General features: G+C 32.3%; 4 protein-coding genes across 14 annotated transcripts in view; 2 read left to right on the forward strand and 2 right to left on the reverse strand.

The window, feature by feature from the left end:
• LOC143244839 (peroxiredoxin-1-like) overlaps positions 1 to 3,957 on the forward strand; it is a 15,018-nt gene extending 11,061 nt beyond the window's left edge. For all 3 annotated transcript variants that reach the window (XM_076490235.1, XM_076490233.1, XM_076490232.1), the window contains exons 5-6: positions 865 to 995; positions 3,604 to 3,957. In XM_076490235.1, coding sequence (XP_076346350.1) covers positions 865 to 995; positions 3,604 to 3,686 — 214 coding nt within the window. In that variant the 3' untranslated portion in view covers positions 3,687 to 3,957. The remainder of the gene's footprint in view (positions 1 to 864; positions 996 to 3,603) is intronic.
• A 2,292-nt stretch (positions 3,958 to 6,249) lies between these two features.
• Positions 6,250 to 35,593, forward strand: LOC143244835 (uncharacterized). 7 transcript variants are annotated; one of them, XR_013025343.1, is made up of 10 exons: positions 6,250 to 6,434; positions 7,218 to 7,313; positions 13,052 to 13,139; positions 18,724 to 18,880; positions 20,774 to 20,930; positions 22,497 to 22,664; positions 23,090 to 23,212; positions 24,371 to 24,457; positions 26,693 to 27,189; positions 28,318 to 31,163. XR_013025343.1 is itself a non-coding variant. In XM_076490230.1 (9 exons), the coding sequence occupies exons 1-9, from the start codon at positions 6,401 to 6,403 to the stop codon at positions 26,695 to 26,697; spliced, it is 915 nt and encodes a 304-aa protein (XP_076346345.1). In that variant the 5' UTR covers positions 6,250 to 6,400; the 3' UTR covers positions 26,698 to 31,168. The 7 variants fall into 7 exon arrangements, 5 of the variants coding, with proteins under 5 accessions (XP_076346345.1, XP_076346341.1, XP_076346342.1 ...); XR_013025344.1 differs by having other exon boundaries at positions 26,693 to 26,925; positions 28,318 to 31,162; XM_076490230.1 differs by having other exon boundaries at positions 26,693 to 31,168.
• A 1,668-nt stretch (positions 35,594 to 37,261) lies between these two features.
• LOC143244834 (iris-like) lies at positions 37,262 to 45,734 on the reverse strand. The gene is made up of 4 exons (XM_076490225.1): positions 45,565 to 45,734; positions 44,790 to 44,904; positions 40,404 to 41,387; positions 37,262 to 37,697 (listed from the first exon to the last, which is right to left on the reverse strand). The coding sequence occupies exons 2-4, from the start codon at positions 44,892 to 44,894 to the stop codon at positions 37,392 to 37,394; spliced, it is 1,395 nt and encodes a 464-aa protein (XP_076346340.1). The 5' UTR covers positions 44,895 to 44,904; positions 45,565 to 45,734; the 3' UTR covers positions 37,262 to 37,391.
• Positions 45,735 to 66,719: 20,985 nt separating this feature from the next.
• Positions 66,720 to 72,089, reverse strand: part of LOC143244840 (uncharacterized) — a 21,882-nt gene continuing 16,512 nt past the window's right edge. For all 3 annotated transcript variants that reach the window (XM_076490236.1, XM_076490237.1, XM_076490238.1), the window contains exon 3: positions 66,720 to 69,116. In XM_076490236.1, the coding sequence (XP_076346351.1) occupies positions 68,950 to 69,116 (167 nt within the window). In that variant the 3' untranslated portion in view covers positions 66,720 to 68,949. The remainder of the gene's footprint in view (positions 69,117 to 72,089) is intronic.

Here is a 72,089-nt window from a genome sequence, read left to right on the forward strand (position 1 = left end):
ACAAGCTCCTCCAGAGAAATGTATTCAGAGAAAAGTTGTACTGCTGTGTTAGTCAATGATATTTAAGGTGAGAGGCAGATTAAAGACTGGAGAACAAGCTTTTGAAATAGCTAGATGGCACTTTCATCAGTTGAAGTCTGGGTTTCAGCTAGAACCTCCAGTACAATCTGTTCAGCATTACTGTAAGTGACCTGCATTTTGATAAAGGTGATGAATTAACCTACTAACACCTAGGTCAAGGCCTTCATATGTACTCTAAAAACAAAGAACAAGAAGGGGAACAAATAGCCAAGAACATGACAACTATGCTTGATCTTAAGAGTGTAAATCAACAATGTAACACTGCAGGCACATCTTCTAAGGTGGATGTCTGCTAAAAAGACTAAGTTTACTATTGTGTACTATGGGAGACAAACTTAATAGCGTCACCAAGTCTGAATTTTTATTTCAAACTGCAAATGCTAATAGATGCCTGGCCTGCAGAAGCACTGTTAATAAAAAAAAAAAAAACAAAAAAAAAACAAAAAAACTTGTCAATGATAAATGATGTTACATTGGACCATAACTATTTTGCTGTATGTAGCAAAATATTTGTGGTTGAAAATTAATTTTAGAAGGCACATATTAAAGTTTTAAAGTCAATAACTGATTATTCTAAAGTTAACATAGAAATGTTTTAAATTATTGAGTTTAGAAATTTTGTGTGTGTGGTTATCAACAGGGAATAAAAATGAAACCAGCTTTTGAATTGCAAGATTCACATCTTGTAGTGTGTGACTTTTTTGTATCATTATTTCTTTTATTTATATACCTACTGTAAATAATCAATTAATGTTTTTCTTTGGTTTTGTTTTCTTGACTCAGGGGGCTCTTCATCATTGATGATAAAGGAAATTTGCGACAAATAACAATTAATGATCTCCCTGTTGGACGATCTGTAGATGAAACTCTGAGGCTTGTTCAAGCTTTCCAGTTTACTGATAAGCATGGTGAAGGTAAGAATTTACCTTAAATTTTTTAAAATGTGTTAAAAAAAAAAAAAAGTCCTTTCATTTCAGCAATTTTTTTATTATTATTTAAATATCATTAAAATATTACATAATTTTAAAGTGCTTAGTATATTTTTATATGAAACTTCAATATGCTTATACTTTTGTTTCTATAGTCTGTTGGTATTTGAACATTAGACAATGCATTTATAGGGTTTCTTTTTCCATGCTTCTGTGCCTTCCATTTGTTCAATTGAAAATTGATTGGTTGAAATTGATTTCAGCTTTAATTTTTGATGATTGTATTGTTTGGGAGACAGTATTTTTATTATGTTGTGTGCATTTGAGAGTAACAGGAATATCATTATATGGCAATATATTGGGTAAGGTTAGTAGATAAGGCTTGACTACTAACTCTTTGGATGCATTAAGTGTTTTTTATATTCAAATAACATAAGAAGTAGAACGTCTTTACTGAATATAGTGTAATCAAGATATAAACTAATGTCAACCAAAAATAGTTTCAAAAATGTTAACTATGCCTAGCAAAAGTAATAATATCACCATTGTGAAAAGTAAGGTCATTGTTCTCTGGTAAATCTTTCACTTATTCTGTGTTTGTATGATTTCCATGAGAACGTCAGCTGCCTGTATTGGTAAAACAAAGTATCAGAAGAGACATGGATGAATATTAACCTACTGTGCAAAGGTGTGCACATTACAATAGTTTATAGTTGCATTAAAAATGGAAATAAGCTGTCTTATTTTCAATGTGTATCCAACTTTAATATGCAGCAAGTTTTCATTTCATAAACAGATGTTAAGTTTTCAGTCTTCAGTGTGTTATGTGCCACTTCTCCATTCTGTATTATTTGATGTTTTTAATACCCCTATATATTATACCAACTTTACTATAAATTAATTTATAGTATTGCTTTTGGTAAGACATGATAGAATTTTGTAGCATACACTCTTGTTTCGTAGAGAAATCAGCAAGTTTAAACCCTATCATATTCTTACAAATGAACAGAAAGGCTTTGGTAAAGACTTCACTATTTGTGGGAAAAATATAACTAAGTAATCTTAATGACAACATCCAACTTGTGTTGGACAATGCTTCTGTAGCCAACTTAAATAAAAGAATCTCAATATTATTTGTATTTTTGCCACAAAATACAATTTCCATTTTCCAACCTATGCATGAGGGTGTGATATTTGTTTTTATAGCCTGTTACTTAAAAATTAATAGAATAATTGGCATGTGCCATCAAAGGAGAAAAAAGCATCAAGAAATATTGGAAGGACTTCAATATATGAAAAACAGTCGACAATATTGCTTTGTCATTGGTATACTGCACAGGGTATAAAATAATTTGGGCTTATGTGCATCATCGATTTTAAAAGCTTTAAAATACATTGCCATAATTAATAATGGCGATTGTTGTGTTTGCCCAGGCTGCTGGCTTCAAAGTTTGTGAAGGGAGCAGACAGAATAACTGCTGGCTGGTCATTTCTAAGAATTGACTATTGATGAATTAATGCAGCAGATGAATTAGATGACAATCCTGGTGAAGGCGATGACAAACCAAAGATCATAACTTTAAAATTGTCATAAAAGTTTTTTATTTCTTGACTTCATAAAGCACTTTCAGACATGGACCCCAACATGGAAAGGAGCAGCTCATTCAACAGAAAAGTGGAGAAATTATTAAGCTGCTACAAAGAAACTTATTTAAAAACAAAAGGGATTCCTGAGCAAGCAACATTGGACTCCTTTAAAAAGTAGAGTTGGCAGAAGGTGTTAAGGTTTAAAATTTTCAATTTTATAAAACAAGTTTTCAAACAGTTTGTATTTGTCTTCAAATTAAATGTCTTGCTTGTAATATTTGTTTCTTTACATTAATACATATCAATGTTTATTTTAAAAATAGTTTATCCAATTACTAAACTTGAGTAAGGGAAAAATAATTTTGCAGCAACACATTCCTGACTTATAATATTTCCTGAGGGAGAACCTGCGTATTATAATGTGCTCTTTTAAGGAATCCACATTTCAGGTGCTATAGCCAGATATACCTGTACTAAGTTTTTTTTGTTTTGTTTTTTCAATGGATATTATTGTTATAAATGTAAATAATAAAAAAATTTATAAATGTACCAGATTATTCAAGGAAATGTAAGTGAAGAACAAATTTCTTTTTACCATAACTTGAACTGTTTTCTGGATAATTTATGGATTTGTTATGTACTTTCAGCAGTTATATGGTTCAAAAGAGCAATAAAACAATTAAATGGGAACAGTTGTAAACTGTTATGAGGCTGGGGATGTTTAGGATAAATAGTTTTCATTTTTTGTTACAGCTTGCACTCATTTTAGAAAGCTAAATATTTCTACTTTGAGGATATATATTTAAAAAAAACAAAAAAACTGACAGGTCTGTAGGCATTACAAGCTTGAAGAGATGTGTATTTTGGAGTTGTTTTTTTGTTTTTTTAATTCCCATTATGTTAAAATTCAGTTATTGTGTTGGTCCATATAACTGCATTCCCAGTGGTCCAGTGGATGTGAAAGAAATATATGGTGAGAGTAAAAACGTTTTATTTTTCTGTACAGTTTGTCCAGCAGGATGGAAACCAGGTGATGACACCATGAAGCCAGATCCTAAAGGCAGCAAGGAGTACTTTGTGAAGCATTAACTATTATAAAATGCTGTGCATACAGCATAAGCTACATTATAACACTGTGCAGCCAAAATGCTAGGAACAGCAAGGAGTACTTTATGGAACATGAAATTTAAAGACAAAATATTATTTGGATTCTATGTATAATTTGGTGACTTGAGCTTGTATTTTATGTATTCCAGAGCTAGATTTCCTTTATTTTTTGGATGTTATAGTTCTTTCAATTTACAATATGTCAATTTCATTCAGAAAATGCAAGATTAAAAAATGGTATTGGCAAAACTAATTGTGGCCCTTGTCTTTTCATTTATTACAAGATTTTTACAATAATTATATGTAATTTTAGTGACAATTTCCATGATAAATGATATTTTAGTATATTTTTACAAATGTATATATAAACACTTATTTGATACATTGCTTCACAGATGAAACTCTTCCAATGATGTGTATGTCCACAACAGTGTAGCAGCTTTATTGTTGATGTAATAAAACGTGGATGTATATAATATTTTTTCCATCTATTACAATAAATGTTTTGTAGGCATTGTTCAATGAATGTAAATATTCAATTGAGTGATAAACAGTTGGAGTATTGCATCAAAATTTACCTTTTCTATGCTGTGGGGATACATGTACTAGACACTCTTGTAGTTGTCCAATATTTTTAGACATTAACGTTGAAAACTTGTAAATAAAATAAAACTAATCTTCCATTCTCCGAGAGAAATTAATTCTTTATAAAGGTTGAATTCTGACAATGGCTTAACCAAACACTTTTATAGGGAAGATACTTAAAGAAATAGATTTAAAAGACAAAAATGAAACTATGCAAAGATTCGATTCATTTCTGACAAGAAAATATCTGGTTTCATATTACAAAATCTACATAAGACGAAACGTAGTGTTATTTTAATGTTAATTTAATTGTGGTCCTATTACTTCACTGCTTATGAAGTATTATGAATATTTCTTATGACAATGGACAGCCCTGTTTCTAACATTTTTCTAATACATTCTGTAATTTGCCCTTGTATTAATGAACTTGATTATTAATTTACTTTTATGTTTCCATAAGGGCTTAAATAATTGCATGCTGTGTATTATGATTTAAATCGTGTGAAACTGAATTAAATGATACATTTAGAAGTTATGTATCAAATTTGTTTGCTAACAAGATTGATAGTTTTCTTTCTTAGTACAAATATATTTTAATACACAAACAATAATACAATTTATTATTACAGTTAGTACAACTATTTACTGTTAGTAATGAGTTATATGCAAGAGTTTTACAAACTGAAAACCGTATTGAATCTTCTTTCTAGTCTGGAACTTCCTGGATATCTTGATGAGAGTTTACGATGAGCGAATTAATTACGTGTTGATACACAGGCTCGCTTGTCTTGACGGGAAGCTAATTAACTGTTTCACTGAGAATATATTGGTTTTTCACCAACGAAAATATCTAATGTACGAAATTAATTCACTGAAGTTAAAAGGTTTGTAATGTTCTAAATCTATAAACGTTACTGTTCAGGTATCTGTTGTTTCCCGATTAATCAACGTTGATCACAATTATAGCTTCCTAGGTATATAGTATAACAACTAAAGCAAACTAACAATATAAAAAAAATGTGTATTTCAGTCTAAAGAAATACTGTTAGCTATTTTATAAACTTAAATAATTTTTAGAATATCATTTGGGGTTTGATTCCCATCGGTGGGCTCAGCAGATAGCCCGGTGTGGCTTTGCTATAAGAAAAGCACACAAAATATCATTATAATACACTTTAAATTTGTATAAAATTATAATTTCTGACTTTGCAATAATAAAAGGGGAAAAGATTATGCACAACGATAATCATAATTCTCTACCATTTTTACCATGGTTAAACCTGGACAAAAAAGTTTAAATGCTAAAGGCCAGCTTTGAGTTTTTATTAAGTTTATTGGATGGAAAGGCTTACATAAAACAATAGCCCCTTGAATTCGTTAATTTTTTTGCTGTTCTCGTGATTATCTTTAGTTTCAACCATGATAAAACATTCTGAGTTTATGGCAAACAAAGTTAAAAAAACAACAACTGAGAAATAGTGGTGATGGAATTCGTGCAATCTCCCAGAAACTTAAAAGCAAATCTGAAAATTGGAGAAATGTACAAAGATAGGAGGATTGGTTTTTATGAATACGCTTCTTTGTAGATTAAATGGAAGTTTATAGTTTTTTATATTCACATACCAAAATGTTGCTTTTCGTCGCGAACACTGGGATGCTTTTGAAACTGAGTAAGACTAGTGAACATAATTGTTGTTAAGCCCAAAGCTATAGAATGGCTTATCTGTGCTGTTCACACCGCATGTATCGAAGCCCGATTTTTACATTCACTATAAACGTATTGGTGAATTACTGGAGGATGTTCATGTGGAAAACTACAAGAATAATGTATTTAACGATAAGATGTTCTGTATATCTTTGCTTACGTTTATCCATGCGATATTGTCTTATCAGAAGAACGAGCCACTCCTAAAACTTTTATTGGTAATATCACCCTGATAAATCATGAGGTTTTATCAGTTTATTTATTATGTTCAGTATGACAACACTACTTGTTTTGTACTGTATAAATAGTTAGTTAAATAAGAAGCTATTCAGAAATAGCCCACTAAATGTATATACGTCTTTGTGTTACTCATTTCTGGGTAGCGAAAATATTTTGAAATTACAAAATGGAGTACTACAGAAGACGGGTAAAGTTTTTGTGTATGTTGAAATATATCTAACAAATAATGTTCAGTATTAGCCATGTTAAGTTATGTGTATATATATTTGTAATATGTGTAATAATCGGTGATGGTTTTTATAACGTCTTAAAAATGTTTTTGCATTTTGTTTAAACTATTAATTATGATATCTTCATTGTCTTGCGAATGACTCTTAATTACCTGATTACTTAGTGTAAAATAAAAGTTTCTGAACAAAAAGTATGCATAAGCTATGTGTAAAATCTCGCCACAGAATTAGATAACTTTCTTTTATATTGGGTTGAGGAATAATTCGTGAGCGTTTTTTCAAGTTAAAAAATATATTCATAAATGAAACGCTTTCGCAAAATATTTCATGTCATTTGGTAGATAATTTTTTGCTCTAATAGATGGTGTGTTTGATTTTCATACGTCTTTAATTTTTGCTTTCATTTTCAGCTCATTAAATGGAATGTCAAGTGGACAAAATCGAGCATTATCGAAACCATCTGCTTTTCGCATTTAATTTCTGGCAATTTCGTTTAAAACAATGCATACTATATACCTAGGTATTACATGAAATAACGTATCATAATAAATGTTTTGGGTGTAATGTGTTCATGCATTGAAGTATTGTATAGTCTTGCATGTAATGCTTGAATGAAATTATTTAAAAACGCTCACGAATTATTCTTCAACCTAATATTTCGTATACTATATCTTAATATATATCTTTTAAAATATACCTTTATAAATATGAACTTTCTTCAATATTTCTTTGTTGCTAATCGCATGATAATAGTTTTGTCCATTAAGTCTAGTGATGCTTCCATACATAAAGAAAAACATATTGAACCTATAATGGAAATAAATCACGAAGGAGGAGATGCCCAAATTGGTAAGAAGTTATTTAAGCATTTCTAATTATAATAGTAAAATGGAAGAATTATAAATAATACCTTTTAGAAATATATTTTGAGAAGATTATTTGTTTTGTGTTTTAATTTCGTACAAACCTACTCGAGGGCTATCTGTGCTAGCCGTCCCTACTTTAGTGGTGTAAGACTAAAGGAAAGGTAGTTAGTCATCACCGCCAACTCTTAGGTTACTCTTTTACTTAAGAATAGTGGGATTGACCGTAACATTATAATGCCCCCACGGCTGAAAAGGCGAGGATGTTTGGCGCGACGGGGATGCGAACCCATGACCCTTAGATTAGGAGTCGCACGCCTTAACACGCTTGGCCATGCCGGGCCGTTTTGAAAAGAACACTATTTGATTTATGTTATGCCTAATATTAGGATAATTTGCATACAAGCTATTATATGCACAGTTTCTGTTGCAGTTTTTGTCATGCAAAGTTGTAACATAAAGTGTGTGTGTTTTTTTTCTTACAGCGAAGCCACATCGGGCTATCTGCTCAGCTCACCGAGGGGAATCTAACCCATGATTTTAGCGTTGTAAATCCGCAGGCTTACCGCTGTACTAGTGAAGGGCATAGCATGAAGTAGAATACAATGTTTTGCGCGTATAAAACAATTTTATATTGATAGCAACAAGGTGAATAATATTCAGCTTGTTGTATATGAAATATTTTCAATGAACTTTTTCATGTACGCATGGTATATTTGGGAGAACTGTTTTGAGACCCAATAATAGAAAGACTGCATTAAAAACAGCAAATTCGATATTTTGAAATTGAGAACATTATGTGCTATTGGAATGAACCAATATTTTTATAACTATTTTGAATTTGAATACTGATTACTGTATTGACATTTTTTCTTCAAAGATAATATTTTCCATCAAAATAAGGAAATAAGAGTTAAAAGAAAAATATATTAAAATGGGTTGATTTTTCATAATTTTATAGCAATTTTAATAATATTTTTATTCATATATTAGTGTACGTAAATTATTTTTCAAAAAGATTTATCAACTAAAGCAAGAACATTAACTAATATAATAAATGTTTTTGGTTTTCGAAACGATCATGCAAATCACTTACTTGTGCATGTTATAAAATATTGACTAAAAGTCATTGATTTATCAAGTTTTAAAAAAGAGAAACTAAACCGTCATATTTGGTAATTAGTTTCAAACATAAAATATTCAATAGCTTGCTAATTTCTAAAATTATTCATCAATTTCCTCGGTAAAACTTGAAGCCTGTCGTTATAAATACGAAGTTCCTTCCGATTAGTCCATTGTCATATAATTATAAAAACTAATTTAAATGTAGGTGAAGTTAATAATTTATCTTGTGTGTGTGAAAATAGGTATTTTATTGATACTTTTTATGAATATATTATTACTGGTAACTTATTATAAATGGCAAAGCCACATCGAGCTATCTTCCAAGTTTGTTTGTGTGTTTTGGAATTTCGCACAAAGCTACTCGAGGGCTATCTGTGCTAGCCGTCCCTAATTCAGCGGTGTAAGACTAGAGGGAAGGCAGTTAGTCATCACCACCCACCGCCAACGCTTGGGCTACTGCTTTTACCAACGAATAGTTGGATTGATCGTCACATTATAACGCCCCCACGGCTGGGAGGGCGAGCATGTTTGGCGCGACTCGGGCGCGAACCTCAGATTACGAAGCACACGCCTTAACGCGCTAGGCCATCTTCCGAGTTATGTGAAATATAGAACAAAATGTAATAACCAAAATATTCTAAAAATATACATATATATATTGAAATTAATATTGATAAATACATTTTGAAACTTAGCTATACTACATCTTATCCACCTTGATAGTTTTGGAATGGACGTTTAATCTATTTTAAAAATAAAATTTAAATTATTTCGTATAAAATTAAAGAAGTACAATAAAGATTTGTCGTTTTATCAGCTAAAAATAAGATGTTATATTTCCCATTGATAAAGCTGAGAGTAATTTTGGCTTCATTTGTTAAGAGTTTTATGCATTAATTGTGATAAAAGAAATTAATAGTATACAAACATATAAACTTACTAACCAATCTAAAGATACAGTAATTAATATCTTCTTTAAAGCTTACAAAAACTTTATCCTAAACCAAATTCTTATTTAGATTTACTTTTCTATATGCTATTCCTAAACTCCGCAAATCTTCGATTAAATTTAGATTTATTTTTAGTTCACTAAAAATGATTAAATAACCAAACATTTTATCAGATAAATTACTTAATATTTTATTTGATAAAATTAAAAATATAAGTCTTAATAATAATAAACACACGTTTTGGATAATAAAAAAATATCAACCCATTGTGGAATATCTAAAAAAATTGTGAACAAGTAAAGAATATTCAAACATTTGATTTCATCCCCCCGGGCACCACAATTTCATTAGAATATTTAATTTTTTTATAAATTCATTAATATAACAGTTCTGTTACCCTTTCATAAGCATTGGAAAAAGAAAATATCGCTCCAAAAACATAAAATGTATATATATTTTAATATCTATGTTTCAAACAAGCAATAGGGATTCCAATGCTAACTATTCTAATTGTATTGCAAATTTATATCTTTTTATTGTTTAAAATAGGTTTATTGATAATTGTATAAACCCAGGTATTTTTGCTTTAGCTTAAGGTAGTTTAATTAGTATAAATAACGCTGAAATAAATAATGTTATTAACACTATTTATTCAGTAGTATTGGAAACTGAAAATACTTCAATATTTAATGTAGAGGCACATTATTTAGATTTAAAAATTAAAATACTTGATAACAATGTTAATTAAATATTTTTGCTAAAATAAAATATTTTGCTTTTCCAATACATGGTTTACCCTCTTTTAATTGTAGTATATCATACTTTTCTGTTATAAGCATTATACCTTCACGGTTATTCAGATTTTGCGAAATTTGTAATAAATTACAATATTTTGTTATTAATGTTCAAATATTGATACAAAAATTAATATTTAATAAATTTCGTAAAACAACTCTAAATGAATTTTTTAAAATACTCTGTGATAAATATATAAATGTATTAAATAAAAATCAAGAAGTAAAAACCAAGGAACTTTTACTGAAACTTTCTGATAACCATTTTCAGTTCTTTATAAAGTAATTTGAGCAACTTGGCACCACTTTATACGGAAGGACATTTCATTGCATATATAGGCTTATTTATAGTCTGAAAATTGGTAGTTAGAGTGGACTTAATGAGTGCCGGTTGGAACTTATACTAGTTGGGACCCTTTATACTAGGGATTTCGGATGCTATATTGACTTTCCAAAGCTGCTTACGATTTCAGGCAATCTTTATTGTGATTTACAACTTTCTTATTCAATGTATTTTTTGAGTTTCAAGAATCTGTGGTGGCATTAAATGTTTTCGATTTAATCACAATTACATTTTCTAAACACTGTTACACAGTGAAAGTCCTTAGCCCAGATCAGTCTGTTGTTGAAGATGATCATTGGAAAGAAATAACTTACGTTTTGTCTACCGCTGGTACAGCGGTAAGTCTACGTATTTAAAACGCTAAAATCAGGGGTTTGATTTACCTCGGTTGACTCAGCAGATAGACCAATGTGGTTTTGCTATAAGAAAAACACACTTTATCTTAAAGTTTTATTGATGCTAGTATTGTGATTGGCCAGCTTATTTCAGCAACGTGAAACAAAAGTGCTTTACTAGAAGATAGTTTATTAACCATATACCTCAGTTTGTAGTAGTATTCATTTCCAGGGCCATAGTTGGATTAAAAATAGAACTCTAGGAGGTCCAGTGTATGCCTTTTTAAAATTGAAAACCGATAACCTTTAATGATAATTTTTGCACCACGACAGTGGAAATTTTTATAAAGACATGTTTCATGTCAGAACGTTTGTTTGATTGTACAATCTGAAATTAGTTCGTAATATTCAAAAGTACAAAGCAGTAAAATATCATTCTGTGATGTAGTGAACATCAAGGGTAAGCATACAAAAATACATTATTCTGAATACGGGAGGGTGGTAAGATGTAGTCTTTACATTACCGGCTATAAAATATACAAATAATTCCATTTGTAAATACATGAATATTTCAGTTTTACTAGATTATATAATCAAGTATTATTATAATTTAAGGAGCCACGAAATGTAATAAAACAAATGTTAACTTGGACCGAGTATATTACATTAAAATGTATATGAAGAAAGGCAGCATGAGACAATCATGCCCAATATAAAGTCACATTGGAACTGAAAGTATTAGACCCACAATGAAGGTTAGTAACTTTAGAAAGAATATGTATTAGCCTGTCCCAAAGCAGAATGTTTTTGCACTCACATCATAAAGATGTCTTCAGCTAGTTAATTTAGAATTTCCAAAATGGGAATATTCCTTATACTAAATAACATTGGAAAACAGAGGAATATGGATTAACATGGAGCACTATGACCCTCCAAAAAAGAGATGCAGTAAGTCGTACTACAGTTGTGGTAAGTAAAGTGTAATATCTTGTATTGCGTTTGTGTGTTTTCTTATAGCAAAGCTGCATCAGGCTATCTGCTGTGTCCACTGATGAGAAATGAACTCATGATCTTAGCATTGTAAATCCGAAGACTTACCGCTGTCCAGGTGGGGAACAGTAGCAAAAACTGTCCACGTGCCCCAGACAACAATATGCAACCTAATCAAAAATGAAACGAGAGATCAGGGTATGAGTTTTCTAGTCATGTCTGCATTTAACTATCACATACGCAAAGCATCTGGAAAATGAAATGGATATTCATACTACTTTACATAAACAGATTTAGATAAATCCATAAGCACAATCAAATTATTGAAATAGGCCCAAAAAAACTGTTGTTCTTGTATAATAGACACAATATAGCAAGTCAGGAGGAAAGAGATGTGTGCTTTGGACATAATCTTATGATGGTAACTTTAGAAATGGAAGTTACGCTTCAGGACTATTGTTAAAATGTGTAGTGATCGTATATAGCAGTGCTTCTCAACTAGGGTCAAACATATCGAAATCAGGGTGAATGAGTTTTATCAATTATACAACAAATTCAAGAGTAAAAAAAGTCGTTAGTTTTTACTATTTATTGAGTTATAGTTTTATAAATATATTTATTTTTTGTTCATTTTATATTATGTCAATTTTAGTTATAGTTTGAAATATCTAAGTCATGATAAAGGATTTTGTTTTTTGATTTGGTACTTTTTGTCTTTTTTCAACTTGGGTGAATAAAGTTTTGCAAAAAGACATATAGAGGTAAAAGGATCGTGGTAAAGGATGACATGGCCTGAAATGATGTGGCCAAACTCCAAAATCGTTTTATTATAGTATACTCATCCTCTGTGAAAAACAAAATACTGTCTATTAATAAAATATTAATTGTTCATTTGGTTGTTTCATACGCTTCCATTTTGCATGGTTTGTAAAATATTATGCTCCTCTACAGATTTTCTTTTTGTTAATTTGTTAACAAAAGTTCTTTCTGTTAACAGTTATTAAATAGTGAATTTAAATGAAATAATAACTGTTTTGAAAGTTAGTGGTGATACCCCACAGCGTTCTTATTTTCAATGTTTCGCATATTTAACGTTGATTGTGTATTTCTGTTAGATTAATTAGTGCTTAATTGAAAATGAAGGCATATAAATCTCATAGAGTTTTTAAATTTTTGGTCTTCCTTAGAGAGCTCAACTTGGCAGCTTCCCTTACAATGGTTTACGGATAAAAAACAAATTCCAGATGCAGCGAACAAACAGTCCAGGAGACTAAGGTTTGTAACAATGTTTCTAACCTGTCTATAAAGTATTAGACTGTTGAAACCAACGTGTCATAGGAAAAGATGTTATTGTGTCGATTGTGCTCTATTTAAATATATAGGCGTCAAAATATCGTTTAATAAACAAATAAACTCTTCACAAAAGAAATAACTGGTTAATTTTTATAACGTAAGGGATTTAATATTATGTATTTATTTTAGTAGTTATGTTTGCTTTACTTTAATATATATAGAGAGATGCATATGTGTATTGCTAAATTTGTAGAAGATTCCCAAGCGTAAGAATCAACAATGAACTGCGTGTGTAAAATACTAGTGATTGTCAGTATTGAATCTCGCCATGGAGTTTATAAATCGCAATACGCGGAGACAGAGTTTAATAATATTGTTGGTTTTTTACAATGAGTAAACTATAAACCGCGGAAGCTATAATTGTGATAAACGCTTATTAAGCGGAAAAGAACTACAGATATCTGACCAGGAACGTTTATAGATTTCGAACATTACAAACCGTCTAACTTCAGTAAATTAACTTCCGGCGTTAGCATTTCTACGAGAACATTATATATTTTCCTCCGTCAAAGTGAGCTTCTAAACTGCATGAGGACAACCAAAACTAGAGCAAGCTAGCTTTCCCGTCTAGAGAGGTATATAAGCGTTTTTCCATGTACGTCGATAAAAGTTTCAGTTCCAGACCATATATAAGATTCAGTATTGTATGCAAGTATTATATTGTATTATTTGTAATAACTGTTATTATAAATTGTATTGTTGTTTGTATATTTAAATATATTTGTGTTAAGAGAGAAAATTGTGTATCAATCTTGATGGCAAATATCATAAATTTGATATATTGTGACATTGAATTAACTTCTAAACTTAAATTAAAATTTCCGGCTATTTGAAATCGTAATATGAAAAAATCAAAGAGTCGTCTTAGATACATTATAAGATGTAACATAATAAACTGGAGACTCCTCCGGGATTAATTATAATAGGTAACAATAACAAAGAAAAACTTTGTTTATACGTCCCAAGTAGTAATTTATTGTTCAGAGAAATGCTTTCAGCTTGAACAATTGAACCATATACTTTAAGGCTATATTACTTGTTTCTTTGTATTGGATTTCGCGCAAGGATACGCGAAGGCTGTCTGTGCTAGCTGTCCCTAATTTAGCAGTGTAAGACAAGAAGGAAGGCAACTGATCATTACCATTCATTGCCAACTCTTAAGCTACTCTTTTTCTAACGAATAGTGTAATGTACCATAACTTTATAACGCCTCCACTGCTGAAAGGACGAACACTTTTAGTGTGATTGAGATTTAAACCCGCGACCTCAGATTACTAATCAAGCACCTTAACATTTGGCTATGCCAGGCCTGAATTAATTATACATCTGTAAGATACTGGGCCATTTGAGTTTAAAAGTGAAGGTTACTAACTTTTTATGATTCTTTTATAGTTTTACAGTTGGAACACAGCATTGCTCAAGCAAATTTCTAACTTTAACTTTCCTCAGGGTCAAATGGAGATTGGGTGATATTATGTTTGAATTTCTTACGGGAATAACAACGTGGTTTAGTTAGGAAATTGAGTTATTTTAATCAGTCAATCAGACAGTGCTTGTTAATGATCTTCAAAGCCCGTTAGCTAACTAATCTAACAAGCACCAGTTACTATTTTCTTGTGCCAAAAAATCTAGAGTTTCTTGACAAACTTAAAATAATGCTGGAACCTAAGAGAGTAGATTTCGAAAGACTTTCTGCAGATTTCACATATATTTTTTATAGCTTTTAAATAAATTTAGAGCAGGTCTTACCAAATTCCAAATATAATCTATCTTAAAATTTGCTTTAGAATTTTATGAAAGTTCTATATTGATGTTTGTCATTTTTATATAGTTTAAATAGTTGTAGGGTTTTACCGTTTTATAATGAGAGTTCTTAAACCTGCATATTTTCCTGAGATTATTAAAGAGATTTTAATTAAATTAGTGAGAACTTTTAAAATTCTTACATTTGTCTGTAGTAATAAAGTAGTGTAATATTTTTGTGCAGTTTTGCTGCATTGGGAAGTTTGAAAGTTTGTTCTTGACTTTAAAGTTAAACTTCACATTTATTTTTATGGGGGTAGTTGAATTGCTTATAAGTTTCATTTATTGAGTAACATTTGTAATATTGGAACTGGCTAATGTTAAATTTCGTATTCTAGATATAATAATAGTTTTTATTCTGATGATCAACCTTTCGAGAAGTGGCGCTTTAGAGCCAAAACAGGCTTTTTGTTTTAAAGATTTGAAGTACATCTGATACTTTTTTGTGATTTTCTTTATAAATTATTGATTAAATTTTTTTTGAAGGTAACAAAAATGAATGGAACATATAGAGGAAATATTGAACAAATAAATTATTCTTCCAACGTTTCAGTTAAAATTGTGCTTGTCAAGACTTCATTTAGGATCTTCCGTTTGGAAAAACAATATCCGGCTATCATTCTTTTCGTTTTGCTCATTCTTTGACCTGTTTGCTATAATAAAGTTTAATTTGAATTTAGTTGGATTGCACGCACAAACTATATTTAATGTATAAGTCTCCCCTTTTTAGAAAACCTCTTTAAATAAATTAAATGTTATTACAGTTCATCTTACTGCTCGGCTATGCACATTAAATATTACAATCAGTAATATTATTTTATGTTATGTAGATGTAACGGATGTAATATTATTTTACTATTCATGCTTGTTTCAGTTTAATACATATTTAGAAATGTACGTAACTTATATTGTTAAATGTGTATTGCGCAAGTCCCGCCTGTTCTCTAAATTCGTAGAAGATTATTGAATGTAAGAATCAACAATAAATGTTTTACATTGTTGCCTACCGAACTTTCTGGAATTTCGCCTAATGATCATAAATCGACACGCCAAGACACAGTTAAGAATATTGTTGGGTCGCTATAATTAGTATACTATGAGCCTCTGAAGCTATAATTATAACAAACGCTTGTTAATCGAAAAACGTCGAATATTTAACCAAGAACGTTATAAATTTCAAACATTACAAACCATTTAACTTCAGTGAATTAACTTTTTACGTTAGTATTTCGTCGAGAACATTAAATACAGTCGTCGATAAAAAGTCAGTTTGTAACTTGTAAAAAGCGTGAGGCCAGTGAAAAATAGACAGCTAGTTAGCTTAAACGATATATAACAACACAAACTTAGTATTACTTCGCTCGTCGTGAACCTGGACAGTCGATAAAATATTCAGTTCCAGACCAGATACAATACTGAATATTGTTTGTGGGTTTGTAAAATTTGTGCATATAATTTATTATCTGTAATAATTGTTAATATAAATTGTACTGTTGTTTGTATATTAAAATATATTCCTGCGATGAAAGAAATTTGCGTGTATAAATTTGGTTGACAAATATAATAAATTTGGTACATATCTACATTCAATTAACTTTTAAATTCAAATTTTCTTTTTTTTTGAAATCGTAATATATAACGTATGTAACATAATAAATTGGAGATTCGTCCGAGATCAATTATAGTACATAACATAGTATAAGATACTTTTTTGTCATTATTTAACCCCTTTAACTTCGAAGTACACAAAACACAATTTGGTTTACACTGAAATTAGATGAAATATTATGTTTAATAGGTGGGAAGTATTTAATATACACCTAAATCAAAACACAGTAAGTGCCTAACCTTCTACATTTGTTTTTAAAACTTGTTTATAAATACCAAAGAACTGCCTTTCCTCTAGTCTTGCACTGCTAAATTAGGGATGGCTAGCGCAGATAGGTTTCGTGTTGCTTTGTACGAAATTCGAAACAAACCAAATGAGAAGACTGATCTTAAAAATGGTTTATTTAATTATATTTGACTTCCTGGCTTAGGATTTAATCATATAATTTACTTGCAAGACAGGATCTATGCTTTTATATTCATTACATTTGTCATAAGACATTGTGTTAAGCCTGTTATATTTTTAACACAAAATTCTTAATCCTTGCGGACATTAAATAATTGGAAGAGTGTTCTGCCACGTTTCACTCAATCCATATCTCATTTGGCTGTCTGGGATACAAATAACACAGAATACTATTTATATAGACCATTTGTTACAAAAACAGTTGTGCACTCCTCTAATTCTCGAAAATCCGTAAAACTCTTCACCAAGGAATGTAGTAAGGATGTAGTAATAAGATATAAAACGTTAACATAATGTCATTAATTATATCATGCTTTGCTATTTTCTAAAAACGTTCACATTTTAACAGTTGTTGCTGTTACAAACAGCTACTTAAATAGTATTTCTACTACTACCACGTTAAGTGTATACCAGCCGGACTGAATAGATCTGGATTGAACGAAACGTGTCGCCGGCAATCGGAATGACGTCTATAGCATTGTTGAAATATTATTATTTTACACTCTTCTAATTTTTGTAATTTCGTAAGGGACTAGATTAGGAGTATAGTATTAAAGATATAATAGGCTTAACGTAATGTCTTATGATAAATATAATTAATTTTATCACGCTTTGCCAGCTCTTAAAAGGCGTTTACATCATAGCATTTGTTATATTTTTGTAAATTTGTTAAGAAAACCTTACTTTATATCTAAGAGCCTTTGTTTTTGAAATATTATTCTGTATTTAATTTGATTCCTTTGTTATATTTGGTCCAAAGAGGTGACTGAAATAGCAGGGTAAACCAATTTCACGTAAAGGTTAAAGACAATTTTCATCATAGTTTTGAAGGGCGCATATTTATTTTTTGATATTATAAATAATATTTCATAAGAAGACAAATTAATCGTGAACTACAATTATTCTCTGGCTTTGTAAATTTATATACATAAAGCAAGTAAAAATATGTGAGCAAGAAGCAGGTTCAAATAGTTTTGCTTTCGTTTCTTTGCTGACTTTTACTTTTTCCACTATCAGCTCACATAATAAAAAACCTGAATCCTTAAATCAGATTACTACTTCTTTATTTGTTTTATTTTTAATTAAGTATTGAAGAATCACATTTTCCCAAATAACTGTAATTGGATATACCAATAAAATTAGACCGGAATGCCCAGATGGTTAGGGACTCGACTAGTAACATGAGTGTCATAGGCTCGAATCACCGTCATACCAAACGTGCTCGCCCTTTCAGTCATGTGAACATTATATACCATGACGGTCAATCCCACTATTCCTCGGTGAAAGAGTTGCCTAAGAGTTGGTGGTAGGTGGTGAACGCTAGCTTCCTTCCCTCTAGTCTTAGACTGCTAACTTAAAGATGGCTTACATAGATAACCCTCGTGTAGTTTTGCATGAAATTCAAAGCAAACAAACAAACAAACAAGCCTTTAAACTTATCAGTATGATTTCAGAATATTCACTTATTCACTTGGTATGGACTGCTAAAACTAATTTACCCAGTTCTTCCTTGGATGACCAAAATACAAATTTACTGGTATTGAAATTCATTGTATAAAATTTAAACACCATCTATAAATAACTTCTTACTTAGCCACTACATTATTTGTTTTGTTCTTTAAATTTCAGACGATACTATAAAAGCCAGAATGATCTGATATCTTCGTTTGAAGAGCTGCATATTCAAAGCAGTAGAATGGACCTTTCATACAACACTGATGCAGATTTTTCCAAACAAAGGAAAAACGATATGATAATGTCAAAGCTGTCGTTCCTCTGTAATTTGGTAAATATCTTTTATGCTTAAAACTAGCATTTACTTAGGAAATGAACAACTTCAAAAGTTTTTCAAACACGTTGAAAATTTAGCCCATTTTTATAATTGATAAAAACACGAAATCATTGGATAAATTAACTTTTTATTACATAGTTCTAATGTTGATGAGTTCAACTTCATTTCAAATTTAAGATTTTTTAATCACCAGACTCTTTTTACTCTAACATATTTCTTGTTGTTTTTTTTTTTTTTGGGGGGGGGGAGGACAACATACGATGGTAAAGTTGTTTGCGTCAGCAATGTCATCACATTCTTTATCCTAGATGTTTTAAAGATTTACCAAATCAAAAGAAATTGTATGTAATAAACCATGCGTCATTTAAAACAACATCTCAAACCTAGTTCTAACAATTATTTAAGCATCTACATTTGGATGAAGTATGCCATGGAACTTCTGACAAAAACAACTTTACCTTTGTATGTAGTTCCAACAAGATATCTGAATAAAAGAATCTCTGGTGATTAAAGAGTATCAGATACAGTTCTAAGTTTTCATTGTTATTTGTTGTCGTTGCTTTATGTGTTTTTTTCAGTGTTATAAAAAAGAATACTTAGCCATTCAATAACTAACGGTATAGACTTTACTAGGTTTATAAACTTATTTTCCAAGCTATTTTTGCATCAATTTGTTTGTAAACTCACGACTATTTTTTGTTACATGGTTTCTAATAATAAATAAGTTAAAGAACGAACTAACTAAAATACCCTCGATCCTAGAGTTAATTCCACTGATTTCCTATATTAATGAAAAGTTAAACCGGCTAATAACAGCAGATTTGACCAGAAAATTTGTGTATTAACTGAAATTGAAAACTTGACTGAGTTTTCTTGTGTATGAGAAATAATGTAACTGGACAAATTTCTCACAAAAATTAAAATAAGAACTTTAAATAAGAAATTTGTCTGTGAATATATCGAGTCGTTTTTTTTATTGCAGTCCGAGTGCAAAGTGATTTTCACGTTAATATTAAAAATACTTTTCTTCATCTAAAAGATATCAAATATCATTGCATAATCTCTAAAATATCCTAAATACATTTGAAATGTTTTTCAGTAAAACTTTATATTTTATTTGTTATTTTCTCCATCCTAATTATATACAAGGTTGGTCAATTTAATCGATCTCGTAACTACAAAATAATAAGTAAATTAAAAATCTAAATTACTCTTTTTGTCTTTCTAGAATGAATTCAGATTGTAACATAAAACTACATTTGTTTATCCTACGTAGCTTTAAACTCATAAAACAGTAAACATCTATTTATACTTAAATTATATTGTTTTATTGCCCTTTGAATTGTGTCTAACTACTATTCGCGCCATTATAACTTGCAAATCGCTTGGGGAACGTGCGGTTCACGTTATTTATCGAATTATATTACCCACGAGCTACTCAGAGTAGCCTGTTTGCGTGCCTTGTAAAAATATGTTATTATAGTATTATTTTTGTGTGTGTTTTTTCTTATAGCAAAGCCACATTGGGCTATCTGCTGAGTCCCTCGAGGGGAATCAAACCCTTGATTTTAACGTTGTAATAGTATTATTTATTTTTCCTAATTTAACCTTAACTAACCTAAAGAGTTTCTTATTTTACATTTCGTTTCTATTGTGCAAATGTGGCTAAATAATACTTTTTCTGATAGTGCTTAGCATCTTGTACAATCTGATATATTACAACTGTATTTTATTATGAAACATGTATATGTATTAAAAATACCCACCCTATCTACCTTATTTTCGAGGACGTATACAAATGTAAAAAATGCTCACCTTCCTATCATATTTTTAAGCATGTAAAATGAAACAAAGCATCTTACCAGGCCTTATTGATTTGCTTTCTAGGTGTTGCTAGTTGCCAAGACAACGACTACTGTTTTTTCAGGATCACTAGCTGTGATTTCTTCTGTTGTTGATAGTGTAATGGATCTAGCATCCGGGTTACTACTCTGGTGGAGTAACAAGGCTACTAAAAATAAAGATATTTATCGATATCCACAAGGTCAGTACACTGTTTGTTTTGCCCGAATGTTGCTGAGAAAAATCTTGATATTTTATCAAAGTTTTACACTGCACCTATAATATGATTTTTAGTGAAATTTGCTTATTGTTGGGCCCGGCATGGCCAAACGTGTTAAGGCGTACGACTCGTAATCTGAGGGTCGCGGGTTTGCATCCCCGTCGCGCCAAACATGCTCGCCCTTTCAGCCGTGGGGGCGTTATAATTTTACGGTCAATCCCACTATTCATTGGTGAAAGAGTAGCCCAAGAGTTGGTGGTGGGTGGTGATGACTAGCTGCCTTCCCTCTAGTCTTACACTGCTAAATTAGTGACGGCTAGCACAGATAGCCCTCGAGTAGCTTTGTGCGAAATTCAAAAAAAAAAAAAAAAAGAAGCTTATTGTTGATATTGCTGTTGGGTAACTAACTCTGGTCATATTTTTTGACTTACATTATCAGACCCATCGAGAATTTACATATCAACATTCTATTTACTCTGATATGAACCGTTGCAGATTAAAAAATTCAAACTTTTGCAGGAGGTTAGATGCCAACTTTATAAATCAATGCATTGGAGAATGGTAGATGCATGATGCACGTATACACTATTTTGTCATTGCATGTATATTTATTTATATGTTTCTATTAAACGGATGTATTACCGAACAATTAAGAAAGCTAAGAACTATTAATTATATCTTAACATGTATTGTCTAACAAACGCTCTATTACTCTTTTTGACTTGAAAGTTTCGATTCCCAACGGTGGGCGGATCGCGATAGATCATTGTTTAGATTTGTGCTAAACAAAAAATTTCTGGGCTCTATATTAAATTTATTTGTTCTAAAAGATACAGGCTACTTCGTCTATTTCAAGATAATTTTTCAAGAAATATTCAATGTTTAGCAGCCTCATCTATTCTTTTCAAATTTTAACGTCTTTTGTTGTGCTACTGACTTGTAGCTACTGTGCTACTGAAACCTCTGATGCGATTGATTTCTAAAAACTAATTTTTAGAAAGACAAAATTAATCACGCTTATAATTAATAATTTTATGTTAGTATTTGTTTTCTAAAACAACGTTTGCCACATGTAGATTTTTATTTTTACAACAAGCCCTGAATATAGAACTGTTTGAGATACATTTACAATTAATGACAACAACTTATTTTATACTTGTTTATTTTAAAACACTATCTCTCCTTTGATGCTAATTTATTAATTTACGTATTACTTTATTAATACATTAAAGTAAGTGAAAAAATGGCATATTTACTACGATTTACCAGGATAACAAACTTCTTTCCTAAAAAAGTTTTAAATAATTTTGGTCAATTTAAATGTCAGCTAAATGACCTATCTTTCTTTTGAAATAAAATTAGACTATTCTCTACAGTCCAATGTTTATTTCTATATAAAAATTTAATGAAAACTAAAATACGAGTTGAGTAAACACATCAATGTTTGAACCCTTATCCAACCGTAAACTTCCATTAGTTTTATAGTGCTTGAGCTGTAGAATCTTTCACAGATTATAAATTTCACTGCGTATTATCTTTTACATTTAGGTCGTACAAAGCTCGTGCCAGTTTCTGTGATTATTTTGTCTGTGGTGATGTCAGTTGCTTCAATACAGATGATCCGGGAATCAGTAGTGAAGATTCTATATTACAAGGACCATCCTGGAGATGTGGATTTTGGACTCATTTCCATTATAATTCTTTCTATTTCTATTGGTTAGAATTAGAGCAATAAAACTCTGTTTATAATAAATTAATCAAAAAAAAATTATCAAATACTTTAAATTTAATTTTTTTAACCAAGAAATGCCACTGAACGTGAAATATTTGAGTGATGATAATCTATAACCAAAGTCGAATTTTTGTGATATTCATGTATAGAAACGTACGTGATAATTACCTATATCTATGAAAATGAGATAATTCTGGATAATTTTGTTTAACTTCTCTTATAAATTTAAAGGAAGCAGTGTTATCATGGACAGCACTTGTTAGTAACGTAAGCTTAATCAACGTATTCCTTTTTTGATTTAAATTATACCATTTTTTATATTTCTTTTAGCTTTGCAACTCTGTTACTTCTCTGTGTGTTAGCTAGTATGTTCACTTCTCAAAAGCTGTAACTATGAATGTTCTTGCAGGAATGAAAGCGTTGTTGTTTGCTGTGTCTTTTCGAGTGAAAACTGTCAGTACTCAAGCTCTTGCTCAAGACCATCGCAACGACGTGCTATCAAACTCTGTCGCATTGGTTTGTGGCTTTGTTGGTAAGTGTACTGTGTACTGGACAATTACGCAGGCCTGTAAATTTAAACTTCATAAAAGTTGTTTTGGTTTTAATAATGGATTTTCCATAATTCAGCTATGCGTATTTTTACAATAATATTCATTTATTTCAATCACCTGAGGATATTTTTAGAAATCGGGGAGGGGGGGACTCTTACTTAGATCAAATTATTGCTTTATTTACCATAATGATCATTTTTTATTATTATGTTTGGGTTCTAGAACGATCGATAAGGTCCTTACTTCACGACTGGTCTATAAAAATCTATAGCCAGTGATTATCAGTATTTTAAACACGACAAAATGTGTCCCGATGTCAATGAAAATGATTCACTTATGTAAACGTACCTTTGACGTTTTGTGAAAAACATGTACGTGATGGAGAAAATTTAATATCATTTGCGGATTCAGCGTACAGGAATTACTGTAGAACATGTAAAAAAAAATCAACACAATGAAACCACTGCACATTTGTGTTATCAACCATAATTTAATAGTTGTGGATATGTAAGTAACCCCACAAGGCAAGGTTATGGGACTTGTAACTAAGTGGCCGACTGACTCCTTCGAAACATTTGTGGTTCTTTAAGATTAGTTAATTCGCGATGATGAAGTCGCCAAAGTGATTGAATTAACATATAGATAGATAAATAAATGAATAAAGTATAAGACAGCTTTAAAATAGGAACAAATTCCAGCGTAACAGTTATCATAAAATAAATGGAGTAAGTATTTCGATACGCAGGTAATTGATCCACTACGACTGACTTTTAACATTCATGATGTTATTTTGTAACTGTATGGATTACGTCTATGCTAAATTATGAACTCGTCGTGTTCATTGCACCATGATAGAGTTTTCATATTTTCTAGTGTTCAACTGTGAATACGTAAGTTAGGGATTCAGATAAGATAGAAATATTAAACTATCTGATATAAATTGGTGAATATTCGTCGGTAGTTCCTCTTGTGTGACAATGTTTTCATGGACAGTGGAACTAACTCTTGAAATCATGGATCAGATAAGAAAATTGATTTACCACAAAGTAATATGTACGTCATTATCTTATTATTGTTTTTAATCCATATAAAGTTTTTTTTTCCCAATCGTATTGATACAAAAATACAATCTATTTCAGGTTCAAAGTACTGGAAATATGCTGACCCTCTTGGTGCTATACTGATTGGAATGTATATAATAATTAATTGGGGGATTACCGGTTGGAGTAAGTAGTCCTTTTGTACTTTGTTATCCTGCCTTAAGAAAATATAGCCTCTTATGTTTGTATGGTAATGGAAGAAATATTTTTTTCTAATTGTACAGATTAACGATCATTTACCTGAAATATTGGAGCTTGTATATAGTTAATATTTACGGATACAGATCAAAAGGTATGAATACCTTTTGTTACTTTACTAATTTATATTGAACGTGGTTAAATAAAGTAGCGAAATAAAGTTCCAAAATGCGAACTTCATTTCAAGTATAATTTATGTTTTGATTGAATAACCAGAATCATATTGTCAAGAATTGTGAGGTATAACCGATGTATGCAGTTTCTCGATTTGGACCCTCCATTGGCACAGTGGTATGTCTATAGACACACACACCCCTAGAAAATGGGTTCCAATACCCTTTATGGGCAGAGCACATATAGCCTATCGTGTAGCTTTGTGCTTAACTTCAATCAAAATCGATCAATCTTGACTTGGTTTATTGTTTCATACATTTATTCAGGCCTTTAAATAGGAACCTTGGAAGTTTCATATATTAACAATACAAACAAGGTAAATGAGCTTTAAGGAGTTTCTATTTCATAGAATTGATACGTGACAGTTCTTGACAATACACTGACGTCTGTGCTATGACGTTTTAAATTTTTTACATTGACAACGTTTAAGACTTCATGCTAAGACCTTCTTTAAATGTACTTCACAAGCATAATTTATACATAAAAATATTCTAGCTTATTGCAGCTCAGTTTCATTGTAGATATGGCTTTAAACATGACCCATAAGAAAATAGGTCTGTACAATCAACAGGTATAACGTGAACGGTAAATTGATATCATGAAGTTGTGGCTTGGGTCATGAAAGCAATACGCATGAAAAATGTTTTTATTATTTCAGATCATTGTTTTCTTTAAATTTTTGTAAGTCTAATAAATAATGACCTGAAGTTACCACATGTCTCCAGCCAATATGGTATTATTTTCTACATGTGTTTTAGCAGCTACAGCGCTTTAAAACATAAAAAGTTATAAAGCATCTCAACAAATCTGAATTTTTCATACTCGTTTTAAGATATTATATTAAACGTTTTGTAACAACTAAAGAGTGGTACATTAAATTATTATAATTAGCGAATAAAATAAACATTTTTTCAATCCTATGTAAACGATGTGTTGACCTTTGCAAGAAAGTGTCTGTCCAGAAGATATATTGTTGGCTAAAATTTATAGGTCTTGCTAAGATGGATTAATTGTAAAAACCAGAAAGTAACAATTAGAAACAAAACTATTTCTAATATTATTACGTAATTTGGAAAGAAAAAGGTATTTGATGTTTGATAAATAAAATAAAATACGTACTTGCTCCATCGTTCTCGCTCGCTCGCTTCTTTGTGGGTATTTGAGTATGTTTATTTCTTAAATACCCAGGAGGGTCAGGTGCACAAGACCTCTTCTTCCATCCCTAGCTTTTATGTTGGCTACTAGTAAGAATTTGTTGTTGTTGTAGTGCTTTTGGGCCAGAGTATCCCACAGTACTCCGGCCCTTTTCAGGGCAATGTTCCATTGTTCTTTAAGAATTTGTTTGTTTGTTTTGAAATTCGCGCGAAGCTACACGAGGGCTATCTGCACTAGCTGTCCCTCATTTAGCAGTGTAAGACTAGAAGGAAGGCAGCTCTTGAGCTACTCTTTTACCAACGAATAGTAGTATTGACCGCCACAATATAACGCCCCCCACGGCTGAAAGGGTGAGCATGTTTGTGCTACCGGGATTCGAACCAACGACCCTAAGAATACGAGTCGAACGCCTTAACCCACCGTTCTTTAAGAATCTTAAGGTTCCACAATTTCATACGGAAAATAACCCTGCAATAAACTGCACCACGAATGCTTTTAAAATAATAATAGGAGGTTCAGTTCAAACTTCATCAACAGCTTGGTTGGGGTATATGTAAAAAGCTCTAGTTAACCTTTAAGTTACTCCTTCAAAGTATGTTACTTGTACGAAATGATTGGTGTTTTATGGCGCAAAGCAACTGGAAGACGAAACAGTCAAATAGTCTTTACAGAAACTGATGAAGAAAGTCTTTCATAATTAAAAAAAAGAATCTATTGTGTTCAAATAAATGTTTCAATTTACGATTTAATGCAGTTATTGTGTCTAGTAAAAAAAGGGAAAAATTCATAAGGCAATACAGTCAATGTTTTAAATAATATAACCTTCATTTTTAGGGTAGATGTTACTGGATAACAATTATAGTAGCTACCACTCACTTACCAGCCACGCTGTCAGAGTAAAAGGTATAAGCAGGAAGGACCTCACAGTCACCAAAGTGCGCATGCACCATGCGATGATATCTCCAGGGGAACTGACGTCATAGTTCCTAGACCTCTCACCAGTGAGCAAAAATAAGTGGGCGTGACAATGAAAAGATGTCAGAGACCATGACCATATTTTACGAAATGTAGACACAATTATGATGATCTTATCATAGATAACTCAGTGTCTTAATGCTGAGATTAGATTATGTTACAAGTAAAATCATTACTTTAAAAACGAACTTAGTATTTCACTAGTTTAACTTTATGCTGTCCACATAACTATTGTTTTTGACAAATTATTTTATTTTATTTATATTACGTTTTAGTTTTAACTTACATAAGTTTTACAAAGACAGATGATGATTTTGTAGACGGATAGTGCTATTATACGAAGTGGATGCTACTAGGTAAAGTTTGTTACTATGGTTCTATAAGCGGGATGGTCTTACTAGGCATAACGTTGAACTTTTAGAATCACTTTGTAAGAAAAAAATTAAGGGTGTTTTATAAAGACAGTTAATGTTACTGATAGTGTTTGTGTACAAGTTTTACAAAGGTAGACATATTACTAAGGATAATGTTTGTGTATGTTGTACAAAGACGAACAGTTCCGTAGGACTGCATACAGATTTAAACTTATGCTTGTATTCTTCACTTACGTATGTTTTACAAAGGTGAATAGTGTTTAACAGGATTACATACACATATCAACTTAGATTTAACTGTATAAGGTTTACAAATGCGTTTCTGTACTTCCATAAGGTAGCGTATAGGTTTTAACGTGTCTCTTCTTGTTTCTCATTTACTTGTATTTTTAAAGGACAATAATGTTACTAATGCATTTAACACACCCTTTAAATAATTTCATCATATCTAATGTTTTTTTCCATAAATACCGAACATGACAGTAGATTGTATTTGTATGATTTAGTAAATATTTAATATTATAGTTTTAGTTCCTATATTTAATGACACTTTGTCACAAATATTGACTTGAAAATAATGCTTGTTTAAATATTATGCAATAATTAACATAAGTACTTGCACTTTCCCTAGTTTATTTTTATGCTGTTCATATAACTATGATTTCTACTGTTCTTGACAAAATGTGTCATTTCGCTTGCATACTTTTTACAGTGTTTCAATAAGCTGAAGATGTTTTCATTACAAGGTCTTACTAAAAACAGTGTTATTTCAGGCAATGTTCCACGCGATTTTAAACACTTGTTTCTTCACTTTTACAAGTCAATTTACTTTACTCACTATTATCATCCTGAAAAAGATGCATATTTAATTATCTGTATAAGTTGTCATACAGTTTCACTTTATAAGTATATATTCATATATAACGCATGTTATAATGTTCTTATGTTAATCCCCGATGTTTGATTCTATTTTGCTACAGTTAAATATAATAAATGAGTGACTTACTGTTTATCTTTATTATTGTAAAAATCTATTTAAAATGGGAACACTTACCATTGTATATTATTAAAATTTACAAACCTTTGTGATTTTACTGTCTTTTTCAATAGACACTGAGATAACCTCTGTCTGACACTAAAACCGCTGTTTGTTAGAAAACAAAAAGATCATCACGGACTGTTTCTCAAATAGCAGTCATGTGGCTAATGAAGAAAGGCCACTAAGGGAGTCTGAGTAGAAAGTGTAGAAGAACTGTACAGTAACTGTAACGTATCGGATATATATGAATGTTAGTATATAATGTTGACAGTACAATATTTATAATTAATGCATATTTTAGTTTGTGTTATTTGTGAGTTTTAAATGTTATCGAGCTGTCAACTTATCAGAGGAATTTACCTTTTGGATAAACTTGAAGAACACAGCATACATTGTCAGATTATGAATAATACTATTGTTTCTTTATGTATCTAAGCAATTAGATCTTTAAGAAGTTAGACTATGTATGTAACTTGTACTCAAGTATAAAATATGTGAGTTCTAGATCGAAAAGTAGTAACTTAGAAGCAGAATATAATTTCGCAATTTACCATCAAATACTGAAAATTTCATGAATATATATTCAGTTTTCTGTATTGTTATATAACGTGCATAAACAGATTATTTTGTTTTGCTGAGTGTTAAATTCATTGACATACAAAATCCATTCTTCATTCTCAAAGTTGAAGTATAGTGAACATGCAGCTTATTTTAATTGTGAAATATATTCTGAAATGCTAGACAGTAAACATGTTGAATTTATAATATGCGAAATAAAATATGTATATTTTCTTGTCTTCTATCGTAAGAAACTTGAAATATATGGAATGGAATTTTTGGTTTGTCTGTCAGTTTTGGAGAAATGATCAGATTGCTTGTTTTTTGTTTTTTTTTGTTAAGTAGTGGTCACGTGACCAATGAACAGAGGTGAAAGTATTAGACACAGTGTTCGATCCTTTGTCGTCAATTCTTACATAATTCCTTTGATCTGGATTATATGTGTATAAAAATGACAAAAACATACCAACATACATGAGTTACGAGTGTATGTTTTGTGGTGAATATTTTTAAAACGTACAATCACGTGGTCATTATCTTCGTACAAATAATTTTGGTGATTGTTCTTGTTATTTTGTTTATAGAGATTTTTATTTATGCAGTCATATGATTGAACAAAATAACAAGGACAATCACCAAAATTATTTGTACGAAGATAATGACCACCTAAAATTTTTATTTATGCAGTCATATGATTGAATATTTAAACGTTTCTTAGTCACTACTTAATCAGCCGTTGTTATTATATATGTGTATAAGTGCGCATGTTGTGTCTTTCTTTCTGTGGGTCTGTCCCTTATCAACAGCCGTATCCTTAAAACTACAAACCAAGTACAGATACAACTTTGTATAAGAAGTAGCTTGGGCTACGTGGCCGTGGTCTCAGAGGCTGTTTTGAGGCCGAAAAGCCAGGCCAAAGGGACCAGTATAGCAAGTTTTAGCAAACGTAATGACCATTTTGTTCCAAATTGAAAAGACCAGACTTATTTTTGGTAATGTGTGGTCAAAAGAGGTATCATTTACGTTTATTTTCTGTGTGAGGACTTCTCCTAATCATTCTATCCGTGATAAATCATGTGTTAAAACGATTTAAAAACTTCATGAAGCCCTCGTTCGCCTCACTGCTCATAATCTCTTCTTCTTTGCTCCTGGGTACAAAGAAGCTTTACAGAGATCAATAAATTAGTATTTAAATAAAGACCTAAATCAGTTACATCAATTTTTGTCCGTGCAACACTGTATACTCTGCTAATACAAAATAAACATAATGTATTTCAAATGATAATTAGTACTGTAGTGAGCTGAAGGCTTTTGAAGAACACGAGTTTATTTAAATGCGTGAAATTTAAAGGTTTTTTTTAGGATCTTCCTATCCTGAGAAACAGCAAGCTATGATTGCATATAATCATTATATTATATCATATATCATAAAAGATTAAGCTAGCATATAAAGGTCAGTATTTTATAAACTAAAATGTTTTCGTAAATAGTATATTAATGTACGTTGAAGTTTTGTAAACAAAAGTTTTAATATGTGTTATGTTTAAAACTGAGATTTTACTTACATATACTAAAAATAATATATTAAGCTATGACTAAAAGTGATTTTTATATGAAAATTACAGAACACCGAGTTCTATAATTTGTAATTGAAAATACAAGTTATGTTACCATAACAGTTTCAAAATATGAATGAGGAAATATCTGCTTTGAAATAGTCGATAAACTCGTTTTTATGAGCCTACGAACTGAAATCTCATACGATTAGCTTGCATTGAATCATTTATTATTTACGTAGTGGCGTGTCTTTCAAGTGATGTGTCATGTTAGTTCCGTTTGTTTTCACAACTGAAAAATATAAAATTTAACTAAATTAGTATTGTGGTATAAAATACAAAAACTGTATGAAAGTTAATTACATACTTTATATACTAAGATGTTTCAGTATAAGCGATGATAGTTTATTTGAAAACGTGAAGCAGTTTGTGGAGTCTATTTGAATAGAAAGTATACAATAATTGTATGGTAACTGAAATATCTCTTTAAACAGCGTGAATACACAATTAGTGTTTTGTATCATTATGTAAAGTGAAAGAACTATGTTTACTGACTTTTAGATCCAATGACATGAAAAAGGTGTAGTTAAAGTGTGGTAAACTTAAATTTATGTTGAAAATATGTGAGTATTTGAGCTTGAACCATTTAATTCAATATTAAGTATAATATAAGTAAATAAATAGTGACAATACATTATAATTGTCTTTTTCAACTTTTTGTTTCTCATAAAATATTTCTACGATATTGATCACTCTCTTTTTACAGTAAACTATGAGTCAGATAAAATAACTAAAAACTATAACGCTAAATATGTACTAAATCATACAAATGCAATCTACACTTTTGTTTGGTATTTATAGAAAAAACATTAGGTATGATAAAATTATTTTAAGGGTGTTAAATGCCTTAGTAACATTACTGTCCTTTAAAAATACAAGTGAATGAGAAACAAGATGAGACATGTTGAAACCTGCATGCTATCTAATGGAGGTATAAATATATCTGTAAAAAGTATGCAGTTAAATGTAAGTTGAAATACGTATGCAATCCTGTTAAACACTGTTCAACTTTGTAAAACATATGTAAATGAAAAATATAAACATAAGTTTAAATCTGTATGCAGTCTTACATAACACTCTTTATCTCTATAACACGTTTACACAAATACTACCCTTAGTAACACTGTCTGCGTTTGTTAAACGTATTTAATGTTTTACTTATAAAGTGAAATTGAAAAAAATAACATTATACCTAGTGGTAAGCTTACCATACGTCCCGGTTTGAGGGGTCTGTCCCAGTGTCCCGTCCGGTTTACTATTTTGTCCTGTTTGACACTGTATTTCTCGGAATGTTCCGGTTTTAAATTAAAAGGAGTAAACTCCAAAAAAGATAAACATAAAATGTTAAAATCAATCAGCATAGAGTCCTGACTTGGTGTTGAAAAAAATAATTTTTAAGTTTTCATTTTATTAGTTGATGGGTAGAGGGAGTCATAGTGCTGTATCATGCAAATTTTCAAAGGTATTGCATCGGACGAAATTCACAGACAGCTAATACGGTACCTGTACAACTATAATGATTCGTCAGTAACGGCATCTGCACAAGTGGCGAACGGCAGCATATGCAAAGCTTTATTTGAGTAAGTGTTTGCTTTGTGACTGCTTTAGTTATTACAGTGTTTATTTTATTAGTCATACGGTACATGCTGAATTGTTTTCATTCTTTTATTTTGTAAATTAATCCTAGTCATAATGTCTAAAGCTGGAAAAAGAAAGTTCACATTCAACAGTAAATTGTGAAAAGAATATCCATTTATGAAAAAAAAATTGTGGTAAGGAGAACAGAGTCAAATGTTTGCAGTGTTCATCTGAATTCTCTGTTTCACATGGTGGTCGCTCAGACATAAAAGACCATTTAAAAAATGCTAAACCTGCAGCTAGTCTTTCAGTAGCTGCTCAAAGTTCAAGAGTTGATGTGTTCTTGAAAAAAACTGTGCCTGAAGAGAGTGACTTGTTAATAGCTGCCAAAAAAAAGCAACATTTGCTTATCACAGTGTTGTCCATAACATAAGCTTTAAAACAGCTAATTGCTCTTCCAATCTGATAGCAAGGTTATTTGAACCAAAGTTCAGTTCTACCAGAACGAAGAATGAGGCTATTATTTTGAATAAAATTTTTCCTTTTGCAGCAGAGGAATTGAAGAGAGACTTAATGGAGGTCCAGTTCGTTTCACTTACAGCAGATGCTTCAAACCAAAAATATGCTAAAATTATATCAGTCATGGTGCGATATTTTTTGCCAGAGGAAGGAGTAAAAGTAAAACTTTCAGACTTTCAGTCAGTTCCTGGAGTGACAACAGACATTTGGACAAATTGCTTGGTGTTCACTTTAAAAATACATGATTTATCAAAAAAAAAATGTTGCTTATTGTGGTGACAACTGCAATACAAATTTTGGAGGTTTAAAGAGAAAAGGAAAAAACAATTCAAAAAGGAAAGTGACAGGAAGATTATGGGTGTTTGTTATGGTGCTCATATTGTACATAACTGTCTCCAAACTGCAATCAATGTCCTTCCCATTGGTAGTCAAAATTTACAAGTATTTCCATATTTACACTGTGCGTGTTACACATCTAAAAGAATTATGTGAGTTTGTAGAAATTTACTACAAGAAGGTTCTCCAATATGGAAATACGTGATTTCTGTCTCCGTTACCAGCTGTTGAGAGAATTCTCCAGATTTATGAAGGACTGAAGTCATATTTTTGTTCACAAGAGCATTGTTGATAAAAAAATTTGTTCATGGACAACTAGGCTTGTTTAACAAAGTGATTTTAGCCATGGAGAAAACAAAAGCAACTGCAAGTGATATTTTTGCAAAACTTAATAAGTTGAAAACCAACTTGAAAGAAAGACGAGATAATAACACTCTTCCCTTAGTGCAAAAAAAAAAAAAAATACTCAGTGTGCTAGAGAAAGAGGGAGGGTTCCAGATGGACTTGATTGGGAAGGAATTTACCAGTTTTTAAGGTTGCTGCTTGTCTTATGTTGAGTTGTGGAAAACAGTTTTGGTGGTTGGGAATACTTTGTTTGGATAGAAAAAACAGTGTTTTTGTGTGGCCTGACATAGAAGCAACTGCTGAAAAAAATAATGAAACGCTTGAAAATGCTGCAATCAATGTTGATAATCTGTTTGATGAAGTTGTTCTTGCTAAATCCTTCTGGTCATCAAAATATAACGAGTGAAAAGCAAAAGAAATAGGTTGTGAAAAAAAATAGGTAGAATTTTTCAATCACTTCAAAAATCAAAGTATTTCTCTACCTAATCTCAGGCAAGTTATGGAGTACATTTTTTGTTTACCAGGCACTTCTACCCCTGTTGAAAGAGTATTTTCAGTGATGAATAGCATTTGGTCTCAAGAAAGAGGTCTAATGAATGAATCAACAGTAAAAGGACTGTTGCATTGTAAACTCAATATTGAATTGAGATGCAGTGAGTTCTTTGCAAAATTAAAAACCAATAAAGATTTTTGAAGAAAGTTAATTCAAGTAAAAAATATGTATGGTCATAAAAAAGTGTTCAGTGAAAACTTAATGAAATTTTGATGTACCTTGCCTTGCTGAATTAAAAAAAAATGTTAGAGATATAAATTATCAGTATTCCTTTTTTGTGGCAGCATTAAAGTTTAAGGGGAGTTAGGTTATGAAAGCACTTCTTTATTATACCAGTGCAAGTACCTTTAATAAAAATTGAAAACTGTCCCGGTTTGAGGCTTGGAAATTATGGTAAGCCTACCTAGTAGCATCATCCACCTATATTATTTCTATCCCCCTACAGAAACATCTGTCTTTGTAAAACTTATTTAAGTTAAAACTGTAAAAGTAATGTGTGCAAAATGAAGTAATTTGTCATTGTTATTAAATAACGGTTCTATTTGAAACGGAATTAAATTTAAACATTGATGACGTAATCACATGTTGTAGCACTTTTAAGATAAGATCATCATGGTGGCCTAACAATATGCTTTCTTCAGAACTCCCATTGTTATGATAATATTTGTCTGTCATGGCACCAACACCCTTTGGTTTCACATACAGCAATATGTCTGTCCTAGCAATGCGCCCACTGGTGATACTTCATGTAACTATGACATCATCGTCTCTGGTATTTACAACGTTATCATCTCTTCTTATTGTTTGAAGTCGACGCACTTGTGGATCTTTCTTGCGGCGTACCGCGCAACAAGCCCAATAATTACCAATTATCTTTTATCATTAGCTTATTTTTTGTGTTAAAGTTATTATCACTTGTGTAATATATATTTGAAAAATTAGAAATTTTGCTAATTTCATACATAATTTTGCTTTTTAAATTAAATATATGTGAGTCATCAATTGTTTATTCACATGATTATTTGTGGTAGTGCAAATTAAACTCCTGACGGGTTACACTGCCAAACCAGAGTTCCTGAAGAAGATCACATGGCTTGCTCTTAATCACGACTCAAAGATTCAACAAATCGACACCGTACGAGCTTTTCACTTTGGTACAAATCTTCTGGTAGAAGTCGACATTGTATTATCTGAAGATATGCCGTTAAAACATGCCCATGATGTAGGTGAATCACTACAACAGAAGCTCGAAGCTCTACCTGAGGTGGAAAGAGCTTTTGTTCATGTGGATTACGAGACTCGACATGCACCCAACATTGAGCATAAAAGAGTATAGAAATGCTGAGACTTTGACCTGGTTTTAGCTTTTCTTAACTGGATATAAGGAACAGGACGAGAGGAATTGTAATTTAATTTGGTTTAGCATAAATTAAAGAAAAAGAGTCCATACTGAAAGAAAAAAATAATTATATGACTGATTCCTTTTACAAAACTAAAAATGTTAATTTTGTGATTCTCCACGTACATAATAGCTTATATCTTACCAATCATAGAGATGCATTTTTATACTGGGAACTAACAAGAGACGTAATTTGATTTTTTAATAACTAAATATCACTAAGATTTCAAATGAAAACTTGTAAACTTGTACTTGGCCTGATGGTGCCTGATTGTGCCAGCATACTTATGTAGAAGTAAATCAGCGCACTAAAATAACGTAATTGTAAACATTTTCATATTAAGTGGTTATTTCAAATATAGATTATTTTCTGTAGTGCTAAGCATATTTTATCACGTAATAAAAGATGTAAAAAATACTACAATAAAAATACTACAATCAACTTTCTATTTTGAACTTAATGATAATAATAGGCAAATACATTTTGTTTAGTTAAAACATTCGCGTTAATTACACTATGTAACACAAATTTTGATCCTGGGTGCTATATGTTATTTCTTAATTGCTTATTTTGTAAAATTACAAAAATGGCCATTATTTCCTTCAAACATTGCTTTTGTGACATGGATAATGAAATTTAGAAATTAACCTGTTTTCTATGTTAAAACCGGCAAATTTGCACATTTTCATTTACATAAGGTCTAAATAAAACAACGTATGAATCAAGATTTACATGTATTTATACAAAAGTTATACAAAAATGTTTAGAAGTGAGTAGCTTCTCAAGATTTTCGACTGTAATATAAATCACTTTCACGTATCAGCCTCCAAATATAGTCTCCCAACTTTTTTTGTTATATGCTCCTTAGTAGCGGTGTTCAAAGTCCAGTATATCTTAATGGAAGCGCTCGCCTTGCTCCTCTGAGTATGCTCCTATGTTCTCCTTGAATTTATCAAAATGAGCGTCAAGGATATTGGCTTTGAGGGACGTCCTGCAGCCCATTTTGCCACAGTTCTTTACCACAGCCTCAACCAGTTCCACATAATATTCGGCCTTGTGATTGCCAAGAAGCCCCAAACTACTGTGACAAAGCTGCCTCAAGCTCTTTTTTTCCTTCCTACTGAGCTTCTTGGGGAATTCTGTGCATTCTAGGATCTTCTTTATTTGTGGTCCAATGAAAACACCAGCCTTGACCTTTACCTCAGACAGCTTAGGGAAGAAGTCTTGAAGGTACTTGAAGGCTGCAGACTTCTTATCAAGAGTCGTGACAAATTGTTTCATAAGACCCAATTTTAGGTGCAATGGTGGGAACAACATCTTTTGGAGGTGCACTAATGGCTCACACTTGACATTGTGCCTTCCCACAGTGAAGTCGGTCCGTTGTGGCCAATGCTTCCTGTTGTAGTGCGCTGCGGTGTCCCTTCTGTCCCAAAGGCATAGATAACAGGGAAACTCGGTAAAGCCTCCTGGGATAGGTCTCTGTGTTCACTTAGGCAGCTAGAACGTAACTAAAGTGGTGAGTGGTAAGCCCCTGTATATATATATTATTATGGGAAGTTCTAGAAAATTCTAAAAGGTTCTTGAAAATACTCTTAAGCTCTACAACATTCTAGAAAATTCTTGTAAGTTCGAAAAAATTCTCTATCAGCTACTCAGAACTGAATCTACGTGGAATATTCTAAAAAATGTGTAAATTTGAAAATTTCATTACCCAGGTTACAAAAGCAAAGTTTGAAAAGAGAAATAGGTTGGTTTTTTTTTTCCATTTACTTTAGGCATAAGCAATTGGGAAATAACATTTACTGCCCAGGAACAAGAAAAAGTAAAAATGTTGTTACATGATGTTACTGACTTTATGTTAGCATAACTTAAGAGCAGGAAGGTTTTCAAAATTATTTTTCAACTTTTTAAAATTTGAGTTTTGTTTGAACAAAGGAAACTAACACTAATTTTTCTGAATTAGCTACGCCTGTAGCTGATTTTCAACCTTACCTTTAAACATACATTTCGTGAACGTTTAGTGTATACATTTATCGTCGTACTAACCTGCTATTTTTTGAAAACTTTTCTTTTTTACACGAATACTCTTACTTTATTAACATAGCACAATTGGTATGGTTTGTACATACATTTATGTTAAAACTTCAGGCAATATCTTATAGGAGTTTAATTTTGAAAGAAAAACTATGCATTACAGTAAGTTACACATGAGAAGTTAGGTGAGCTTTATTTTTTTCCAATTAATTAGAGAATTTACCTAACACTATAGCTAAACCACTAATGCTATCCATGACAAAGTACAGAAAAGGCCTGTCGAGTTTCAAGTCAACTGCCTCATCATCTTCAGACGTTTCTGTACTCATATCACTTTCATCTTCTTTAATCTCTATTTTTGTCTTATGGATGATGTCTGTCACGTGCAGCCACCGAAAGGGGCTTATTCCGAACAGATTAGCATACCCGGGTGTGAAGAAGTTATCAAGTCCCATAGAACTTAGGGTTCGTGAAAAGTTTTGGTAGGTATCTTCGAAGCTTATACGAGGCATCTAAGAACAAGAGATGGTTAACAGATTAGTAAAATTCAATAAATTAATAAGACAAATTAATTCAGTCTTAGACATATTACCAAAGATATCGAGTCAGTATGCAACTGCTTGTGATTGGTTTATTGCTGTTCAGCTTTGTGCATCTTATGAGAAACCTCTGTATATGGTATATAAAAGTCAGTATCTGCCACTAACACTCAGTTAAGATCAAAATACTATGAAAATATAACTGCAAGGAGCTTGGATAACAAATGGTTATTGGATGTAAAAAAAAAGTACAAGTAATTGAAGCTTTCTCAGTCCAACTATTCACATCGAAATCTATTGTGACTAAGTCGCTGTTTAAATGGAAACCCGCTGAACGTGCTAAAGTAAAGATCAGCCTTGACGTCCAAAATTATTCATTTCTTCGTGTAAAACTTGTAATGATTTATATAAAAAACACTCATCTGGTTGCACCTTCATCACCCGAAACTGTAAAAATTAACTGAGGACTGACCCCGCACATTTAAGCTGCTGGATAATAATCACCGATAAGCTGTTAATCATAGCCTCAAATAAATCGATTCACTGAGAGAAAATGAAATCCATCATATGCAACCAAGAACCGTGATACTCGTTATTCGATTGAGGGTGTAAGTCTGATGGCAACGAAGAGAATAAGTTAGTCTGCATCATCACAATTACATAGTGTAGTGGACTAATGTTCAGAAGAAACCTGTTTTAATTGGTATCAACTTGAATGATCTCCATAGATAAAGAAATGTTAACTACCTTGTCACATTGTGACTTTTGGACAGTGTCCTAATGGTTTAAAACAAATAACTTTCCCTTTTGGTAATAAGTTTTTGATGAATTGTGTTTGTTTTATACTTACATAAAAATGAAACTGGCCAAACATGGCCTAGTGGTTAATGTGTCAGGTTGTGGATCAATAGGTCCGGCCTTCGAAACGTTATAACCCATTCCTGTTATTCTGTATTTAAATACATGTACAAAGACTACTGTGACAACGGATGCTGTTGGCTGGCTGAATGTCTTTCCTCAGTTTAATAGCTCAAAATTAGGGACGCCTAAGTTACAATTTCATTTCGTAAATCAAGAGAAATGTGATTGAATATTACATTACATGTGTTTAGAAATGGAGTTGGGGTAATTTTAGTTCGTTTACACAGTCAGCACTTTTAATTGCAATACATGATGTTCTGCGTGAGAATACTGATTGATTATTTGGAATTAAGCACAAAGCTACATAATGCGATATCAGTGCTTTGCCTACCATAGGTATCGAAACTCGGTGTCTGGCAGTGTGAGTCAGCAGACATACTACTGTGCCACTGGAAGGCGTGAGGATATTGACAGTGGCTAATCCGTGTGTATATATTGGGGCTAAATTTTACAAAATGTTAAAATTATTCTCTTTGTATATTATACAGAAAGCGAACAAAATTTCCATCTTAATTTATGTTACATTTAAGTTATTTTGCTTTTAAACTATGTTCATAACAGATGCCCTCCGCTAGTACAGCGGCACGTTTCCGGACTTACAATGCTAAAATCAGGGGCTCGATTCCTCTTGGTGGGCTCAGCAGACAGCCCGATGTGGCTTTGCTATAAGAAAACACACACATACTCATAACAGATATGCTACAAAATTGAATATACATATATGTACTATATTTTTATTCAACGTATTTCAAAGCGAGAACATATGTATAAGTCAAAAATATTTAATAGTAGAAAGCGCGATACTTTGACCTGAATTTATTGGAACCGCAAAAGGGACAGAAAGGACAGTCACAGAAATATTACTACATTTGAGACTATGTTATAATTGTTTGTATGTCCACCTATAGGAATCTAATCCCTCATTTTAGCACTGTAAATCCGGAGACTTCTCGCTGTCGGGGACGTGCTATAAGAGAAGTGGCGTTTTATTCATTCAGATGATCAATGACTGATCATGGAGTCAGAAAGTGATTAATCCCAAAAGCGGGTCATTTTGTTACTAAAATTATATTATCAGAGCAGTGCAACGCAAATATCTCACGATGTATGATTGATCAATACTTTAGGTAATTTAGTATATACGGAATTACATGTTTATATACATCGCACACGGAGAAAGTAACTGTAAAATTTAGGGCTATAAAATTTCGACTTCAAAAATTAATTTCTAGCGTTAGAGTTTCAAATGTTCTGAAAAGGAAATAAATTGAAGCTTTAACTTGCTAGCTTAACATTTTATTCAAAATCACGCCTTTATGTACATTCCTAGCAATTATGTGATGCCTACCAAATAAAAATTAAACTATTTCTCATACCTATGTAGAGACTAAGAGTTTTTCTTAAATACATTTTCTATCATCGGCTCAAGTGAAATGATAAAAGGCTGATATAACTTGAAAATGGAACACTCTATCGCTTCGTATTTCAAATATGAGAGTTGCTTCACAGCTGCTATTAAACAAACTTAGCTTAGCCTCAATCTAAAATATCGTTAAAGCTTGATAAGTTTCTTGATGCCCTTAGATAATTTTAAATTTGTATCAAACAAACATGAAAACACTTTACCCAGTTTTTTGCTGAATTTTAAAGCTAATTTTAAAGAAACTGCTTGCACAAAATTATGCTAAAATGAACATATACACATAAAAATGGTTTATTACAGTGTTAATATGTCAATTTCTACATAGTTAATGTTACCTGTAGATTTATCCTTTTGACTGCCATGCTAAACATGAAGTCACTGAGACGCTGAGCAGAGATCCTTGTTTCCATCAGCGACATTCCTTTTGGATCAAAAGGAAGAAGAATCAACACTGATAGAAAACCACCCTTGAGAGGAACTTCTACAGCTGTGCAGTTGAGATAACTATCCACACCATATCGAACTCGGGCATTTTTGGCTTCCAATAGTACTGGACCATTACTGTTAACAATGCTGTTAATTTCTATCTCAGGAGGGACGTCTCCTGATGACGAATCGTTAGGAATAGACATCTCCATGTCCAACAAACCTCGAAAATAGACTCCGCTCAAGAATAGCATATTTGTACTTTTCTCTGGAAGGTCAGGAAGAATATCCATAATTTTAGCATCTGTTTGCTTGGCTACAATAGCGTTTATGTGATTTCTTGTCTCTTCTCCATTTCTATAGAAATCCACGGAATGAGCTGTTATGTTGTAATACCTATAGAGGAAAACCTGGAACGGATAGCTCATGCTATAGTCTCTTTGAAAGTATAGAGAACTGTAAAACAGTAGGGAATTTGTGTCACTTTGATGAAAAGAAGTCCCAAACCTATGGCTATTGTATCGATGAGCCAAAGAGGCTTGAAGATTGTCTGCGAGATGACGAAGTAGGTCGTGAAAAGCTTCATGTATCTGTTGAGGTTGCATTCCCCAAAGATAGAGAGCATGACGAAGCATCAAAATGGAATTTCCAGTTGAGCCAATCATTACTGCAGCCAAAGTTGTACTAATACTCAATGGACTAAACGCCACAGTATTGCCGTTAGCCTCTTGTTCCATTGTCCTCAAAATATCCATTCCTAGCTGGTTTGTAGCAAAGGCGACCTTCCTCATGGCGTAGGATATACACAGTACTGATGTGGTCATTGTCATTAAAACTGATAACCACAACATAACTCCACGCCTTAGCATCCTGGTAATTGTAACGCACTGTTTCTGTAGAGTAAAGTAGACTGTTCATTTCTCCAATTTTATGTATCAATGGTTAATATTTTCAGTAACAGATAATTTCTTAAAAAGGTTTACTTGCTAATCGCCTTAAGGTTTTTATGGCTCTTGAGAAGATACTCCCATAATCCTCATTAACATATATATGTATGTTTAAATGAGTATGCTTCAATTTTCTTGTATTTATTACAGTATCTAGTCACTTATTTTTTACATAATACCACCGTCTCTCTATCCTTACAATACATGTTACACAAATTATTTTGTTCTTTGTTAAAATATAAGACTTATGATAACCACTGTAACTTTAACATCAAGTAATTTATGATGGCTCGAAAAGCCTCCTACCTTGGCCCGGCATGGCCAAGCGCGTTAAGGCGTGTGACTCGTAATCTTAGGGTCGCGGGTTCGCATCCCCGTCGCGCCGAACATGCTCGCCCTCCCAGCCGTGGGGGCGTTATAATGTGACGGTCAATCCCACTATTCGTTGGTAAAAGAGTAGCCCAAGAGTTCGCGGTGGGTGGTAATGACTAGGTACCTTCCCTTTAGTCTTACATTGCTAAATTAGGGACGGCTAGCACAGATAGCCCTCGAGTAGCTTTGTGCGAAATTAAAAAAAAAAACTATTACCAAATTTAAAAAAACATGCGAAATTCATTACTATAATTAATTAGCCCATTTTTTTACAATATTTCGCCGGGTTTTCTATATTCTTTATGAAGCAATATAGCGCAAAAATAATATTTTTTCTTTTGAGTTCCAAATCCGCTTACAACTCTTCAAGAGGGCGTTTCTTTATGATTTGTTATTATTTAAAACAATACCTATAGTAATTAAAGCAGACACAAACTACCAACCAGAAAAAATAGCCTCCATGCGACGTATCCTTTGATGCAAAAGAAAAAAATTTAAAAAATCATGTTACATCACACTGACACGGTATGTTGTACATCATTCTACTGTAAGTACAAGCGTGAAAGAGTAAAATATTCGGGCCGGCATGGCCTAGCGCGTAAGGCGTGCGACTCGTAATCTGAGGGTCGCGGGTTCGTGCCCGCGTCGCGCTAAACATGCTCGCCCTCCCAGCCGTGGGGGCGTTATAATGTGACGGTTAATCCCACGTTTCGTTGGTAAAAGAGTAGCCCAAGAGTCGGCGGTGGGTAGTGATGACTAGCTGCCTTCCCTCTAGTCTTACACTGCTAAATTAGGGACGGCTAGCACAGATAGCCCTCGAGTAGCTTTGTGCGAAATTCCAAAACAAACAAACTGAAATATTTTCTATTTGTTTAATTTAAACGAATTATTTTTCTTAGCTGTCATTGTTGTGCGTTTTGTGCTTTATCACTGCGCGTAGAAACTTCTGACCAGTGATTTTTGAACATTTTATTTTTTCATTATAACATATAGTTTAATAATAAAGAGTCATTCATAACAGCTCAGAGATGGGTTAAAGCATGTTTTTTCAACTTTCATTTAAAGAACTTGTAGGTTTCCCTCAGTCAAGTGTGACCAGATAGGTTAAGGCATTCGACTCGTAATCTAAGGGTCGCGGGTTCGAATCCCCGTTGCACCAAACATGCTTGACCTGGGGCGTTATAATGTGACGGTCAATCCAACTATTAGTTGGTAAAAGAGTAGCCCAAGAGTTGGCGGTTGGTGAAGATGAGTAGTTGCCTTCCTTCTAGTTTTACACCACTAAATTAGGGACGGCTAGCGCAGATAGCCCTTGTGTAGCTTTGCGCGAAATTCAAAACAAACCAAGGTTTCCCCTGCAGGATGCGATATGAAAAGAAATGTGAAACGAACTGTATGATATTTATATAAACCGTAAATGAAATTTCTTGATGTTACATGCTGACATGTCTTACAAAATTTTGAGACTGGCAAATAACCTACATGGTTTAAATATGTGTCTTTAATAATTAAACTCTTTGTGGTTTACGTTGATCTATCATATATAATAAAATACCTTTAGATCTAAATATTTTATTTGTGCAAGCAAAAATATAACCCATTAATACTGTTTGCTTATTACGTTTTAGCGCTAACTAACACAACATGTTGTCTACAGCAGGAAAATGAACCATGAATTTTAGGGTTATAAGTACGTGAACTTATCGCTGATTCAACGTGGGATAATCTCTTAGTATGCAGTTTTTCGCAAATTGTACAGATATGCAGTTTTAGCAATCAAGAAAGCGCGACATAATTTAGACCGAATATGTCTGAAATATTGTTATAACGGGTTTTCAATTGAATTTTATTCGATTAAACCAAAATTCTAAATAATAGTCTGTCTCGATGAAGAGAAAACTCTTAGTTAAAAAATGTCACTTCTGAAATGCTTAAAGCCAGTGATATTGCATCTAACCATCCTTTAACCAAAAACTTAAAATAGGGTACAATACTAATGTAGGTGGGGAATTACAAATGGTGTCCGGAAATTATGTTATCACCTTAAATATAAATATTTGTTACGTTTAATAACATACTTTCTGAACGCTCGGCATGTTTTAGTTTTACATTCACGATGTTTAGTTTCGGTATATGTGTTAAAAGAAAGAGAGAGAGAAAAACTGACATCTAAATCTCTTTTTATCCCATTCAGCATACAGTTTTGTTTAAATTTGAAGCTCCTGTATAACTTTAGTTTTGTTTCTATCATCGAATACGTATTTAATGTTTAAGCTAAAGCGAACTTACGTCATGTTTACAGAAAGTGATTACATTTTCATGTAATAAAAAAGTTTATATATCAAAACTGCCATGTTACTCGAGGTCACCCTCATTGATTACACATGAAATTGAGTTGTAACTAAGAAAAATTCGATAAGTATACTATGACTTCAAGTACTCTGTAAGAAGAGCCCTTTCAATGAAATAATACAATAAAATAGACTTTTATCGTGTGGTGAGTTTTCACAAAACAGAATTGTTAAGAACTTCATTGTTGAAAACACCTATGGTTTAATATCTGGAGAAAAAAAACCAAACTGCTTGAGAAACAGAACAGCATGCTAGTCTATAACGCTATCACCGAATATTTATTTAAGTGTATGTAAAAAATATCATCTTTAATTTAAACTCTTGCTGTTGGTTATATTTAGATCTTAATGTTTATAAAATTATAGTATAGTGTAGGAAGTTATGTTACTGAGAAGTAAACACTTGTGAAAAAAATTAATTGTTTTAGATAATAAATACATTTATAATAAATACACAATTACAACTCTGTTGTGGAACAGAAAGCTGTTATTATAGACTATATGTACACAATTACAACTCTGTTGTGGAACAGAAAGCTGTTATTATAGACTATATGTGCTGTTCCACCGAATCTTTAGCATCATAAACCTATCAAGGTTCCTGGTGAGCCAACGGGGTGCATACCTTGTTGAGACGAGAAACCCACTTGAAATAAAAATGTATCTCAGAACGGCTGGTATGGGTCGAAATTGTTCTCTCCTTATCAATAACTGTTAATACCCATACCATGGGTGCATTCCTGCAAGAAAACAGCATGTTACTGGATATGTATAAAGACCATTCTTCTGTTCAGCTAGTCACCATATATATAAATATATATGCAAATTTAGTGCACTTCACTTGATACAGAGCTATTTATTTAAATATTTTTGAAGACATTGTATTAGAAAAATACTCGGCTTATCACGATGTTACAATCACTTCTGTATTCATGTTTTACAAAAAATTTTTTGTGAACATTTTTGTATGAAGTTAAATGCACACAAATAGTTCATTGAGATGTTCCATGCATAAACGTAATAAATACTTATAGGTTAACATTCATATATTTCTGTGTTATATGGCATAAACATTATACAAAGAAGTGTTAACTTGAAACAGTTAAAATATAATTCGTACTCCTTATATATATATATATATATAATCAGGAATTTCAAAGGAGTCTCTATTGCTCGTCCTGTGAGGACCAATTAAACACTAATGATATTTATGCTCACTATTTTTAAAAATTTCGTATAGCAACAATGTAGGTCCCTAATAGATTAGCGGAATATTCGAATTTACAACGTTAAAATCCAAGTGTCGATTCCCCGCGATAGAGAATAGAGTGCAAGTAGTCTACTTTATATCTTTGCGTTTAAAAATAATTACCAATGGATAAAAGTCGTATTTTTCTTACCTGTTTTAAAGTTTTTCTTTGTTTTCACTATTTCAGTTTATAACAAATATTCTCGAGATACCAGTATTTTCTAAACTGAATATTATAAGTTATCATTTAAAGTTCTGGGATCTCAACTGTTAATAGATTACAAAGCTTGTACGATCTTTGGAATCTGACTTTGAAAAAAAATCGACACAGCATCCGTCTTTTCTACTAAGATATTGTTTTTTAAATACTGTTATATTTCTCAGTGATTCGTTTACTAAACATATTACGTCATACCATGAGTTAAAGGTTTTATTCTTTTCCGCATTATGCTCTGTTTGTAATACGAATGTGTCTTCAAAATACGCATTCGGGCAGAACAACAATGGGCTTGGCGACACCTTCCATGACCAAAAAGACATTTTACATCACACTTTCCGTGTCTCACCCAAGCTCTGAGCTGCATTCGCAATTGTTCTATTGTTGTTTTCAAGGTCAACTCATTTTAATCTTTATTATTTCTTCGAGTTGAAATAATGACAATATAAAGAAATACTCATGAATTCTAAACACAGTAACTACCTACGCTATTGTTTTTAATATACTTTGGTAACCTCGTAAAATTAAACAGTCGAAATTTAAATTTATTTTGAGAGTAAGCAAACTTAAAACTCTTCTATATATTCTACACGTTTTATGGGTTTGGATAAAGAACTGTAGTAACACATTCTATTGTTGGGCGGATTGTTGTAGATTATTCAGGGAAAAATAATGTAAAGTCCAGCTCGCTTAAGGATAACAAGAGCATTTTATTTGTTTCATTACAAATTCCATAGTATACGGTTTATCATAACAAATACAGTAAACAAATATTTCTCGTGTGTTACGCATGATAAGATGTAAAGGTACGGATGTGCATCATATTGTGATATGAATTGTCATAAGCAAAAGAAAAGAACCTGAACAAGTCCATTGTATAATATATGTATCTCGTGGTCACAGGGTAAACAAATTTATATAACTCTTTAAAGCTCGTACTAATGAGGACATGTTCAGAACAAGAATTTGCGTTCTAATGTCACCAGGTGGTACCCTCAAATACTTTTTCTTGAATTATTACATTTTTTTTTATCTTGTGGTAATATTAACTACTGTTACTATAAGAATCAGACCCTATAGAGAAATAGATGAAAACAAATAATATGCATCTAAATACGTACCTCGATTAATCTATTTCTTTTTCGGGAAAACTAATCAGACTAGGAAATCATTTAGAGATATCGACAACGTCCGATTTTTTTTTGTGTCACATATGATTTCTCAAGCAAACTGATTCTTACACCATGTGTGAGATGAAGCATCGCCGATCCAGGAACAAAATAAACAGCTTTGTCCTTCACATCAGAACAGAATAATACTGAATATGTAACACAGTCACGTGACATATGTTTTAGATTATTTTTTTAAAAATCAAATCAGTTAGAATCCACACACTAATAACATAAAACTGTAAAACTCCTTTCCAAAAAGCAAACAAGAATATATTTCAAATGATCACAGCTATCACTTTACCTTGTCATTTTGAAATATATTGCTTTCTTAAAATTACTGTTACAATTTGGGAACGAGTCATTTGAAAAAAAAATCCAGTGATGAGAACATGTTTAGTGAATCACAATTACTTTTAGAAAGGTATCACCTGGGAAGAGGTTTTAAAACTACTAAGGGAAGCGAATAAAGATAAATATTTCTGGAAGGAACTATTGATTATACGGTTATAAGTAGAAAAAACTATACTCAACTACAATGTGATGTTATTCGAGAAAGTAACACGAAGACTGTATGTCACTAATGTAAATATTTTAAATGTTTTCTGGCTTCAATTCGCCAAAGCTTTCATTAACAGTGTATGCCTAGATTAAAAGGCTTGTAATAAGTGTTGAAAGATGGTACATTTCTGAGTTAATGCTGTGACTTAATGTGTAAAAAAATCATAAAATTATCTATAATATTATGGTTACATTTCATACGGGACAAGAATTGGAAGGTCAATGAGAGGTATGTTTCCAATCTCTTTTCCATCTTGCTTTCCAATGGCCAGGAAGTTGTTGATGAACAGAACATTGCCGGTACTCTCAGCGTGATTTCTTGTGCATCTAGCACAGGGGTTCCCAACCTTTTGGCACTAGCGACCCCTTACCTAAAAGTTTGAAACCCATGTGACCCCCTACTTAGGGCTTACTATCAGCAGCTTAATTTTTCTTTTATTTTCTGTGAAGGAGAGGGAAAGAAACATCTAAAAAAATATATTTAAAAATTCTGTAATTATTTATTAGCAAATTAAATCACATTGGTCCAACCTGAATTCACAAAAAGAACATATATTTCTTAAAATAATATTAACATAGGTTTGAACAGCTATCCAACCCAGCTAGTGAGATGCCTGATGTTGCATTTCAGCAGCAAGCTTTGAAATTCGTGGCCGAGCGTTTGTTAGAGCCAGTCTCATGTCATCTCCAACATCCAATCTGTTCCTATTCTTTGTTTTTATATTGACAAGAGTGGAAAATCCTGCCTCACACAAGTAGGTGGAAGCAAATGGAACAAGGACACGTAAAGCTATCACGCTGACTTTGGAGTATGACTGATACATAGCGCACCAGAACTGAGTCACGAATTTCACCTTGAAGAGATCACGAGCTGAATAGTCGTTCCTTAGATCCAGAAATTCATCTTGAATATCATCTGGGATGCTGGATACATCAAGTTCAGTACAAAATGGGTTCCTTACCAGGGCCTTCTGTTCCTGTGATAGCTCAAGGAAGTAACGCTCGACTTCCTTTTCTAGAGATTGAAGATGTTCGGTAATCTCATCCTTGAGGAACTGATCCAGTTGGATCTGAGACTCATCCGTCACTCCACAAAGTTTTTCAAACATAGCGATGTTTCCAAGATTGGTTTTCCGACGCCACTTCTGCAGTTTGGAAACAAAGGCCCGAAGACTATCTTGAAAAAGGAGAACATGTGTTTCCCTTCCTTGAAGCTTCAAATCGAGCTTGTTCAGCTGGTCAAACATGTCGGCTAGGTACGCAACCCTTTTATCCCATGCTTCATCTTCGAAGTGAGCTACAAGATCTTTCCTTTCTTGAGTCTCCAGGAATTGCTTTATTTCATCTTTCATTTCAAAGACACGATTAATAACGTTTCCTTTCAACAACCAACGTACTGCTGTGTAGAAGAGAAGGACTTCGTGGTCAGCATTCATGTCTTTGCATAGTTCTTTGAATAGGCGAGTGTTGAGTGGTTGAGTCTTCACATAAGTTACAATTTTGATTACAGATTCAAGCACTTCCTGCAGAGAGGCAGGGAGAGTCTCACTGGCGAGAACATATCGGTGAATCATGCAGTGGATGCCCTTTGCTTGAGGTGCTAGCTTCTTCACTCTCGACTGGAATCCTGATTTCGATCCCAGCATAGCCGGTGCCCCATCCGTACAAACCCCCACACACGTTTTCCCATTGAAGATCTTCGTCTTGAAAAAAAGTTGAAACTTTTTCCATGACATCATCAGATTTTGTTGTGGTTTCAAGTGCACTGCAGAATAAGAATTCGTCTTTGATGTCACCTGAATTAATGTATCTCACGAAGACAAGCAACGAAGAACATGAACTTAATCTGTTGACTCGTCGAGCTGAAAGGAGAACAAAGGGGAACCCTTGATTTCAGTCAAAACCTGTTCCTTCACATCCATAGACATTTTAGAAATGCACCTCTGTATAGTATTATTTGACAGGGATACTTGCTGCATCTTCTTTGCACTGGCTTCTCCAAGAATAAGATTTACTGCTTTCATCATGCAGGGTTTAAGAAGTGTTTCTCCAATCGTGTGAGGCTTTTTTGTTTAGCAATTTCGAATGCAATCTCATATGAAGCTTCCACTACGGCTGCACTCTGCTGCTGAAACGACCCACTTCTATCGATTCTTTGGCTTTTAAGACACCGTTCATGCCGTTTGAAGAAATCCAAACCCTTCTTTGCGTGTTCTGGATGTTTTGTCTCGAGATGACGCTTGAATTTTGATGGTTTCATTGACTCTGTACTCAGGACAGCATGGCACAAAACACACTGTGGTTTCTCGATGCCTTCGTTGACGAGCACAGTGGTGAAGCCAATGTTGAGGTAGCATTCTGAATATCTGCGCCGTTTAGCCATGGACACAACTCACCTCTACTGCTTACTTATCTCCTTGTTAAAATAAAATAAAAATGTTGAATAATGAACGCTTTGGCAACTATAGATCTTACACTGACTACTTGTGGGGGGTGCAGGTAGAGTAATGATGGGGTAAGTATTGGGAGGGAAGGGAGCGTGGCCAGTCGCGCGATTCGTCATCCACCAATCAGCAACGGACATGTGACTCATGTGTCGACAGCGAGCACACACACACTTATATGCAAAAACGGCTCGTTTGGGCTGAGAAAACACTTTACATAGAAGAGCGAACAACGTTTCGACCTTCTTCGAAGAAGGTCGAAACGTTGTTCGCTCTTCTATGTAAAGTGTTTTCTCAGCCCAAACGAGCCGTTTTTGCATATAAATTTCTCAACAAGTGGGTTTCTCGTCATCACTGATTATTATTTCACACACACACTTAACCACAGCTAAACAGACACACAAGCATACGTACATGCGCGTGCACTCACATACTCGCTACTCACTAGTACACACATATATACAGTTGCAGACACATACACATTCACTCACAGGCACGCATACATACACCCATAATATCACCTAATGACATTGAACTAACGTAGCACACGTTTTGCTTTGTACCGAAACAAAAAAAAATGTAAGAGCATGAAAATGTAATTGATGAAATAAAATTAATCTTATCCCAAGCTACTTGTACAAGACTACGCGACTCCCCTGCCAAGGCTTCGCGACCCCCCAGGGGGTCGCGACCCACCGGTTGGGCACCCCTGATCTAGCATTTCTATGTCTTCCCTGTATTCTTGACCATCACGTCTTGAGCAAAGTGATTGACTCTTTCCTTATGGACTGATTGTCTCTGTGATTGTAATCACTCACTTGTACTGATGGAACTCAAACTTGCTCTTCATTAGTCTGGCAGTACACTGGTTGGACCTGATAATGTTCGTTATCAGATTTGTGCACCATCTCCTTTCTGCTAACTTTGTTTGTCTGCTAACTTCTCGCACATTATTTCACTAACCTCAACAAAACTTAGCATTATGACTTCTATAGTCTTCGGAAATAAGAGGTAACATGAAGAGGTAACAGTTCTGCCTGTCTATCTATCACGTCAATAATTTTCGGTATGTATTAATTGGATTAGATTTGATGGTAGAGATCGTGATGAGTTATAAAAATGAATCCAGTATACCCTATCCCAATGCTTGGCATTGCTGGCACATGAAAAATCATAATAATTGCCCAAAATTGCCCATTATATTTGCTTGGTTGTAAAGGAGACACGCTGATGTAACATCTTCAAATTTTGTCCAATCAGAATCTTCATCTACAACTTTATAATAGCCCATGTGGTTTAGTGAGATCCTAGTTAAAGTATGGTTTTTCAGCTTAGCATGATAAAACAGCTAAAATCAGGAAGACAGTCCAAAAAGAAAACCCAGAAAGACCCAATATGCAAGCAAAATTGTATGTTTGTCTTTCTGCTAACTACTCGCACACTATATGACCAATCTCTATCAAATATGGCAAGACATTTATGGTCCACATAAGGGATCAAAATTCCCACTGAGGGTTTGACCCTCATCTTAATAATACAAAATGAGACGAAAAAAAAAAGGCTATGAGGGTGATTGGAACGAACTTAAACAATATAATTAAATGTTAATGTATGTGTGTTTATTTGTTTTATATACGTTTCCACATATCTTGATCAATCAGTGACAAACAATAATACAAAATGACACGAGGAAGGATATAAAGAAAGGGGGTCGGGTGGACCCTTATCTAATTTCGTAAAATATACTGAGATACAGGCTGACAAAAAAGGTATTAGGGGAGCTGGATCCTTATCTATTATATATATGTAAGCAAAATTCTATTTTTGTCTGTGTGATAATGTCACACACAGTATTTGACCAATCCACACTGGTTCCCCGCTAGTACAGCGGTAAGTTTACGGATTTGCAATGCTAAAATCAGAGGTTGGATTTCCCTCGGTGGACTCAGCAGATATTCCGATGTGGCTTTGCTATATGAAAACACACACACCTACACTGAACTTGGAATGGTGAGTCCTACAACCCAATTCCCCACAATTTTGAACACGAAGGGTTCAAAATTCCCACTAAAAAGGTATACATTTGATTTTACCAAATACTTTGCAACATATAACATACTTCTGTTTTTTCTATGATATTGTAACACTCTTTGTTCCTTTTATTTAAATGGTGGGAAATTCTGTTGTAAAATAAATCTTCAAATCTCACGAAACTCGACTGTGACACAACCACTTTTCTAAATTAATTTTGATGATCAAATATGTTTCTCTTTTTGAACGTGAGCTTGAATGTGTGCTTCAGTTTATTTTGATGTTTTCAGGTTTATATTTAAAATATAATCATGATCAAGGAGCACATCTACATACCTTCAACCCCTGAAGTGGAGGTTGTGTAATGTACCAAAATAGATAATTCGTACAACACGATCATTCACTGATAAACTTACCTTGACAGAACAAACAAGACCCAATACTTTATTGTGTAGCGTTTACCAGCAAGAAAAAGTTGGTGATCCTTAAAATTTAAGGTTTAAGTTAAATTTATTATTAGAATAAGAAATTACTTTGTGTTTAAGCATAGAATGGGTAAGGCAAACTGCTCGAACTACATCGACATGTTACATACACAACAGCCCATGAGAGTCACTCAAAAAAAATCAAATACCTCAAGAGAAAGATGCAACGCCAGTCACTCATTTTGATGTATAAATTGTACATTAGTTAAGTCATTGACTATGCTAATGCTGTCACCTTAACATGCCACAGCATACATACACAAAACTGGACTTCATGGAATCAAAATCGCCCGTTAAACAAATATATATTGCCCTTGCCACAGCATATTATGTGATAGCATATCAACATGATAATATTTTTGCAAAATTTTCTAAACTATCTGAGACTCCAGACTGCTGGTGTAAATACACTTTTCCTTACCACACTTGCAAAACACTCTCACAGATAAACAACATGAACAAACCATCTTAAAGTTACACCACCCAGAGTCTATCTGATAACCGAACTGAAACATTCAATGGAATCACATGAGTAACATTTCATTCCGATCATATACGCTCATTCAGTCCATTTTCAACGACCAGCTCTCCACCACATCCTGCATTCACCCCAAAGAGAGGAACCTTTCAGCATCTACGCCATCGCCTTCTTCCATGACTGCTGTCCCAGATGCTCCTTCCATCCGCAGGAACCTACCTTGAACTCTAACACTGAAAGTAAAGTTTGTTTTTAATGTACTTGCGTTAATGTTAAATTATCATTTCTAGTTTTTAGTTTTAGTTTTCATTTATTTTCTTAGCAGATTTCAGTTTTTTATTATATGCATTTTTATTGTGCAAACCATTATTACTCGATATCTTACCAAATCTATATGTTGTACTACGTAGCATAATATACTAATTTGCAGAAACTTATTACATCTCATACTGTTGTTATTTGCAATCTCATATATTGTGTACTCAATAAAAAAACAGTCTTGGTTGTCAATGATCACTCAACTACATGCGCTGGTACGTGCATTGTTCTCACAGCCCCTCTCTCGTTGTTTACTTCGTTGGGTCAGATGAAAACTTCTGAAACAATCTTTCAAAACATTTACGCCACTCAGGATAATTCTCAAAAAAAAAAAAAAATCCTTCTCTCCTTTTCTTTTTTTCCCTCTTAACACTAGCAAGCCAAAACAAGTTTATCAAAACCTCTCCACCTGATGCTAAACAACATCTCAACCAAGAACGGGCTGAAGAGAAATACCCAAATTCTTGAGCAGTCCTGATTCAATACCTAAATCACTGCCAAGTCTGTTTTTTTATTTCTCTACAGTTACGGAGTAGTGTGGCATTAGAGAAAATGTGCGAAACTGTCGGTGAGCATTTAACGTGTTTTAAATTTCAATGATATTTCGTTAACGATCGCGAGGTTTAAAATTATTGTATTGTCATAACTGGCTTTCTTTCAGGAATCAAAGAAAATTTGGCCATTTAAAACTTTTATTCCTAATAGAATGTAGTAGACTACTGCTGTGCTATTTTTTAAAACTGTAACTGTAGTGAACGTAGTATATATAACAGTATTCATCATTTGTTTTACATAAGGGTAGCTTATAAACTGATACTCTGTACTTAATTATACTGAAAACTTTTTAACAAGAAATTGATATAAAGAACTGATCACTTATGTTTGTATAAAATTCAGTGTACGTGACTTTAAGATCTCACTTGATTATTAACCCTTTTAGGTTAAAAAGTAATATGTTTAAACTTTGAAATGGCAAAAAAGCCGCATCAAAATATTTTTCAAAGATAGTTCAGAAATTGCATGAAAAGAGGAAAGAATAAGAGGTGAATCATAGGAGGAAGGAGTGGCAAAGCTAAAAACTGATAGAGTTAAACAAGCAAATAAGAGTAAATATAAATCATACAAAGAAATTGAATTAAGGCTTGAAGCTGAAAGAATTACACCAGCTGAAATATATGCACAAAAATCTGATAAGTTAAGAAATGAAAGGAATGAGGGATGTAGCTATAGTAAGAAGTTTGAGAGAAACTGAAGGTGAAAGAGATAGAAGAAAGAAATGAAAGCAGACAAAGATTATACTTGGCAGCTAATCACTATATAGTTCTCAGTGTGGTTCATCAAGAATGTTTAATTTAGGTTTGTGTAATTTTTGTTTTGAAAATCAAATGTTAAGAAAAACTTAAAATATTATTAAAATTAAATTTTTAAATAAGTAATCTTAAAGAAAACGTCTCTATGTTGTTTTTTTTTAAATACCTATTTCAAGTAATTTGGAGATCTGTGCAGGGAATGGATAATTCAGCCAGTAAGTTATAACGCCCATTTGTTCCAAGGTTAAACTTATCAATAGGTTTTCTTGAAAAAGAGGAAGTTGACCAAATGAAGTGGTCTTTTCTCTTAAAGGTATTCAATCCAATTACTTTTGAAGATTTTTCATATTCTGAATGAGTGAGCTCAAAACCAGACTCTGAACATCAGCTTTCAGCTTGACATAAATGATATATGGTTCTTGATATAAAGAACATTTTTATCATACCGACAGATACAATTTGGTATTTCTCTCTATTCTCATTGATAATTTCATCTCTTTCTTTTAAAAAAATCATAATTTTATTGATACAACGTATGTAAAGTTATTTAATTAGTTTTGTCTTAATTACTAGTTCCATGATAAGAGCAAAACAAAATGGTCATAGTTACGACAACGTTCTCGAAAAATTTTATAGTGTAATCAAAGATTATAAAAAATGAGAATTTGGAAATGGAAGCCCAATTTAAGATAAGAAAAATTAAAGCAACAATTACATCTCTTAATTCTGAGATATATATTTTTATACATACATTAATTCACAGGCCATTCTTTGATTAATTCTCGTTTGAATTCTAATATCAAGATTTTGGTGACTCTTTCCTAAATAGTGTCTTTTTCTGGTTCTTTGTTTGCAAATACTAAGATATTGTGCTGGTTGATGTAATTACTGTAACAACCTTTTGTAGATAATAACGAACTTCAACAGACATACGACCTCTGTTGGAACTCCCCTGAATCTTATCAGGAGTGTTAGGTTAGTACGTTGTTCAATGACATTGAATGCTTTGTGTACATGCTTGAATCATGGTCCAGAGAGAATTTAACAATTGATCAAATATCTAGATGTTTGGAACTAAATAACTCACCACAGGTAAAGCATTTATAATTTCAGTTAAAGGGGGATGCATATGATATTGTGAAAGAAGTAGTGGTATTTCCGATGGTAGAATCAAAAGGTGCAGAGCTATTACAGCTAGCTCTTTGTTTCACAGCTGAACGTTTGATATACGTAACACATGTACATGTTGTACAACAATTTATGCGGTACCTAAAAGTAAGGGCACCAGCTCGAATTGTATCTTGACTTGCCAACAATAATTCAGTGACAACACCACAATATTTCATGCAAGCTTTAAAATGTCCATCAAGATGGTCTAGATGGTAAGATGTGACATTCTCTGGAGGGCATCTGTTGTTAAAAAACGGTTCTGCACAAAAAGCGCATTCATTTATATTGAATGGGCCTATTTTCTTCTTTTTTGTATTAAGCCCAAATATGAAGTCGCACATCCTGACTATTAGATAAGATAATTATTATGTGCCATAAGATCTGAAAATGATCAAAAACATAAAATTAGGATTACAAGTATCGTTCTATGGTGTTCATTTAATATACATTTAGTGAGAATAGAAATCACAGTTTCCTATCTATTCTTTACTTCAAAATTTTGTTTTATACTAGTTTGGGATTTATAATTTTCAAACATTTTATGGTACTCTTCCTTCTCAGCTTATATCTCTGATTATCATAGATTTTCAAGGCATCATCTTCAGTTCTTATAATCTATAGGTCTAACGAAAATTTTAGTATATGACAGAAAATCGTGTACCACTGGCTAAGGTTACTCCAAAAATATGACCCTCTTAAGGGTATGGCTACAAATAGTAAGGGCCCCACTTCAGCATCGAATGAATGCCGCCTTACACTGATTGGCTGCTTCGAAGGAGGGGAGAAAGGGGGCGATGTTATCAAAGGTGACGCGATCATAGTTCCAAATTTTGTCATCAAAGGGGATGTCGTCAAGCACGCATTTCTAGGCCGCTACGACAGGTGGCCATGATGTCGTAGTTCAACATAGTATCACCAGAGGACATAACTAACCGATAATTAATTAATTAATTAAAGCATCTATAATTAAAATACTCTAAATATGACACTTAACACTAATTAATAATTAAATCTTCCTTCTACAAAGTAGAGAATATGTTTCTAGTCAGCTACGACTCAACAAGAATATAATTAATCACTAATTCGATAGTTAGTTAAATCGTTTATGACTAATTTGTTATAAAATTGTACACTTAAGACTAATTCATTAAATGATTAATTCGTTCTAAAAAGGATGTTTAACACTAAATCAATAATTAATTCATTGATTCATATATAATTAAATCGTCATGAAAAAGGACGTTTAACACTAATTTATGAGTTAATTAAATGGACATAAAAAGAAGGCTTAACATTAATACATCAGCTAATTAAACTTCCTGTCCTAAGAGTACGATATATAAATTAAAACGTATTCTTTTAATTATCAATCAAGTGTTGAAAAATTTTCGATGATATAATAAATCACCAAAAAGATTACTTAACGTGATATGTTGAAATGAGATTACAATCCACAGAGAAAATTACGTGTCTAGAAAGAATAAATATATTTCTCAATACTAAATATTTAGTCCAAAAAACAAGTGATTAAAGTTTTGAAAACAGTTTAGTGTTTACAACAAAAATATTGGTTGATATAATAATTTATAATAATAAACTTTAATCAATATTAATTTTCCTTTACTTTATTTTACTTTGATACATTTCCAGCCGAACCACAAATTAGAGTACTATAATTAGATCCTCCATTGGTTATAAAGTTGTATGTTCGGGCTGTAGAAAGTAGTGGTATATTTAGATTGAATATAGTTTTGTTTTTGTAGCTTTGTTCCTTCTATTTAGCCTGATACCGAACTTTCTTTCTTTTCTCTGGTAGGGATAACACTTTAGTAACAATGCCTATACCAATTTACCGTAAAAAACAACACACCAACGATTACAAAACTATTGTAAAATTGTTTCCATTCTCTACCAGTTACCCTTTATTCTTTAATATAGAACTTATTTCAGTTGTGTTATTTGTAAATATCAAAGATCATTATACCGTCAGAGGACTTTGACTCTCAGATAAAAATTGTCTAAATTGTATGATAAATGATACTGATATCTCTATACGTGTCTAAATGGTTACACATTCAAGAAGTTAGATTGCATATATAACTTTGTGAGTTATATTTAAACGAAAAATATGTAAGTTCTAGATCAAAAACAGAAAGTTGGAACCTTAAAGTAGAAAATAATTTCTTACTGAACCATCAAGTATTGTGAATTTAGATTTCTGTATTATTATACAATGTGTAAGAATATATAAATTTATTTTCATACAAAACCATTGTCAGAGGTAATGTATAGTGGACATACAGTTTGTTTGAGTTGCAAACTTTATTCTTTAATGATATACAATAAACATATGTATGTGTGACACCTCACTTACATCTGTTTTATTCTGTATGATGTGAAAGTCAACACGACGATGGGACAGGCAGTTTAGTTTTCAAGTGTTTTGTGTGTTATGTTTTATTTACGGTAATCTACTTGAACAAGTATTATTACATTGAGGTATATATCAGTATTTTATAAACTAATGAGTTTTCTTAAATGGCATAATAATAAATCTTGAAATTTTATTCACAAATGCTTCAGTATGTTTGTAAAATATGTGATTTTACACGTATGTAATGACTATTTTACATCAGAATATCATAAAACACGAGTTCTATAAAGGAAATAAAGATTTGTTAGAAAATAATATTAATTTTGTGTAATTTAACCATAACATTCTAAGCTTGATCTTTATTTATAAACTAAGAAATGTTCGTAAATAATATCATAATGTATTTTTAAGTTTTATTAACAAATGTTTCAATATGTGTGTCCAAGATTTTACTTACATATACTAAAGATATCATATCTATGATGAGAATAAGTTTTATATAGTAAAATCACAGAACTCTGGTGATTTTTATACATTAAGATAAAGAGTAAATGAAAGGTAATTCATGTAAATATGGTCGAGCTACCTGGTTGAAATATGTATTGTGAAAATACTTTGTTAACTAGTCACTTACTATTGTCATGCGTGTCAATACCCCGTTCTATGCATCGTCATGTCTGAATATATACAATCACGGTTTTAAAGACATTATATTTGCTATGATGATTACCTAAGAATACAGCAGTGTCACTGACTCAAACACAACTTTGAATTATATGCCTATTTGGTGGTTTTCAATGAAATAGAACTATGACTGTAAAGTTTTGTGTTTTATTTGTATGATGTGATTTAAAGTGAATAATTTATAGAAACTTGTAAATTTTCTATTTTAAGTATTAATAAACTAATTGTTTAAAAAATAATATATGACGATTCCTTAAAATAGTGATAACCTCTTCTTGCTGGTTCACTCACAGCATAAGTGACCACGGGATCATCTTTGACACAAGTTCAAAATTGCATGGGCCTACACATTAGTTTCAATGTTTCGTGAATTTTTAATAGAAACAGTAAATCATTCATTTATTATTTTTAGTTGTAGCAAAATTACTACAAGGCTTGTAATATAATTAAATCTAGTCGTATGATTCGTGTATTTTTAATTAAAAAACGATTGCAAATTTTGTAAAATATACATGTGAGTTTGTTTTCTGTTTAACTAACATGGTGGTTGGTATTCCACAAGATATTTTCGACAATTAGAATATTTTGTGAGTAATTGTAATAAATCCTGATGGAGATGTAGCAAACAAAACCGTTGTCCTGTCTTTGATTTAAAAAGTAACATAAAATAAATTTATCGCTGCTTTTAGATAGATCAGAATTGTCCATTGCTAATGAATTGAAATATTCGTTTAATATACAACAACAATATTTCTAAACATGATACAATTAAAATAATAACGAAATCTCGCACATTTAAGTTAAACTGATTTTTCATTCTGTTCTAAGCTGACTGATGTTTGTCGGATGCAGTTTGCCATAAGCCATAACTATACTCTAACCCGTCAAATACTGAGAATACACAGTTAGTGATGAAACATTTATGCTATCTATGTAAGTTTATTACATAGTCTTACAAATGTTTCATCATTGATAACTACGTTTCAGTTTAAGACAAAACTTGTATTTATGTGATGTGCATCACTCCATATTTACAGTTTTGTAAAGTTAACGATTTATTTTAAACATGTTGTAAATACATAGATTGCGACAATGTATTACAAATGACTTTTTTTAATAAAGGTTTTCCCGTAAATATTAATTATATTGTACATACGTAGATAACGGCACTGTGTTGCAATTAACTTTTATTTTAATAAAAGTTTCAGTAAATATACTGAAAATGTCACGCGGTTAAATAGAATAAAACTTTCATTTTATTCTTAACAGACTAAAACACTGACAGTTGCTCAGACACAGTATATAATAATCTACGCTCAGTAATAAATTAGTAAGTTAAACGTTATGTAAAGAACTTTTCAAATTTCAGTAATTAAGGTATAATGTACATATGTAAAGTTTATTGTAAAATATTTTATGTATTATAATTAAAGTTTAATTAAATATTATTAGCATTCTGAAAAAGTGAATGTTATTTAGTTTCTTATTATATTTATATAGTGATTATGGTAACTGATGTTTTGAATGTATATGACAAACACTAAATTGTTATCAAAAACTTTGATCACCTGATCGTTGGATTAGTTAGCAAGCAGTTAATGTGAACTGGACTTGGTCATTCTAATCCTAGTACAGCGGTATGTCTCCGGATTTACAACGCTAAAATCAGGGGTTCGAGTCCCCCTTGGTGGGCTCAGCGATAGCCTGATGTGGCTTTGCTTTAAGAAAACACACACACATCCAAGATGGTGAGTGGCTTTGAATATCAATGGTAGTTGTTTTCGGGCACCATTACAAACATGAGTTGTATATATAATCACAGAATAATGTTTTTACATTGATCTATCAAAGAATTATAATACTGGTGATGCTCTTTTGTGTATTTGACAAACAACTAAGTTTAAATATACGTAAAGTTCAGAAAGATGTAGAAAGGAACGTGTAATGATCTTTTTAATGTGACTGGTTAAGTTGAAATATTTCAGTCCTACCATGTATGTGTGGCCATGTGATACCCTCTAAACAATCTTGTCTTAACGTCAGTGTTAGCACTGTTTGTGCCTGACTTTCGTAATTCTTAAACTTCTGTTTCCAGATTGTATGCGTGCAATTTCCTATTAATGAATTAACTTTATACAGTCTGAAGGCTCTGGTATATTAAATAATAGTAATCAGTAAGTCGCTCATTTATTATATTTAATAGTGGTACAAATATTGGTTATATTATAACAACTGTCTCATTCAAATTATATGTATGATTTGTGAAACATTGAAAGAATTTATGTATTTATTACATTTAGTGTCAGATAAAAATTATCCAAATTGTAAGACCGATGATACCGATATTTCTCTATGATCTTAAACGATTACACCCTAAAAAATTTAAGACTATGTGACTTTGTTATATTTAAATGCCAAATATGCAAGTTGTAAATCGAAACTTAGTATAATGTACGTAATAGCTTATTAGGTTGTAAACACACTGGATTTATAAAACGTGAACGAAAAGGTATGTACTATCTTTTATTATGAGAAGTTTAAAAGATACTGAAATATCATTTCTAAGTTGTTCGTCCGTTTTATATAAACGACTGAAATATTGGCTTTTGGCGCGATCCCTGTCTCTATGTGTATAATAGATTTGTTTTATTTACACCGTCATAGAAGTAAACATTTAAATATTCCCTAATGTGTGACACTTTTCATGTCTTGATATGTATAATGAATATCAATTTTAAGCTCTTAATAAAGTGCACGGATGACTTAGTTTTCAAATGTTTTATATAGATTCTAAAATAAAGAAAACTTTGCTTACTTCTGTAAAATTAGTATTAACTGGAGTTTATTATTATAAAATTATTATATTAACTGATGATTTTAGTTACAAACACTGAATTATTATCAAAACTTTAATCATTTGTTCCTTGGACTAACTGTGTAGTGTTGCAAAATATATTAGTTCCTTCTAGACATGATTTTTGTCCGTGAGTTGTAATCTCATTCAAACATGTTATGTTAAATAATATTTTTGACAATTTATTTTATCACTGAAAAAATATTTAAACACTTAGTTAATGATTGAAAGAATAAGTTTTAATTGAGATATCGTTCTTTTGGGACAAGAAATTTAATTAACTGATGAAGTAGTATTAAGCATCCTACTTATGATGATTTAATTAACTAATGAATTAATGTTAAGTGTCCTTTTAAGAACGAATTAAATATAATTAATTTTATGAATTAATTTTAAATGAATTAGCGTTAACCATTCTTAAAAACCAATTGGCCGCCTAACAATGCGTCAAAAAAGGTAAATTATGACCTCGTCGTCTTTGATGATATCGCTCCCTCCCTAAGGCATCCAGCCAATCAGCGTGAGGTGGCATTCTCTGGTCGCAATAGTGGGGGGGGGGGGAGGCACTACACAAGATACAAGAAAGAGAAAACTATTATAATCGTAGAAAACATGATTATTAAACCGAGACTGTAAGGAATCAACACTTGTTGTCAACAAGCCAAAGGATATACTCCAAATGTGTCTCAAATCCCAATCAGATCAAAGAAACAACAAATAGTTAACCAGACATGTAAAAAAACAAAATTTAATTGGATTTATGGAATGAAGTCAGTGTGCTGTGACATTTAAAGTTAATTTCGGGATCATTTTTTGAGGATCATCAAGGTGAGATTTACCAGCGGATTCACTTGACTGCCTAGCAAATGGCAATAAGGAACAAAAGGCCACCTATCTGTAGACCATAACCCTACAAAACCCCATACATTTTTTAAGCAAGTTTATTTGTAAGTTACACTTACATAACAATAGTATTGCGTTTTTTGTTGAAACGTTATTTGTGAACTTAGGCTCATAATTTGGTGTAAAAATGAACCTAGTCTGTATTAAACGTTATGAAAGAAACAGGTTAATTTGTTATCGTTACGTTTCTGAGCATGATAATTATTTTTATTAAATAGTCAAAAAATAAAATGAGATGAAACAAATAACTCTAACTCCACTTAATCCATAAATTCAGAACTCATTTGTGTTTTTTTACTAAGATGTTGGTGTAGAAAAGGCTAAATACTAAGAAGTTAGTTGTCAACTTATTATCCTAATATTAAATTTTACAGAAATCGTAACATCATGCAGTGTTAAACCATACAAAAATATAGATCACTTACATTCTTTTTTTGATAAATGGCATAATTCATTTGATGTATGTATGTATTGTCAATGATGTATATTATTAAGCACTGAATCCGGTTCAATTGTGCTTCTGGTTGTTAAACTTCACCTGTCTTCTAGTACACACACAAGTATTTACCATAATGTTTTTTACATATATAGAAATAAATCACCTCGTATTGTAAGTAGTTTACAGTATTAAAAAGCTAAGTTTTTATCAGACTCCGTACGATTTTTGTTGAAATAATTTACTATAAAACTCACAATGCGTTCAGATTTATATTTATTGATACATATCTAACACAGTGTCCATTCCTTACAATTCGTTGTAGCAGAAGTCAGCGCTGTACTACTACTGAATGTGTGTTTTTGTTACAATAAAGCCACATCAGTAAAAATATATCTTAGTATGGGTAAAAGAAGAGAACAACGTTTTGACTTTCTTAGGTCATCTTTAGGTTAACAAACTCTCTCCTTGTTAACCTGAAGATAACCTTAGAAGGTCGAAACGTTGATCTTTGCTTTATTAGTAAAAGCGTTAATATTCATACCAACCGTCCTGAAATAGATTTTTACTTCAAGTAGGTTTCTCGTCATAACGAAAGCAACATCAGGCCATCTGCTGTATCCATCGAGGGATTTTAGCAGTGTAAATTTGAAGACTTACCGACGTCTCAGCTGGGAACACACTACTATACTCTTCAAAAAAGAAACGTAAAAGGCAAAATATGAGACAAATTGTTAACAAGTTTATTCCGGGTAGTTTTGTATGACATGTGTGAAACTTTACACATTCACTGCTGAACATTCTAAGTCTGCAAAGGCGAAGTCCACGCTCACTAGGTGAAGTTTAACGTCACTCAACGACAATAACGAGTATGCCCCCCGTGAGCAGCAATAACTGCTTGGCATCTCTTGCCCATGGAAGCGATGAGATGACGAATCACATCCTGTGGAATGACTGTCCACTCAGCCTGCAAAGCTGCTGCAAGCTGAGGTAGAGTCTGCGGTTGAGGTTGTCGCCGTTGCAGACGTCGGTCCAACTCGTCCCAAAGATGTTCGATGGGGTTTAAATCTGGTGATCTGGAGGGCCAGGGAAGAACGTTGATGTTGTGGTGTCTCAAGAAGAGAGTGGTGAGTCGGGCTGTGTGAGGACGGGCGTTGTCATGTTGAAAAACGTCGTTGACGTTCACCATGATGGGTTACACATGGGGCCTAAGAATCTCGTCGACGGTTGCGTACGGTCTGATCGGAAATCCTACGCAGCCCTGGTATGGTTGAGGCAGTAGACGTCGCAGTGGTGGTCCTATCCCGAAGGTGATGTAACCGGATGTTGCGATCTTGTGCGGGCGTGGTCACACGAGGTCCGCCAGATCGTAGACGGTCACGAGTTGATCCATGTTGTTGGTGACGATTCCATAGCCTTGTGATGGTGCTTGGGTGGACATTCACAGCTCTGGCAACATCTGATCGAGATTCGCCTGCTTCCAAGAGACCAATGGCGTTGTTGCGTTGTGCTTCAGTCAGTCTTGGCGTAACTGTATTGCGAGTCGGTGGCTTAACACTGAGCTATGGAAACCGAAAATCCGTCACTTTTATAGGGATTTTGTACATGTTGCACTTGCAGAACATGCAGATCTCTCAAACAAATTTATTGGACACGCATGCGTTTTGACGAAAAATCCGATGTTTTCCTCCGTTTTCAAAGTGCACAACTTTCATTGTCATTTTGGTCTGACAATCAGTGCCTTAACACGTGTAACATCACATACTCTGAGCTTGTAACGTTATTACATATAGTTATCTTTAAAATAACAAAAATATCCCTTTTGCGTTTCTTGTTTTGAAGAGTATGTATGCATTCAGTAGAACATCTTTACTGAACGTTCAAGAGTGCCATCGTAAGCTTTCATAATCTTAGATATTAGATATGCCGACTTAGATATGCAGTGCTCTTGCCATCTCTCGGTACATTTTGTAACACTATATGGTGCTTAAGACGGGAAAGATAGTTTTTGTTGGATATCTTTATTTATTTTTCGTACTTGCCTGACGCTGGTTTTGTATTAATTGTATGTATAGGTATGCGTGTGTAACTATAAATGTATACTATTTAAAACATTTAACTAATTAGAAATGTTTTTTTAATTATATTCATATGACTGTATGTTTGTTTTTAAATTTCGCGCAAAGCTATACGAGGACTATCTGCGCTAGCCATCCCTAATTTTGCAATGTAAGACTTGATGGAAGGCAGCTAGTCATCACCACCCACCGCCAACTCTTGGGTTACTTTTTTACCAACGAATAGTGGGATTGACAGTCACAATATAACGCCCCCATGGCTGGAAGGACGAGCATGTTTGGTGCAATGGGAATTCGAACCCGCGACCCTCAGATTACGAGTCGAACGTCTTAACCCATCTGGCCATGCCGGGCTTATTCACCTATGTATGATGCCACAATCAACAAAATGTTTAATACCCTTTTTATTATATAGCATTATACGAACATTTAACCATACCTTTTTTATTATATAGCATTATACGAACATTTAACCATCGAAAAGTGTTATCTAAAAAAACATGTGACAACGTATAAACATAAATTAAATATGTTTTTTGTTTTTTTTACAGTTATTTTCACATGACATTTATCTATAGGTGATGCAACAAGCAATAAAATGATTAGTATAGTTTTTGATCCTGTATACTAGGAACATTTAGCGATCGAAGAGTTCTATCTAAAAACAAAAAAAAGCAATCCTTGTGATTCGTGCCAAACCTTACATATTAAGTTTAAAACTTCTTAATGTGATTAATTTTAACACTGTTTGTTTGTTTTAGATAAAAGCTGCTTTGGTCATCTGCTGTGTCTTTCGCAGAGAATCGAGTATTGTATTTTAGTGTTGTAAATCCGTGGACTGACTGCTCTCTCATCGAGGGACTTTTAACACTGATTACTAACTGATGTATAATTTTAGTCCATGGTCTTTAAGTTTTTATGTTGCCGAAATTTTCTACCGATTGTTAGCAATAAACTGCAGGACACTAATGATTAAAATAATTAAAAAAACAATTCATACATAATTATTTAACCATGACAACGTTCGTTGTCTCAACCTTACAGGTAGCACTGTTTTATAATATGATCCAAAAGTAATATATTATTACAAGAACGTGTTGGAGCGTAGATTGATCAATTTTAACCGAGTTAAGAAATACTTGAATTTTTCAGATGAATCAATAAATGTTTTTGGACGTAGTGTTCGATATGAGCTTAAATACAATAATGAAACTCGTTGCTGGTTTGGTAAAAGTAATCTAGTCGAAATATTTGTTGCATATTTATCTTTTCATTAACGTGGTTTTAAAAATATATTTGAATTTTCAGTTGCTTGGATCTGCATTTCTTTGTTACACATTATCCAAGGTTTATGACAGATCTGAATAACAACTTCTTATTTACCTGAAATGGAAGATGCTCTTTGTTTTACCGTATTTGTTCCTTATGTTATATGAAATACCTCTAGTAAAAACTTTAACATAAAATATACATTATTTCTGATAAAAAAAACTCTAGTATGGATTCGTTTTTATGTTTACGTAAAACATTTCGGGCCAGATTAACTAGTGTAACACTAATTTCATATTTGTATCTTTAGTATATATTGAGTCCTTGTTAAAAAGTATAATGTCCATTTCTTGTTTATAGGTATATAAAAATATCTCGAGCTTTTGTAACTTTATTTGTAATTGTAAAAATTAAACACATGTTATGTTTCACGAATTATTTAACTATGCAATACATTTGCACTGCCATTTTGCGGAATGGCACATTCTGCGTAGATCAAGAATATATTGCACAACACCACACAGATCTTTTCATATACTTTTATAAAAAGAAACAGTAACACTACACTGCCATGACAATTAAAATATACAGTTTAAAATATTTAAACCTTCTGATGTTTTCTTTCACATTCTTCCATTAATAAATACAGCAATAACCAAATGATTTATTATTAGTTTAAGAAACCAAAAAATGGGGTCTATGAATTTTGCCAATGGGGGATATCGAAATCCAATGGCCGGTGTTGTAAGGCCACAAACAAACCGCTGTGCCACTGGAGAGTAGCAATAGATCAATTATCTATGGGTTTAATCACTTATATAGTGATACTGCAAGATGTCTGACGGTGATTGGTAAATTTTATTTTAACAGTTCTTTGCGTTATAAAATCTTAATAATAATAAAACTACCACCTTATCTAACCTCTTCTCTAGTACAAAACGTTATACTACACCACAATCCCAAATTCAGAAAAAGCTATTTTATGAAATATTACAAATAAATTGCGGCACGATTTAATACGAACAAATCTTAATTCAAAAAGGGACAAGTTGATTAAAAGATACCTGTACGTATAAGTTACTCATCACATTTTTCTATAATAACCCAGTTATTGTTTCCTTTCAGATGCGCGTAATAGTATCATATTAAAGAAAGACATATTAATAAAATCAGGAAATAAGAATTTAAAAACAGGTAAAAGTTGCTTGCTTATATGCAGAGTAACATCTTAGAAATTGAACGTCTCAAGTATTTATATATTTGGGTAGAGTGTTGTTTATAATAAACCACCATTTTTTTATTACTTCAAAAACCATACTTGCATACAATTCTTATGATGTGTTCTGATATAATAAAAAGCCGAGAAATAAAGTTTACTTCTATACTGGTTTTTATTTTATAAATATGATTTTTAGAAATTTATATTCATGTGATGAATAACCTTTCGAAACATGGTTTGTCATAGCAATCTAAAAACCTACAGAACACGATGTTGTACAATTTGAAAAATACTGTGTGGAAACAACCAAAGCATAAAGATATATAAATTCCTTCATTTAAAATATATATATATATATGCAAACTAAATGTAAATAAAAACATAGTTTTTTTGCAGATTCATTATGATTTCTCTTTTAACTCATGCTTGTACTTCATTATTAAAAAGACTGACAATAGATATTACAGTAAAATTATTATATTTTTATTATTACTGGGACAAATCATATTAATGGAAAAGTAATTATTAATATTTGTCTGTAAAACGGGGTACCATAACGAGACTACACATAATTTGAATGTTGAAATCGTACAGTCATAAACATTTGCACATTTTTATTTATATAGTTCATATTTAATACCAAAAGCTATGTCATTAGAATGCATAAAAAGCAAAACAATATTCAAATATTATTGCATAACTCAAATTATTGAGGCATAAACAAATGTGCAAATTAGTATATTTTGTGATGGATATGTTCGTGTTGTTAGAAAAAGTTCGTATACTATTTCTTACTATAGTTACGAAACATAACAGTATCTTACAAAAACACAAAACCCGTAGTTTGATTATAATTTATAATTATTATAGCTGTATTTTTGTAATTTTTTGTTATACTATTAAAAGTATAAAACAGCATATATGTTTTTATGGTTGTGATTATGTACATAAATATATTATTATTGCTTTGTATAGAATTTTATTTAAAAGTTTGACAAAGTTTTTCAATAGTGACCAAGCCATTCTAATACAGCAAACTTTGATAATGAGCTGACAAATATATTGGCTATGTTAAGATAGAAATATGTAATTGAAGAAATAACAATGTTTTAATATGATTCTTTTAAACAAACTCATTGTTAAAATATACTTTATGAGCTTCATGACCTAATTATACTATGTAATTCTACACTTAAGATATTGTTTTTACAAAACTAACTTACATGCACAAATGTACAGAAAGGTAGGTTATTGGCAATGTTATGTTAATACGGCTTTACACATTAAAGATAAAGTCATTAGATTCTTTACAAAATATACGAGAAAAATGATGAAAATTAATTTTACCCACTTTTAAAGATATGTATCTGCATAGAAGCCTTTAGAGTTAAATTTTATTCATTATATATTTATCTCACTAACAGCCCATGTCATAAGACTGTTGAAATTCAAAACATCTGAAAAAAAGATAACGTTAATGATAACAAAATAAGTTAAACTCTGTACGACAAAAGTACGAGTATGTAAAGAAAATAATCATCCCAAAATGGCTGACACAACCAGATATGTCGTTACCAGAAGTTTAAAAGCCGGGACTGTTACCTTCATCGAGCAAGACGAATTTGCCCCAGTCGTTCCTGGATAGCTCCGCCCACTACGAGAATCACTTGCTCCAAATAAAGTCAATTCCTTCCACGTGGCTTCTAAGTGCAATATATAAAAGAAACAATTGCTGCTTTCATTCTTTATGATACAATTCTAACATCCCTTAATGAACAAAATCACCGTTTAATTTGCATTAAATCAGATGCTTTTGCCTGTAAAATATAGAGAATGTTTTCGCAATATTTTCCGCCAGAATCGTCATAGGAATATAAATGTTGACTACGGATTGAAAACTTACACGAACTTGCCATCCACTCTTCCATTACAGTCGCGCACTAAATGTATGTTTTTATCACAAAAGATAAAAATTTCTTACACTTTTTTTAATATAATAATTTCATAGGTATTGTAATTTTAAAATTATAAAAATAATAATAAAATATATAATTATTATTCTATTATATTTTTTCTGTTTGTTTAAAATATCAAAATATGATGACTCTAATTTTCATGGAGTTTAATATAATAAGTTAAGAGAAACAAAGTGCCTGTATACATCAACTATTGAAAGATTTATTGTATAATGAAAGATCACTCGTTCATTTTCAGGCGGATAGCTCAGTGATCTTACCAAACATGTTCGTCCTTTCAGCCGTGAGGGCGTTATAATATGGTGGTCAATCCCACTATTCGTTGGTAAAAAAGTAGCCCAAGAGTTGGCGGTGGGTGGTAATGACTAACTGCCTTCCCTCTAGTCTTACACTGCTATATTAGGGACGGTTAGTGCTGATAGCCCTCGTGTAGCTTTTCGCGAAATTCGAAACAAACCAAACCAAAACCAAATAACCCAGTGTGGCTTTGCTATAAGAAAATCACACACACACTCATTTTCTGGTTGTCCGACATGATCAGGTGATTAGGGTGCTTGATTAGCAAGTCTCAGGCTCAAATCTTCGTCCCTAAAATCATGCTCGCCCTTTCAGTCCAAGAGGATGTTATAATATAACGGTAATTCCCCGCTGTCTGTTTGTAATAGAATAGCCTAAGAGTTGGCGGTGAATGGTGAGGACTATCTGCCCTTCCATTAGTCTTTTACTGCTAAATTAAGAACGGCTACCACTCTCTTCAGTTGTATTCAAGCATTTCAGCGGCAAGTCTGTTGAGTTATAACGCTAAAAATAGATTCTGATAGCCGGTAGTGTAACTTTGACCTTAACAACAAACAAATTGTAGAAGTCATCCGAATCAGCGAGTTAAAATTTGCAGAAAGTAAAGAGGCAGGGCTTCTCAACTGCTTAAAATGTCTAGTGATTGCACAATTTTGAATCTATTAAAATTTATCTTTATGGAAAAATATTTCTTTCTACGCCCCTATGCAAATAATGTACGCTTAGTGCTTGAGGACAGGAATTTCTGTTGAATACTTTTTATCAAACTTTTGCAAGCTGATCGTTTAATGACAAGTTAAATCTTTTAATTAAAGTAATCAGGATATTTACAGCTATACATTTTCTCCGTCCAATCTTTGTTTTGTTAGCATTGAAGTATTTACATTAATCTTAGACATACTAGAACTTCATTGTTTGTTTGTTTGTTTTTTAATATTGGGCAAAGCCACACGAGGGCTATCTGCGCTAGCCGTCCGTAATTTAGCAGTGTAAGACTAGAAGGAAGGCATCTAGTCATCACCACCCACACCAACTCTTAGGCTGCTCTTTTACCAATGAATTATAACGACCCCTACGGCCGAAAGGGCGAGCATGTTTAGTGTGACTAGGATTCGAACCCGCGACCTTCAGGTTACGAGACGAGTACCCTAACCACCTGGCCATGCTGGGACCTAGTACTTCATTTCAATAACTATATTGTTTAGTAGAATACACATATACCCAACGTGTTATTCAATCCTTTTCTCTCTCTTTCTTCATTTTTTTTTAAATTCTAAAGCATTGTTTATATAACATGTTCATGAAATTGCTGATATAAATAGTGTCTGGACCACTACGACAACTGTCGTATTCTAACCGGTCTGTTAAACCATGGCATTGGGCAAAATACCTAATCTGCTCTGGAAAGGCATATCATCACATGTTTTTCCTGGTTTTCCATTCATGAGTTTTTAGAAACAGATGAATGTAACTTCCGTTTTCTGAAACCCATAAATACAATCACTTTAAACGGGTAAAAGTATTTTAAGCCTAAAATATGATGTACAATATTTTTGAAAATGGAAATTCATCTATGCTGTACGTGCTGCTTGAAACAAAAATAAAATTAAACATAAATATGAACAGCAGTTCCTTAAATGCAACAAATATTGCTAAAATTTTCTCTTCACCAGAAAGTCTTTTAACATGCTTAAAGATAAATCGTTGTCTAAAAAATCGTTCTCTTTCTTTTTATTTCTGATGAAACCTTTCTAAGCCTAGCGAAGATGTTTCATCTTTACTTTAATATGACTTCATTGTAAAAAATATCAAACTTACAAAGCCCACTGATTATGCTCTACCTTTTATACTAGATGCGAAAATTATCAGTTATTATGAATATGCAATAATGATACAAGGTCGTGAATGCAAGCATAACCTATAAGGACTGCTGGACATGCACAAGATCACTTTCTAGAATACAGTGCATAAAACAAATAATATAAAAAAATGGATTGCATAACATCTTGAAAATATACAGAATGGTCCAGGCTGTTGAAACGTGATTAATAACCACTGAGTAGAATTGCCATTAATCGTTTAAAAATTATATCTGCCACAAAGGCACAGTGACTTTGCTCAGTCCATTGAAGCCGCATGCGAAAAGATTAAAAGTCATGCAGAGACCAACGTGATACAGTTATAACGATATTTAAAAGCGAAAAAACTTTTTCCGCAAAATAAGTGGTAAAGGGTAAACAAATGTTTTTAATCATCATATTCTAGGCCGATACGTTCTTCCTTTGATAACTTAAAACTTTGATGGAACGAAGCGTTCGATACCATTAAAAACACACGAGGACAAACATCATTTATGTGTAGATTTTTTCTTGAATATTAATACTCCTGTTTGATTTATTTCGA

The sequence above is a fragment of the Tachypleus tridentatus genome, chromosome 2 (assembly GCF_004210375.1).
Source record: "Tachypleus tridentatus isolate NWPU-2018 chromosome 2, ASM421037v1, whole genome shotgun sequence".
Lineage (NCBI taxonomy): Eukaryota > Metazoa > Arthropoda > Merostomata > Xiphosura > Limulidae > Tachypleus > Tachypleus tridentatus.

Bases quoted from the DNA above. Each gene is read 5' to 3' on its own strand.
- LOC143244835 (XM_076490226.1), top strand. From the start codon at position 6,401: ATGGAGTACTACAGAAGACGGGTAAAGTTTTTGT. The intron at 7,314-13,051 runs GTAAGAAGTTAT...GGTCTTCCTTAG, and splicing joins AGGAGGAGATGCCCAAATTG to AGAGCTCAACTTGGCAGCTT. The intron at 24,458-34,782 runs GTAAGTAGTCCT...TATTTGTGGTAG, and splicing joins TTGGGGGATTACCGGTTGGA to TGCAAATTAAACTCCTGACG.
- LOC143244834 (XM_076490225.1), bottom strand. From the start codon at position 44,894: ATGGTATGGGTATTAACAGTTATTGATAAGGAGAGAACAATTTCGACC. The intron at 41,388-44,789 runs GTATGCACCCCG...TTTACTCTACAG, and splicing joins GGGTTTCTCGTCTCAACAAG to AAACAGTGCGTTACAATTAC. The intron at 37,698-40,403 runs GTAACATTAACT...TCTTGTTCTTAG, and splicing joins TCAAAAGGATAAATCTACAG to ATGCCTCGTATAAGCTTCGA.